Source organism: Mytilus trossulus, chromosome 10 (genome assembly GCF_036588685.1).
Source record: "Mytilus trossulus isolate FHL-02 chromosome 10, PNRI_Mtr1.1.1.hap1, whole genome shotgun sequence".
In the NCBI taxonomy this organism is placed as follows: Eukaryota; Metazoa; Mollusca; class Bivalvia; order Mytilida; family Mytilidae; genus Mytilus; species Mytilus trossulus.
Window position 1 is genome coordinate 26,532,472 of NC_086382.1, and position 60,948 is coordinate 26,593,419.

General features: G+C 32.9%; 2 protein-coding genes and 2 long non-coding RNA genes across 4 annotated transcripts; 3 read left to right on the forward strand and 1 right to left on the reverse strand.

Annotated features, from left to right (window-relative positions):
- The first annotated feature begins 2,685 nt into the window (after window positions 1-2,685).
- On the forward strand, window positions 2,686-6,994 carry LOC134687117 (uncharacterized). Its single transcript, XR_010101728.1, has 5 exons — window positions 2,686-2,841; window positions 3,280-3,340; window positions 4,049-4,180; window positions 5,522-5,651; window positions 6,874-6,994. It is a non-coding gene; the product is annotated as an uncharacterized LOC134687117 (long non-coding RNA).
- A 2,938-nt stretch (window positions 6,995-9,932) lies between these two features.
- LOC134687794 (potassium channel subfamily K member 2-like) lies at window positions 9,933-16,820 on the reverse strand. Its single transcript, XM_063548250.1, has 6 exons — window positions 16,719-16,820; window positions 15,237-15,408; window positions 13,742-13,906; window positions 12,422-12,760; window positions 10,860-11,011; window positions 9,933-10,001 (listed from the first exon to the last, which is right to left on the reverse strand). The coding sequence occupies exons 2-6, from the start codon at window positions 15,376-15,378 to the stop codon at window positions 9,933-9,935; spliced, it is 867 nt and encodes a 288-aa protein (XP_063404320.1). The 5' UTR covers window positions 15,379-15,408; window positions 16,719-16,820.
- Window positions 16,821-20,893: 4,073 nt separating this feature from the next.
- Window positions 20,894-23,384, forward strand: LOC134686129 (uncharacterized). The gene is made up of 2 exons (XR_010101549.1): window positions 20,894-21,016; window positions 23,016-23,384. It is a non-coding gene; the product is annotated as an uncharacterized LOC134686129 (long non-coding RNA).
- Window positions 23,385-38,034: 14,650 nt separating this feature from the next.
- Window positions 38,035-46,721, forward strand: LOC134686130 (uncharacterized). Its single transcript, XM_063545801.1, has 2 exons — window positions 38,035-38,148; window positions 46,337-46,721. Exons 1-2 carry the CDS (start codon window positions 38,095-38,097, stop codon window positions 46,673-46,675), a joined length of 393 nt encoding a protein of 130 aa, XP_063401871.1. The 5' UTR covers window positions 38,035-38,094; the 3' UTR covers window positions 46,676-46,721.
- Window positions 46,722-60,948: the final 14,227 nt, after the last annotated feature.

The following is a 60,948-nucleotide window of genomic DNA, read 5'->3' on the forward strand; positions in this document are numbered from 1 at the left end:
AAGATCTTGTTAAATTGTTTTATTCAAACCCAAAATTCAAAAGACTGCGACAAGTAGTCATCAACATTCTAGACATTCTAAACTAAATAACACTGTAGGTTTCATTGGACTATTTTTTTCATCGTCGAAAATTGTTCATGTCGCGGTATGCGTTGAAACAAGTGTGATAATAAGATTTTTATACTCGAGTTTCATATAAATTGACTACAGCAAAATGGCGTCTATCTATGAAATGCATGCTTACTCCTAAATTTCGTTTGGAACGTTAGAGTCTTATGTAGACGAAACGCGCGTCTGGCGTATAAAATTATAATCCTGGTACTTTTGATAACTATATGCATAATAAACCATGAGTGGTTGGAATTGTGTTAAGTAATTGACTTGTTGGAATCTGTCATACACATGAATAAATAAATCATAAATATAAAACTGATATTGACCTTTAGATATAAAATAAAAATATGTTTATCTATATTTGAAAAATCTGCTTAAATTAGCAAAGTATTCACAGCTTAAATTGGGGATGTTTAAGATGTAAAGGATTCAGAGAATCCTCTTATTTTTATAGACATGTTAAAGATCATAAAAGGGGGTAAATCGGCATCATCGTTTTGAAATTTTAATGTAGAGACATTTTTTTTAAAGATGTATTTGTATACATATATATCGTATATTGGCTTACTATTCAATTCCCCATTTTTCAACAAAATTGGGCGTTATACGGTCCATTTCTGGTGGGTGTTTATTGCATAATTTTCAGATTTGCCCTAATGTCTTTCTAGGCGGTGTCATTTCAGTACATAATCCTTAAACCCTAGTTTTTTTAGATCTCCCCTTGATCCCCGTGAAGTAAACTTCACGCTATTAACTTTCGTGTTTTGTGTCATCAATATGTTCTTGAAACCTGTCCCTTTCAAGTTCAAGTGGAATTTCCTTGTCAAAGAAACTTAGGATAACTTTAACAAGGTCGCTCATTGTAAATCATATCAGCATATTGCAATGTAATGGTTAATCATATTAATCTTGTATAATCTTTATCTTTAATAGATTTCAATATCATATTTAATAATCAATGAAATAAATGACACAGGCTAAAACGTTTTCATGATTACAAACACGTCTCTGTTCTGCTGGTAACTTGACGTCCCGTCCCTACTTGCGTTATATGAGCTACGTTGTGAACCTGAAGAATCTGCATGGTCTTAGTGCGGACTTTAAAAAAAATGCGGGTTTTATTTTCTTCATGACGAAAAGAAATCGTTCGGCTTTGACGAATCACGTTATTTGTTTTCGAATAAAAACGGTAATGGTTATTTATTTGAGACACATGACGAATCACGATAAATTTATTTTAACGAATCCCGAAATAGTTATTTTAACGAATCCAAATAAAGTTATCTTGACGAATCCCGATAAAATGTTAATCAGTTTGACGTTAAAATGACATTTCGACGCCTGACGGTAAAGGGCATTACCACCGTCTAATATATAAGCAGATACATGATTTCCAATAGAGAATGTTTCTTCTTCATCGCATTTTATAATGTGTTCATCGCTGTTGATAAATTTGGTATAACCTATTTATTCGCCGTTCGACTATGCATAACCTCGAGTTGTCTACGTAGTTGATCATCAATTTTCACTAGTATGTCAACACTAAGGATGGGTGAGAGTTGGCACCCGCTCGTAGCAAGATACATTCCGACTCCTACCTTTGTTAACTATGATTACTAGTTTTCTCAGGCTTCCTCATTCACTTAAAACTTGTAGACAAAGTGTACTGAAAGTGGTGTTTAACAAATAATTGTTATCAAGTTACAAATCAGGGGTGGTGTTCTCGAAGGTATCCTAAGATTCGTCCTAAGTCATAGATAAGTCCGATTTTAGGATGGACTTAGGATCGACTTAGGACACTCTTAAGTTGTGTATCGAAGCTCTCTCAGACGAATCTTATGTTAGGACGTCCTAAACATTTCCTAAGTCGAAATTTTAAATCTTTAAAGTTATTTTTTGATAAAACATTTATTAATGACGAAAAATTTTAACAAAATTGTTTACGAATTTTATAATAACATGTACAGAATTAAATGCATAATTACCAATGTTATTATATAAAAAAGGATTGTTATCTAAACTTGAAAACAATTTGTTTTGAAATGAGAATTAAATTTGTTGTGTAATCATATCGTGAAACACGAAGTTCAAAGTTTAAAATCATGCACAATTTCTTTATATACGAGTTAATAACCGATGGTGCGTTTCATTTCATGTTCATTTTCACGTAAAATAATGAGCAAAAAGCGAAATCCAAACATTATTACACTAGGATGAAGATAGGATGCTCTTAAGACACCTTATTGGGTGTCCTAAAGTTAGGACGAAAAATGAGATATATCAAAAGTTAAGAGAGCTTCGAGAACTCGACTTAGGACAAAGACTTGCCATAAGATAGACTTAGGACACGTCCTTATCCTAAGATAGCTTCGAGAACACCACCCCAGGTTTTTCTTCATTTTTACTACATGTATGTTAATATTTTTTAATTTTATTTTGGCAGAGTAACATTGTAATTTGCTGTACTGATATTGTAATTAGATATCCGGCTATGCAAACTGTAAAGGAAGTTAGTACAATGTGTTTCTGGTTGATTAGATAGGAAATGAATGATTGATTTATCATCTCGGGATGTTTAAACCACTAAAATAAATTAAATTTGTTGTTGTTTTATTAGTCTATGAAGGATGAATTTCCCTTGTTTAGTCACCGGACGTATGTTATGATCAGCAGTATCTCCCACTTTTTGAGTAAACGTTGTGTATTTCAAATCTTGAAGTTAAAAAGGTAAGGAGTTTTTTTTATTAATAAACACCCGACTAATTATTTGTTAACGAATTCATCAAAAAGTTTTGTTAACTCGATTTTTTCTTTCAATAAGTAAATGAAGGTGTATTAAAATAAAAAGCTGACAATACAAGAGAGGGTTTCGGTTAAACTAATAAAATACTCCTCATAGGATCAGCGATGCTTTATTGATAATATACATTAGTGTGTGGGTTTATGTTTTTTTTCGTTATTTTTTTTTTCATTATTAAATACTAATATAAATTTATTTATGAATGCTTACACACGTTCCAGTTAAATAAGCAATGGGAAAGGGAGTTGGCTAAACCTAATTTGTATCCTTAAATTAATGTATTCTGTGAATTTGAAATGACTAAGTTTATTAGTATGATCTTTAGATTTCAAGTAAAAAGTCTTTGAAAATATTGAACATTTCAGATGGAAACGAAGATTCTGCTAATTGCTTTTGCTGTGTTATTTGTTATTGGAAGTTATTCTGGTATGTAAAACATATATTAAGTATACATTGTTTGATTTCCAAACCGTTATTACGATACAGTTAACAAAATTAAATTATCAGATAAATCAAAGTAGAAAAAGTACGAAATCATTGTAATTTAAAAAGGCATAAAATAATTATTAACAAAATTCCTAGTGTATTGAAGAAAAGTGAAATCACAAAAATACTGAACCCCGAGGAAAACTCAAAACGGAAAGTCCATAATCAAATGGCAAAATCAAAATTTCAAACACATCAAACGAATGGATAACAACTGTCATATCGGTACAGGGATTTTCTTATGTAGAAAATGTATGATTACAACTGGGTTTAAAGCTAGCTACACCTCTCGCTTGTATGACAGTCGCATCAAATTCCATTATATTGGCAACGATGTGTTAACAAAACAAACAGACTAAATAGGTAAAAATGTCACAAATATGGTTACAATAGCAACACGAACCCCACGAAAAACTGGGGGTCAACTCAGGTTCTCCGGAAGGGTAAGCAAATTCTGCTCCACATGCAGCACCCGTCGTGTTTCTTATGTTTGATAATACGTCCTCAGTCTCATTTTCCATTTATTTAAATGTCTGTTTCATGGTTCTTTTCTCGGAGAGAAGTCCGATAAGCTGATCTATTCTACTTCATTAAAATGTTATTTTTATAATTTTGTAATAGTCGATAACACATTGATTTTATTTGAAGTTTCAGGAGAGTGTCAAGGCTTTAACAAACCATGTCCTACGGGAAAAGGCTGTATCCATCCCAGAGATTTTTGTGATGGTGTACCCGATTGCAAGGATGAATCTGATGAGTCTTATGAAGAATGCAGTCAGAGTAAATATTCCAAATAAACAATTTCGCATTAATAACTTAATAATCATTACCCAGGAGGTAAAAGTCAATCAACATTTATAATTCATAAAATTTATAACAGAATGCATTGAGTGTGTAGGTAAAGGTAGAATCTTTTGCTAGCTTGTTTGTTATCTGAACCGTGCAGTCATAATTACGCTAGGTAAACTACCTTCCTTTAAGAGTAGACTAGTGCGACAGATAACCAATATATATGTCAGTAAAACTAGACTACTCCGAAAGGGGGGCAGTATACCTAACCTAATAATGACTTCTCGGTTCTACCTATACCTCCACACTCAATGCATTCTGCAGTAACAGTCGAAAGAGTTCATTGTCTTTATTTTGATAACGTGGCATGCATTTTCTGTGACCATGTAAAGTAGAATTGAAATTGCCTGAAAACGATGTTTTTTTTCACAAGAACTGTTATAGCGGTAGATGAACTCTATCGTAAGTTTGATTATCGATAGATGGTCCGAGAACACAATTAATTCGTAGTGCATTTCTTTTAGAACATAAATGAAAATAAAAAAAATCCTACCTGCGCTTTCTTCAAGAAACTTTAACAGTGTGATGTACTACTTTTGGGACAAATTATATCAAAATTATAGAAAACTTCATCGTCTCTAACTCAAAATATGGACAATTTTATGTTTAGGGCGTCTTGAAATCCTTTGACAGCTTCCGAAGTGCTCATTTTCAACCTTTTTCAGCTGGACCAAATCACTACTTTCCTTTAAAATTCTGGACCCAAATATTTTTACAGTGTAGTTTTATCCCCCTACTTGCAATTTGAGGCATTAAACTTGGAGAAATAAATTTGGAAGAGGTATAAAAATAAATGGCAAGTAACCCACTGTCAACACTAGGGACTCAACGAAAATCAAGGGACGACAATGGTGGTCTCGGACCAGATACGTACTTTTCAGAAGAACTTTTAGAAATTTTCCTGCCAATAAGGCTATGTGAAGAAGTATTTCGCACTTGATTGTTGAATTTATACACTGTGCCTATAAAGAAGTTATTTTTGTTTTGTTTTATTACATTTCTAGTTTAACAGGTTTTCCTGTGTTTTTGTTTATGGTCTGCTGTCTCGTTGATGCACTAGTGACATTGAATGTTATTTCTATTTTGAATTAAAAAAAGAATCAAATGACAAAAAAGGATTTAAACGCCGAAAGAAATGTTTATCTTGAAAGGAGAAAAAGGTTAATTATTCTCTAATTCCAGTCCTCTATACCGGTATACGTTCATTTGTTTATATTAGTTTTGCCAAACAGTTTCAACACTATATACAGAGCATTATTTCCATCTTTTCAGAAAAATATGGTAACAAAGCAAAGTGTCTTTGGGAAGGAGAAGTTAGGTGCCGTGGTCATATCGGATGCGTTCCTAAAGAAGATTGTTTGTAACTACAACAACAACAACAATACTTTATTTTAATAAAAAGGTAACCGTTTCACTTTTTGTTATAAATATGTTATAAAATTATCTTTTATGGCAAACAAAAATATTCTTTTATTCCGTGTCCATGCAAAAAGGAAAATCACAAATATACTGAACTCCGAGGAAATACAAAACAGAAAGTCCCTAATCAAATAGCAAAATCAAAAGCTCAAACACATCAAACAAATTCCTGACTTGGTACATGTCTTTCTTATTTAGAAATGGTAGATTAAACCTGGGTTTAATAGCTAGCTCAACCTCTCACATGTATGACAGTCGCATCAATTCCATCATATAGACAACAATGTGTGAAAAAAACCGACATAAAGGTAAAAATGTCAGTAGTCAACATAGTGTTATTATCTTAATCACTATAAAAATAAACGGATATATAAACAAACATTTACCATGACACAATGACGGGATGAATAAGTACAGAGCCACGTCACATGTAAGAAAGAAACACTAAAAGGCACATAGACCAAGCAGGTTAGCAAAAAACAAAGTGCAGATTGATCTACATAATGAAACTGTATCGCTTTTTTATTGAAATTTTATGTGCGCATTTCTTAATTTGCTTATCCTGTAAGAAATTTCAATTTATGACATAGAAAGTCGCCTAAATCTTGCAATAGACCACTTTCGAGTTCATCCGTCACCGGCAAAAACTCGTCAATTATGCACGCCTTTATGACGTCATTTACCAGATAGAGGGGCTCGCCTGTATCCCTGCACTATTTACGTTCATCAAGCGTCTTGGTGATCGTCTTTGTGCAGAATAAACTAGAAATAATGGTTGCTCTGTAGGTACTTACTGACAATCCCCTAATGACAGCAGTGTTGATTGTCAATTTTGAGAATTCAATTTGCCGAATAATTCGTACAATATAGAATTATAGTTTTCCAACCACTCGCTCAACATTGGAAGGAAGTGACGACGCCCCTAAACGCACAAATGACGGTGATAAAGGCGCGTATAATTGACGAGTTTTTCCCGGTAACGGATGAACTCGAAAGTGGTCTATTGGTTTATGATTGTTTTAAGAACTCGTAACATGTATTTAGAACACTAAAACTTTTGCTCCTTTGGAGCACGTACGTTGCATCCTCGAACTCGAGTTTTCATGTTTCTCTTTATCTATTTATGACAAATAAAAAAACAATTAGTATTTTTAACAATTGTTTATTTTAATTTTGTTGAAATGTTTATGTTTTTTTAATTTCAGATGAAGCTTTAGCAGATTAATAATAAAAAAAGAAAAGTCTTACAGTCAAACTTTATTAAATTAGTCTTTATAACTATACCCTTTACTAAAATCAATATGAAATAAAATCTGTTTTCTGCTAGTGTGAATTCAATATGCTTAAATTCGTTTCAATATATGAACTTGTTTATAAATAACACACACACACAATTTGTATCTGAAAAACGGAAAATATTTCGAACACTTATAATCCATACTTTTACAAGTTAATACAAGTTAATTTATTTTAAATGCTCCGAGGTTAAAATCTGTCGATGTTCCCTAGAAAAGAAAAGAAAAACGAAGTTGAATGTCAAGTTTTGAACAGTAAATTTTTGTGTCAACCATGATAGCTTTCAGAAAAAAATATGTGTGGGGTTTTTTTATTGGTTAGCTTGATCAACTTGTACCATAGTACTCCGGTAGTTCTGCGAGGAAACTTTTTCATTTTGACATTCTGTGATGTTTCGGATGGTATTGCAAAATAAAATGCCTTTCCATGATTTTATTTGATATAAAATATAAAAAGAAGATGAGGTATGATTGCCAATTAGACAACTGTCCACAAGAGACCAAAATGACACAGACATTAACAACTATAGGCCGGCCACCGTACGGCCTTCAACAATGAGCAAAGCCCATATCGCATAGTCAGCTATAAAAGGCCCCGATATGACAATGTAAAACAATTCAAACGAGAAAACTAACGGCCTTATTTATATAAAACTAAAATGGACGAAAAACAAATATGTAACACATAAACAAACGACAACTACTGAAATACAGGCTCCTGACTTGGGACAGACACATACATAAATAATGTGGCGGGGTTAAACATAGTAACATTGATTTGTTGATATCAAGACACAAGTGACTACTTTTTTCTCTCAGAGTTTCAAAACGAGTAACTCAAGTGATATATAGTAAAAGGAGGACACGTCCTGTCGCGTGAAAGGGAGGATCTACAAAACTGTCACGTGAACTTGTCCTTTATACGCGCACAATCGCGTGAAGTAGTGTCAAGTGAACTTGTCGTCTATAGATGTATTCAAACTGAAGTCTGTGGTTCATGCTGATGTTATTGTATTTGTTCGTGTTTTTGTTAGGCTGTACAGAGCGTATGATAATAAACCCCGAACGGGAGAAGTTGTGCTCGATTTTCATATAATGAAGACATAATCTTTTAATCAGTTTAATTGAGGTCTGGAGCTGGCATTTCAGTAACCGCCAGTAGTCCTTTGCTAATTTATGTATCATTGTCATTTTGCTTAGTTTCTTTTGTAACCTATCCCGACATCGGACACGGACATTTTTTAAACTGAATTTTACTATACGTATTACTGTGTTTTTAGTTTTGGCATTGGCCATATTATAGAGGTATTAGGTGAGGGTTGCGATCACACTTAAGGGCATACGATACAGTTACAGTGAAGGTAATGGCGTTGCTAACGTAATTTGTTATTTTCGCGACGTCAAACTGTTACATATCGGGAAAAGATGCATTTTTCGACTGATTTTTATCATTCAAACTGATTTAATTTGAAAACGAGTTCATGGACCCCTATTTTTCAAAACGGCATTTTGTTTCATTTTGCAGGGAGATTCTGTGACCCAAATTTTATAAAACTGTAAATAGAGGATTGTTTTTAATTTTGATAAACATGCAGTAAAAAATGACGTTTTTTCCTCAATTCATGAACATTTGATAAATATGAGTCATTTCTGAATAAAAAAAATGCATACTTTTTTAGAATATTTTATAAAATACAGAAATTACCGATTATTTGACAAAAAACAATTTGTGTTTACCTTTTATAACAAAAAAGTTATGTCTTTCTTTCGAAAAAGAAATTACGGCCACAAATCTGAATTTTGAGCAAATATACAAAATTTCCACCTCATTTTACTCAAAAAGTAGCACATGAAGGTATATTTTTTATTACATATTTGATTTAATCAGGTAAAAATTAGCCTATATGCAAATTTTCATGAACTTGTAAATACAGGATCAAAACTGTATCGTATGCCCTTTTAACACGCTTAACCCCGTCGTATATTGCGCCTGTCCAAAGTCAGGAGCCTCTTTAATCCAGTTGAATAGTTTTGAGTAAAAAATACATTGAATTCATCCCAGCATTTTAAAACTCATGTATTGTCCTTACAAACATATATCGTTCCGTTATCTGAAATCAAACTGAAAACTTTTGAGATATGAAATGTAACAACGCCTGTGTTGTGTCCAATGTGATAGCCACTAGGTTCAATTACGCTTTTAAATATTGGTTTTGTTCCTCGGATCGTGGTTTCCTTTCCTTCATTCCTTTCAAAACTAGTTTGTAAGATTTCAATTTACTAATATAAAAAGAAGATGTGGTATGATTGCAAAAAGGCAACTCTCCCCAACAGACAAAATGGCACAGAAATAGGTTACCGTTCGGCTTTCAACAATGAACAAAATCCATACCGCATAGGCAGCTATAATGAAATGCCCCGAAATGATCAATGTAAAACAATTCAAACGAGAAAACCTACGGCCTAATTTATGTACAAAATAATACACGAAAAACAAATGTATGTTACACAGCAGCAAACGACGACCATTGAATTACAGGATCTTGAATTGGGACAGGCACATACAGAATGTTTAACTCGAAGGCGACCTCACCCTGAATTTGGACAGTGGTGTAAATGTACACATCAGGACAAACTATAAAAATTAGTTGAGTAAGACTTAACTCATCAGATGGACACACATAGAAACAAATGGACGGGTACTTTTACATCCCCATAACTCCTTAGTCAGAATGACGAATTTCAACAAAATTTAACTGAACGAGATCTGTTTACACTTTGGGATAATACATGAGATGATCTCCTAGATTTTTAGCAAGGATTTTGTTGTTCATTCTATTGATTTCTTCTATGTTGTGTTTGGTTGACTATTTTGTCTCTACGACTTTCGTGTGTCAGTTTCTTTTTGATTTATAAGGTTTGAATGTCCCCTGGGTCTCTTCCATCGCTTTTTTACTCGGCTAGTATTATTATATATTAAGCGATACTACCTCTTTTGTGTCCTTTTCTTTTATCTCTTTGGAATTTCCATCTCCAACCTGTAATTAAAGAAGAGCGAAAAATATGGTTGAGTTAAGTCTGCCAATTGATATTTTATCGTATGTTTTTATATGTTGTGATGTTATGCTATTGTTTCAGAAAAAGGGAGAAGGTTTGGGCTCATTAAAACGTTTAATCCCGCTGCAAATGTTTGCAACTGTCCTAAGTCAGGAATCTGATGTACAGTAGTTGTCGTTTGTTTATGTAATATATACGTGTTTCTCGTTTCTCGTTTTGTTTATATAGATTAGACCGTTGGTTTTCCCGTTTGAATGGTTTTACACTAGTTATTTTGGGGCCCTTTATAGCTTGTTGTTCGGTGTGAGCCAAGGCTCCGTGTTGAAGGCCGTACTTTAACCTATAATGGTTTAGTTTTTGAATTGTTGTTTGGATGGAGAGTTGTCTCATTGGCACTCACACCACATCTTCCTATATCTAGTCAATTTTAAAACGACACGATGCAAAGCTGATAACAAAGTCTTGCTTACAGTAGTACTAAATTAGGAATCGCCTTACTGCTCTGAAAATATTTGCAAAAAACATATTCAGAAATGTAATCGCGCGGGGTTTGACCATTATTGTAAAAAAAAATAGTCGTGATGGTTCAAAATTCTACTTCGTTTGGGGTCTCGCGGAGAATTGTCTAATTGGCAATCTTTCCATCAATCGGCAATCTTCGGGTGACTCCGCTACTCTCCGTAGATGAGGTACGGACTCGGCCGAGTTGTGACGAATGATCTTTGAATTCCATGATATCGTTTTATAATTCATAGCAGAATAAGAAAATTAAAATGGTAGATGTTGTACAAAATTGGTAATCATCTATGTACTCCTTTTTGAAGAGTGGCATGAATTACCTGTCTATTTTCATTTTCTTTCCGCTCTGTAAACTTTTTATATTTTTCTGTGGTGTCACCGATAAAGGCTCCAACCCATGATAAACCAAAAAATATCCACACCACTACAAGGAATTTGTACACATGCTTCCCAGCTCTATCGTCATTAATGCCTAAAGAAAAGGACTAAAATTACAATGTTTCAGAAAACATTTGCGATATGTCTCAATTTCTTTAATGTTATAGTATTGGAAAACTGAATAAAAAGCAATCGAGACATTTTAAAACCATGAACTGTGTTTTGTACATTACCTCTTTGGTTGATATCTTTGGCGGAAGTACATGTGTTACATCCTCATTCTTTCAACATCCATGTGATGGTTAGTTTACAGGCTATGTTTGATCAGGCATTACATATTGACTGTATGGGTTGACGTTCTTGATACGTTCCCCCTCTCCTACCCGTACCGAAATGTGGATATGTTTTTATATTTATATTTTGATATTGGTATTACATGTATGCATTTTGGGTTGATGGGCACGAGACAATATTAGAAAAACACAAGAATTACCATGGGATTATGTTGACGAAACACACCTTTGCTTTAGCGATTTTCAAGGGAAAGGTCAATTAGGGCAAGTGAATTCGTATGTTTGTGCTTGTTATTTCATTACAATGGTAAAAATAGATTATATACTGTGGATTCATTAATATTCGTTGGATACTAATTTTCGTGGATTTCGTGGGTACATGAGAACCACGAATTCAAATATTCAACGAATTACAATTTTTCTAAAGGAATGAGTGTAGACTTTGCCAAAACCACGAAATTAAATATCCACGAATTCATAACTTTTCCTCAAACCACGAAAATTGGTACCCACGAAAATAAATGAATCCACAGTATCTCAGATGACAATAATGTTGATTATAATGCTTCATTTTATGAACTCCAGAGTAGTTATATAAGAAACAACTGCGCACTATATCCAGTGAGCTCTTATGCATACCATTGTGCATAGTAGTCGATATACTAGTGAAAAGTCTTCAATATCTACCAAATTTCGATTGTAAAATTAAAAAAAAAAAAAATCCTTGGTTTATAACCTTGCATTTGAAAGTCTAAAAATTGAACTATCCCGAGTGAACAGATATCGTTATCATTCGGATTGTATGTTATAGAAACTTAATGTAAACAAATATTATTATTTTTTACGTTTAGCCTTTTTTAGCTGACTTTAGATGCGATTTTTTTTTCTTCACTTTTTAAATGTATTTTCTAATATATAAGAGTAGGTTTAAGTCCGACTTTGAAAAAGTTATATTTCAACTCCCTAAAATAAATCGCTTGAGAGATGGTTTGCAGTATCCACGTCTATATTGGACAAATGATAATCGGCCGTTTCAGAATCTAAAGAATCATGGGTAGTTTCATTGTTCGTACCCAAAAATGAAAATAACTCCACGTCGTTGGTTAAATTTCAATTGTTTATGACATTTTTAACCAATCAGGACGTTTTGGAGTATACTTTTAAAAATAGTATCCAGGATGCATTAAATTCAGAAACGGTGAATTACTAACCAACAACATAGTCTCCAAATCCAATCGTTGTTAACGTTATAAAGCTATAATATATTCCATCCCCATACCTCCAGCCTTCTACCACACGAAATATTGTGGATGGGATTAGTACCAATAATGTTATCATAGTTAAATGTATTAATATAGTTTTCAATATATTGTCAATTGTTGAATGGGTTTTGAGACATGGAATTTTTTTATTTTCTATTCGTTTTGATAATCTTTTCATTCTTTCTGCAACACCAACCATCATAAGCCCTGCTACGGGAATACCAATTGTAGCAAATATCACTGTGAAAACTCTCCCTTCTTTTGTTACTGGTGTTTGATTCCCGTAACCTTGACAATACAATATATACATAAGTTACGGCCACATTAATTTTGTATTACTTTAATATTATATCATTTAATCGCTATGATTTGTCTGTTCATGACACTTGTATTTATTTTTAGCTGGTCTTATTAAAATGAATATACTTATTTATTTGATATATAAGATATAATAAAAATCCAGCTTTAAAGCTGTTATCATAATGCTAGTCAGTTAAAGGTTTGTTTGTATAATTTAATGTTTCCTCAAACATTGTAATAAAGAATGTTACCTGCTATCAATAGACCGGCGAGGCTTCAGCATTTATACAATATACTTATAAATGTTATTAAAAGTTGAGCAATGTATACAAGTTGAAGCCCCGCCTATTTGTTGGTAACCGTTGTCTATCTTAATTAAAATGCTTGAGCAAACATTTACACAAGCAAGCCATCCAAACCTTTCTCTTGCTACCAGTAGTATAACAGCTTTAAAAAGTTAGAGTATTCAGTGTTTTGAAGTTTGATAAGCAATTAATTCAAAATACATAAATTAGCTTACAAAAAAATGCAACATGAAAGGATACTTTTCTCATTATTTCAGAAAAATATACATCTTTTTAAGTTTTTTAAGGTTTTTGGCAGCTTCAAAAAACTGTGATAGGAACTTTTTTTATTATGTTATATATTGTTATTATATGCTTAGATCATTGTCTTTATGATGACAAATAAAGAATATGACTTCAGAACAGTTTGCTTTATGTTTTATATGCCAAAAAAACCGGTAATTTCACTGATTGAAAGACTCTTGTAGAAGCCTTATTTGGTGATGTATGGTAACCATGGCAACCACAACTCTGTGTCTCAATATTATACCAAATTTCAAACAAGGGTGACATATGAGTATGAACTACCAAGTTTCATTGAAATTTGAGGTCCTAACTTTCCCACCCTATATCAGAAATTTTTATGCTTACAGAGAATGGCTCTTAATTTTTACATGTGCTGTACCTATAGTTGTTAATACTGTCATAGTATAGAAAATACAACTCTCGAAATCCCACTGTGGCGGTTTTGCTGTCCCGTTTGGCGACATAATGCCGCTGTCGAATGAATCTTTTATCTTGTTTAGAAATACTTGTAATTCCTCTTTGGTCATACAGGATGAGTGATCAGCTGATTAAAATAAACAAAACATCAGTTCGGTATAGTTCTCTCCCTTGCACAAATACGGGTACATGAGTTACTAGTTATCAAAGGTACCAGGATTATAATTAAGTACGCCAGACGCGCGTTTCGTCTACATAAGAATCATCAGTGGCGCTCATATCAAAATAGTTAAAAAGCTAAACAAGTACAAAGTTGATGAGCATTGAGGATCCAAAAATTCAAAAGGTTGTGCCAAATACGGCTAAGGTAATCTATTCCTGGGATATTCTATTACCCTTGTTGTATCTGTTAGAGTCAACAGATAAAATACAGAAAACTGACCAGTATACGGTTCTGTATAATTGATTGATTTTTACTAACTGTCCAGTGACAAATATTTAATGCAAATTCAGGACGGTAACAAATTAACAATGATTATAGGTAATTCCTTAAAGAGGGGCCGGCCGGAAATGTAATTGGATAGGCAAACCAACTGTGCATTGTAACCACAACCTTAAAAAAACCTCACAGAGTTTTTAACAGGGTTCATAACGTGCAGATAGCGTGGCATTTTCTCTATACACGCGGCATCGGATTTGACGACACCAGTCTGACCGGACGTGACTGCGTACTTGACAATCCCTCACAGCAAAATGGTTGCCCCTATTTAGCAAGAGTTTTAAGTCGAAAGGCAACCTTTAGTAACAATATTTCATCATAACGGGGATGCTTAACATTATAATAAGTATTTATTATGTTATATAAAGGCAACAGTAGTAACCGCTGTTCGAAACTCATAAATCGATAGAAAAAAAACAAATCCGGGTTACAAACTAACACTATACACTGAAAAGAAAGAAATCTTTCCCTTCATGATATTCTAGTTAACCTTTATACGTTTATAACATGTTTTCCATACGGAATGTTCTGAAAACTTGCGGTCAGGAACCCTTATTTTTCATGATATTACACTTTTTTAAAGTCGATTTTGTATATAATATTTCTACGTATATAAACTTTATTCCAGTTAGACAATCTCCATCTTCGTCACAATTCGGAAAAAGTAAACCATTATAGGTCAAAGTTCGGCATGCAACAGGTAAAATGCCACTCCGGTACTTTCAGATACAGGCAACAATCGTTAACGAAACAAACACCTCATTTTCATTTTGTCCATACCCGTTTTGTTATCATGCCCTTAATTTTCATATTCATTTTTACAGTCAAATATATTTGATTATTAGTTTCAAAATTATATGAGAAAATAAATGCACAAAAGTTATCCCAATAAAAAAGTAAGGAATGATGTACATACCTTTTAATTACTTTCAATGACCATTTTCAAATGTGCACTTACATAAGAACGTGTTTATTGTCGATAATACGTCACTTGCTGATGTCTCTTCGTTTCTTTTCTCTAACACCATCATTACTGCTGCACAAATCAGTGAATAAATCATAACTACCATTACCAAAATCAGTAAAGTTTTATGCTCCATTTTTCTTATCCTGAATCAATCTTTTATATACTGTAAAAAGTAAGATTTTTTAAAATATCTGTATGATTGGAAATTGAGATCTGGAAAAAATATTGAAAAAATTGAAATATGTAAATAAACTCATCATAGATACCAGGACTAAAATTTGTATATACGCCAGACGCGAGTTTCGTCTACAAAAGACTCGTTAGTGACGCTCGGATCCAAAAAGTTAAAAGGGCCAAATAAAGTACGAAGTTAACTATATTTGATATAAGTAGTGATAACTACGCTTTGGATAAACCTCATCGGCTATGGTATTGCTGATGTTGATTGTATAATTTGTTCGGTGCTTTATGCATTATGTTCAGTAGTATTTAAATTATGTGCAGTAATTTTCATATTATGTTCAGTACATTGGGGGGTTCTGATCCCGAATCCAGCTTACTGTTTTGTCAGATTCCCGTATTCCGCTTACACTATGTACGTAAGCAATTCTCATATTTTTTTAATTTCCCGTATCCCGCTATACTTTATTTCCCGTATTCAGGCACAATAATTTGACTTTCACGTGTCACACTTACAAAAATCGACAATCCCGCGTCACGATTAGATCCCATTGAGAACCACTACATTCGACATAATGTTCAGTAGATTCAATATTATTTTCAGTACATTATGCCACTTCTAAAAGCTTGTATAACCTTGCAAGCCATTATTGTTCATTTGTACCCATTATTACTGTTAGTTTGTTGTCTATGGTTTGGTTTGTCTACCAATTTTGAAAACTGTGTTTCCTGATAAGGTAAGTTGTATAGATAATGAAATAAATAAACATTTTTATGAAGATAAAGTGATTAACAATACAACGAGATGGCATCAAGTAATTGTGAATAAACTCGTCATAGATACCAGGACTAAATGTTGTATATACGCCAGACGCGCGGTTCGTCTACTAAAGACTCATCAGTGACGCTTGAATCCAAAAAAGTTAAAAAGGCCAAACAAAGTACGAAGTTGAAGAGCATTGAGGACCAAAATTCCTTAAAGTGTTGCCAAATACAGCTAAGGTAATCTATGCCTGAGGTAGAAAAGCATTAGTATTTCCAAAATTTTTAATTTTATGAACAGTTAATTTATAAATATAACTATATCAATGATAATTCATGTCAGCACAACAAAAGTGCTGACTCCTGGGCTGGTAATACCCTCGGGGAAATAAATCTCCACCAGCAGTTTTCTTTTGACAAAATCATAACTTTTAAACTTTCTTTTTTATGTATTGGTTTCAGATATTGCTCCTCTCTCTCTTTGTCTCTCTCTCCTTTTCTCTCGTTTACAATATAATATAATCTTCTTACCTCTTTACAGATTAAATAATAATGTTATCAAACATTCTCTTTTTCTTTTTCAAATGTAATTCTGGTTCCAAGAATAATTCGTCGTCTTATATTTCAGGTAATGTATGCCAAATTTTAAATAAGAATTAACAATTAATAATTTCACAGATCATCATTATAAACAAATTGAAAATGTTCATTCGATATATTGGAAATCTATATTGTCTTTTAATTGTTTCAGGTCTAGAAAATGGTATACTGCTAGGTATAATTATTGACTAGTTCTGTCAGATCTGCATAATACATGACAATAGTGCAAATCGACGATTTAAATCTTTGAATTTCAAAACCCCAAAGGAGAGTTATTTTATAGTGAGTATTTTTAATTTATAATTACCATGGTTTTAATTATAATGACATTGAGAAACAATGGCATATTCCCTACACGACTAAATGATGCTTGTTTCTTGCATACCTTTTAGAGTCCAATGCGAGCCAATTTAGGTTCGCATGGTTAAATAAAGCAATCTGTTTAAAAGTAATGCATTACATGTGCGTGCTTTTGTTTTGCATGTGAAAAGAGTTTTTTTTTTTCAAGAAATCACATAGTTTTAAAAATTGAAAACAGCACGTTTAATAAGTTTTTGCGTCCGAAGCGCTTTTCTGGATTAACCTTTATCAGGAACGCTCAAAGCCAAAATATTTGAAATCCGAAAATTTATAAACTTTCGAAACCGTTGAATAGCGATATGTCAAAAATACCTAAAATAAATAGCCAAATTCATCTAAAGCCAAAAAATGAACTGGTACGCAAAATGTAATATTCACATTACCACTTATTCAATATGGAAGCGGATGATACGAGGTGTTATTTGTACAAGTACACATAAGCCAAAAGCTTTAAATGTGTAACTGTTATTTTGTAAAGTAGTTGGCTGATTGTAGGATACAGTCATAAATATTCACAGGAGGCATAACTCGTTTTTCCTATAGATTGAAAGACACTTGAATAAAGTTTTATTCCTTTATCAAAGAACAGACGCTTTCAGATTTCCTGACTCTTAACTGTCAATTTCTTGCATCGCACAGATATAATCCAGTCGGGTATATCATATGCATATGACTGGTTGCCTGCATTCAAAGACCATTAAAGGGCTGTTGCAATTCTTCTGAAAATACAGAGAATGTTTAAATCTATGTGCACGAAGCAACGGTTAAAGGTGTCAGACCACCAAATTAAAAATCCCTATCTGTTCAACCAAATTTTGCAATTTTCACATCTTTCTAAATATAAAAAAGAAGATGTGGTATGATTGCCAATGAGACAACTATCCACTAAAGACCAAACTGAGACAGCCATTAACAAGTATAGGTCACCGTACGGCCTTCAACAATGAGCAAAACCCATACCGCATAGCCAGCTATAAATAGCTTACCTTACGTTCAACTTCATAGAAACTAGGTATATCCTGAATTGTACACGTATCGCCTTTCTATATGCCAATTTTCAACCCATGTTTAAAATCTTCGAAGAAAGTATTGCCTTTAGGAAAATAAGTACTCCAAAAATAACCACTGATTTTCTGGAAATTTTGAATTAGTACACTATTTAGCGCATTATTCCTGATTTTTTTTATGCAAACTCATAGACAAGTGAATTTGGCTCAAAATGCTCTAAATATATATCTCTTTCACCAAAAGTTTCATTTCTGGAAATTTGTTGGTTAGTTTAAGTAAACAGTTACATCAAAAGAACTATTTTGTGTCAGAGTAGGGCTACTTTTACGTTCTAAATTGGAGTGAGTAATTGGTGGCCTGACACCTCGTCCACATTCATATCGGTTGTGGCTGTGTATTTATACATCCTGAACAGTCAAACGAACACAATCCGTTGTCAAGGGTATTACTGTCGGTCAGAAAAGACTAAGTAATCCTGTTTCTATACTCAAATCACCATTTAGGTTCGAAGAAATATTCTAGGATAACAGATAGCATTTAAATATACAGGATCAAATCCTAAAGTAAAAAAGTACAGATTATATCAAAATCAATTTAAAAGAAAAGGGAAGAATAATGGAGAAACAAATATATTAACTAGAATAACATACAAGCCAAACTACTGCGAGATAATTCCAATAAAAATCCTACAAAGCAGTCATTTTTTTTTAAATAGCAGCATATAAGCCACTGGTTATACGTAATGCATGCATTTATTCTTTTCAAATATAACTAAGATTGGATAAGTAACTGAAAACCTGAAGTATCCATGTACTGGGTAAACTGTTTAAATTGTTATTTTATCAATTATTGTAATTCATAACGATATGCTCTTACAAAGTTCGTGCTAACTACATTTTTAAATTGTTATTGGACATATTTATTTCGGAATCAATTCCATTTTTTCCGTCATGTTTTGTAGAATAGTCATTAATAAAATCAACGGTACCAATTTTGTTGCACCAGATGCGCATTTCGACAATACATGTCTCTTCAGTGATGCTCGTGGCCAAAATATTTGAAATCCAAAGCTTATATAAAAGATGAAGAGCTATAATCCAAAAGGTCCAAAAAGTATAGCCAAATTCGTGAAAGGAATCAGAGCTTTGAGCTAGGGTCACACATTTACGATTTTTACTGCCGTCCTTTACAGGACCATTCCCAAATAAAATTTATAAAAAGTATGATAATGATCCTGTGAATCGTGGATGGAAAATACTTTAATGAAAATTTGTAGAAAAAAATATTTAATCACAACAATCAGATGTTTTCAGGTAGTGACGATAATAAATCGTTTCTTTGCGATAATCCTATCCGATTTATAATTGTTTGAAATCTGGCCCCAATCAGCAGAACAATATCAATTAAAAAATTCTCCAAATCATTCCCATTCAACACGACACCAATCAGAAAACACAGAACATTATTTGGATTTCGATCCGATTGAGCAGAATATGTCACGACAGTCAATCCGACTAGACTACATCGGCTGAATTTCCCCCGAACGTTACGGAACGCACATAATACGGGGTTTACACAGCGCCGATTATGGCCCCCGTTTCAAATCAGACAGCGCTAAGATACGAAAAGTTAAAAGTCGGATTACTACCCTCATTCATCTGGAATGTCTTGACATGGTCTTAAAGAAGTCGTCTACGTTCGTTACAGATTCCTATGGATCGGGAATGGTCCGGAGAGGTCGGCCAATCACCTGTTACATTCGGGGATATTCAGCCGATTATGCCTAGTCGGAATACAATCTTGACTAGGTCGTAACAGATTCTTATGTATCGGATTAAACTCGTTACATTTTTCTGGACGTAGGGTCATTTTTGGTTTTTTTTTCCCAACGGAGTATAGACAAAGCTGTTTGCAATGCGGTACAGCAGGCTGTGATATGACTGCTTTCCGACTGTAGCTGATGGAAACCTAATTTGGCGACAGCTTTCAAATGGATATCTTCTGTCAAGTTCAGTTCACTGTCTGATCTCTGTCGGATCACATTTGGTTTAACCGGGACGCTGTCGGAGAGATTCGTTTTTTTTTGTGCCATGTCGAAGATACAAAGCGGATTGAAAACTGGACAATCGAGACAAATTCGTTTGGAAACGGCTGATGGTGTTTTACAAATTTTGATTAAAGCTTGAATTTCCAGCTACGATTCAAAGGATCTTGATCAGACTTTTGACCCCGTTTAATCGGGAATGGTCCTATAGAAAACATCGCGAATGTTTGACCCATGCTATACTACCAGGGTGCTTTGTCGATCTCTCCGGACCATTCTCCTTTCGTAGGAATCTGTTTCGAAAGAGGGACAGTCAAACTCATAAATCGAAAATATACTGAACACGCCATTGCTAAACATGAAATGGACAAACAGACAAGCAATTGTACACATAACACAACATAGAAAACTAAAGAATAAACAACACGACCCCCCCCCCCCCCCCCCACCCCCAAAAAAAAAATAGGGTTGATCTCATGTGCTCCAGAAAGGTTAGAAGATCCTGCTCCACATGTGGTACCCGTCGTGTTTCGTATGAGATCACTTATAATGCGTTCAAGCATTCCGGATCATTGATGATTGTAATCCAACTTTTTCACTTTTTGCGTCTTATCGCTGTCTGGTCACAAACGGGATCCATAATCGGCAATGTTTGAACGCCGCATTACTGATAACACTATAGTTGTGGGTGTATTTGAATAATATAGGTTATAATGTTTTCAGGTGATAAGCATTCAACATTTATTTCACTGAGTTTTTAAGAATGTCTAAGTCACTACTGACAACGATTCTATGTATTGGTTATATTTGCATAGTGGTAAGTTTCTTTTTGATATTAATTGAATGTTATAAAGTTTCTTAAAATACAGAATTAAAGTCTGTTTTAAAATGCACATCTTGTGCAAGAAAATTGGTACCGTTAATTTTATTTCAAGCCTTAAACCGATATAACCAGACTCGTTGCCAGCGATTTTCCACCAATATCCCTTCGCAAGACACACATAAATTATTTTCAGATTTTAACAAGAGACAGTTTCATACATTTTTTTATAAGCTACATTTTTGTCAGAAAAAAAATGGTGTATTTCCTTAGTCAAACATTAAGATTCTTTTAGTAAATGCATATGCAGGTTAAATGCAAGTATTTAAAGTCACAGTCAGAACAATCTAATGTAGACGAAACGCGGGTCTGGCGTACTAAATTATAATCCTGGTACCTTTGATAACTAATTGCAACTATTTGAAATAATTATTTTAATGAAAACGTACATTTTATTTTTCACTTTATCTTATTTCAACTTTTTAAAATAATTAAAAGCGTATATGGATAAGTAGATTTACAAAATAAAAGACCCTTCAGGAGCGTAAATTTTCATAGAAAGTACAGGTATATATGTATCTATAATGCTTAACACATCCGCCCTTGTTATGATTTTTCGTGTAAAGGTTGTTTCTTTAAGTTATGGGGAGTGCGGTTCGTGCGAACATATTATGACACTATTGGCTATTTAATTCAATTTATTGTTTGACCAATCAGTTCACAATAGCTGTATGTGATTATACCCAACTTAGTAGGGAAACGTATCTTGATTGTGCATGATTACCAGCTTAAACTGAAGAAATGAAAACGGAGATAAAGGCAACAGCAGTATACCACTGTTCAAATGTCACAAATCGATCGAGAGAAAACATATCCGGATAACAAACAAACATTTAGGGAAACATATCAACTATATGAGAGTATTATTGCCTGAAGGTACCTTGTCGATCTGGTACTATTTATATTAAGATAATCCGATTTTATGACATAAATATTATAGTCTTATTCACCAACAAAGAGAACCGGAATGAGTCAAACATATCCAGTGTTTTCTATACCAATAATAATGAATATAAATACTATTCATTCTATAAAGAAATAAATATTTGTACGTTTTCGTAGCAAATCTTTCACGATCTTCAAAAGCGGTACTCGATCTTTCACGGCCCCAAAATAATTTTGTCTTTTGATATTTTGTAAATATTTCTTTAAAAGTTTTTGATTAGTCTTACACATAATTTAGATCCATTTCAATCATTAAAATGGAATGCCATTTTACCAAAATAATTGATTAATCATTCGAAATATGAAAACAATATTTTTTCGTTTACATGTTTAATGTTATAAAAATGTCGAAAGCAATCTGGTTTTTTTTTGGTAGTTTTGTAAAGACGGTGTCCTTTTACGGTTTTTCTCAGTTACTGATCATAATGTTGAACTATATATTTTGGCAGTCTCATTTAATTGGATAAGTACCTGACTTTGCAAATATATTCTCGATAATATTTTCTTCACGATACAATCGCTATACTTGACCACCGTTAGACATTCTTTCACCATCATTTTTCTCGATATACATTCTCTACTACCATATTAGTCAACGAGATGTTAACATCCATCATTACCCGATACAATATTCAGCCTTGACTCAGTGGCAATAAACTTCAGTACTACTTTGAACGTAGATAACTAAGGTTTGGAAGTTTATAAATTGAACAAAGGAAATTATTATACCAGTAAAAAGTCCTTGTTCAAAGTACAAACTTTGTTTTATATTTCTTTCTTCATATTATTCATATGTTTTGTTCTTATGCTGATGAGAATATAAATTTGTTTTCCTAAAATATACCTATTGAACGTCTTTTAAAAGTTAATAAAAATAAAAGAAAAAAAAAGTTAAATCTTTTAAATCAATGATTTTTTGTTATATTTATACTCATACAAAAAGCGAAAAACGCTTGATATGTCTAAAATCTTTTTTTCTTCTAATTTTCAGACTTCTGATGTTTCCCCGTATTACAGAAATTACTGCGAGACTAACGACGACTGTGTCGATCCATCATTATGTTGTTCAATAGCACCGTTGATTGTTGGTAAACGTTTATTAGACAGTCACTTAGATGAACACTATAACCTGCACCACTGCATGCCATACTTCAATGAAAATTCAACAGTGTGTCATCTTCGGTTACAGTCCTCACCAGAAAAAAACAAATTATCATTATATCGTTAATGTATGCCCATGCGCACCTGGACTGAAATGTACACCTTCAGCAGACCCACTAATACAGTTATCTAAAGGCCTTTTTGGGAGATGTACAAAGACAAATCCTTAGGTTTCCTAAATTAAATTTTATCAAGTTTTCTTACAGTGCTAAAATGATGTGGATTAATAATATTTTTAGTTATAAATATTTCAGGTAAAATGTATTAAAAAAACTCCGAGGAAAATTCGAAACGGAAAATCCCTATGAAAAAATCATACTGAAAAGCTCAACATCAAAAAGAAAGTAAAGTCACAATTAATGCTGAACTCTGAGGAAATTTCAAAACGGAAAGTCCGTAATCAAATGGCAAAATCAAAGCTCAAACACATCAATCGAATAGATAGCAACTCTCATATTCCTGACTTGGTACAGATATTTTTCTTAACGAATGGATTACAATCAAGTTGGCAACGGTACATTGCCTGCTATATTGCATGTTTTTCTCAAGAATTGTCCATAAGATTGACTAAAATTCTGTCCGCAGTAGAAGAGGGTCTTCAGAAATACTGCGTAACAAACAGTTTATTCGCGTAGTGATATTAAACATTTGTGGATTCTAAAGAACTTCTTGAGATAATTTTAAATCTCGATTTTTTTCTGAAATAACTACTATCAAAACTTTAGATTTAACAACCTTGTTTCCCACATTCCACATGTGGAATTGAAAAATCGTTTAAAAGAAAAAAAAATTGCATGCTTTTTAACATAAAAACAGTAGCATTTGTAAACTTTATAACTTTTAGATACCACACGGCATATTATGTTGATAATGAAATAAACGGTCAAACATGCTAGACAGAGGGACAAGTGATCAGTATGCTGAAGGTTCTTATTGACAAAAAGTTTGTTGAATTAGGAGGTAGACTTCTTCAACAAATTGTCGTCATTCCTATGGGAACGAACTGTGCGCTATTCCTTGCCACCCTCTTCTTATTCTCAAATGAATATGAGTTCCTTCAGACACTTGTCAAAACAAGAAAATCAAAGAAGCCAAGTTATTTATTTTCACTTTCTGTTATATTGATGACGTCCAATCTTCTCTGATTAAATTTCATTGATATATCTGTCACAGAGTCATTTTGGACCTCATCTTATATATGTGTGAAAATTTTGTTTTCATCAAAAAAGAATAAGTTTAAGATATCTAAATTATTTAAAGTCCATTTCGAAGCTGCAGTATTAATTAAAAGTATTCTTATTTTATATCCGTTCATTATTGTTGAAGGAAATCATTTTTACATTCTCGATATATTTAAGGTAACAACTTCAAATTTAACAGATATATATTTTGGCATTGGTCACTTTAGATTTTCTCATTGTGAGGTATTATTTTCATCAATTTCAAGATGTTTACAAGCTAAGTGGACTAATTCTATTGTCCGGTAAACACAAACAAGTTGTTGTGTAAACAATATATGTCTAGGTAACCTGGCCACTTAGGGTTCTTGCTAGTAGCCAGCACTTTTTGTGTTGACAGGAATTATCATTGATATGGTTATATTTATAAATTAACTGTTTGAATTTTTGAAATTCTAAGGCTTTTCTACCTCAGGCATAGATTACTAGTACCTTAGCTGTATTTGGCAAACTTTTAGGAATTTTTATCGTCAATGCTCTTCAACTTAGGGCTTTATTTGGACTTTTTAACTTTTTTTGGATTCGAGCGACACTGATGAGTCTTATGTAGACGAAACGCGCGTCTAGCGTATATACAAAATTTTGTCCTGATATCTATGATGAGTTTATTTGTCCTGTCCAGCAAAGACCTTTTCATCCTGTCCAGCAAAGATATTAAAGAGCTTGCAACTCCTACTAGGACTTTGTAAAACGTCACCAGTGTATAAATAGAAAGTTGATGAATCAGGGGTATGTCAAAATCAGTTAATTTTCGATCAGCTTTGTCAGTCTAATTTGTATCTGTGAATTTGATTGACGCTTTGGTATCTTTCGCCCCTTTCTTGATTGATGCAAACATACTGCTGTAACATATAGTCGAAAGAAATAAGTTGCAAAGAAAACAGTATCTTTCACTGATAGCATATCTGTATATTTTTTTTTTATTTAAGGCAATTTTGGGGATCTTTATAATCTTTTCTGATGCCCAATCAAGGCCCTCATATATTGGTACAACAAATGGCGTGTGACAGAGTCAGTTTCTTTTTAAATGAAATCATACATTATAACAATTCTGTTTAACCACTTGAACTCATTAGGATATTTATGTCCATAAATAGAAGATAACTGAAAATGTTTACTAAAGCCAAAATACGTATCTTTACATGTATACACCACAAAATATATAAATATATTCAACAAAATTGATTGAAGCCGTTTATTTTCTCTTGATAACATTAATGTACGTTTCGGGAACAAGGTTTATTGAAAGATTGTATGTATTCATATGGGCACTAATTGCAACCTTTAATATCAGACTTGTTTTAAGCTCATCTGGCCCAAAGGGTCAAGTGAGCTTTTCCCCCATCACTTTGCATCCGTCGTCGTCGACCGTCGTCCGTCGTCGTGAACTTTTACAAAAATCTTCTCCTCTGAAACTACTGGGCCAAATTAAACCAAGCTTGGCCACAATCATCATTGGGGAATCTAGTTTAAAAAAGGTGACCCGGCTATCCAACCAACATGGCATAATATAAAATTGTTAATCAGGACAAGATCTATCTGCCCTGAAATTTTCAGATGGAGCGGACAACCCGTTGTTGGGTTGCTGCCCCTAAATTGATAATTTTAAGGAAATTTTACTGTTTTTGGTTTTTATCTCGAATATTATTATAGATAGAGATAAACTGTAAACAGCAAAAATGTTCAGCTAAGTAAGATTAACAAATAAGTCAACATGACCGAAATGGTCAGTTGACCTCTTTAGGAGTTATTGTCCTTTATAGTCAATTGTAAACCATTTTTTTGAAAATCTTAGTAGACTGTTACATAAATCTTCTCCTCTGAAACTACTGGGCCAAATTAATCCAAACTTGGCTACAATCATTTTTGGGGTGTCTAGTTTAAAAATGTGTCTGGTGACTCGGCCATCCAACAAAGATGGCAGTCATGGCTAAAAATAGAACAAAGGGGTAAAATGCAGTTTTGGACTTATAACTCAAAAACCAAAGCATTTAGAGCAAATCTGAAAATGAGTAAAATTGTTAATCAGGACAAGATCTATCTGCCCTGAAATTTTCAGATGGATCGGACAACCCGTTGTTGGGTTGCTGCCCCTAAATTGATAATTTTAAGGAAATTTTTCTGTTTTTGGTTATTATCTTACTATTATAGATAGAGATGAACTGTAAGCAGCAATAATGTTCAGCAAAGTAAGATTAACAAATAAGTCAACACGCCCAAAATGGTCAGTTGTCCCCTTTAAGAGTTATTGCCCTTTTTAGTCAATTTTTAACCATTTTTCGTAAATCTTAGTAATCTGTTACATAAATCTTCTCCTCTGAAACTACTGGGCCAAAGCTAATCCAAACTTGGTCACAATCATCTTGGCCGCCATGGCTAAAAATAGAACATAGGGGTAAAATGCAGTTTTTGGCTTGTAACTCAAAAACCAAAGAATTCAGAGCAAATCTTACATGGGTAAAATTGTTAATCAGGTCAAGATCTGCCCTTAAATATTTAGATGAATCGGACAACCCTTTGTTGGTTTGCTGCCCCTGAATTAGTAATTTAAAGGGAATTTTGCTGTTTTTTGGTTATTATCTTGAATATTATTATAGATTGAGATAAACTGTAAACAGCAATCATATTTAGCAAAGTAAGATTTACAAATAAGTCCGATGACCGAAATGGTCAATTGACCCCGGAAGGAGTTATTGTCCTTTATAGTCAATTTTTAATACAATTTTTCATAAAATTTGTAAATAACATTTTCCACTGAAACTACTGTGCCAAGTTCATTATAGATAGAGATAATTGTAAGCAGCAAGAATGTTCAGTAAAGTAAGATGTACAAACACATCACCATCTCCAAAAAACAATTTTGTCATGAATCAGTCTGCCTCCTTGTTTAATATTCACATATACAAAGGTGAGCGACACTGACTCTTTAGAGCCTCTTGTTTGTACTGTTATGAATGATGGTCTTGTTCATAACCATACTCAGTAATTACCCGCCTTTATTGCATTTAATTGATACGTTCAACAACACTTACCGTTATCTTGATGATACTTTCTCGTTATATATGTAGGACTCCGATCCACGGTGGGCCCGCTGAAGTGCGTCGGTTAACACACTGGGTGCGATGGTGTCACTGTGACTCTAACTTGTTAATAACTACGTTAAAGTGCGATGGTGGTTACGCTGAAGTGTTTAAATGAAATAACATGCTTTAGATCTGACAAAAGTAGCTGCTCGCATCACATTTAAAATCTATTTTAATTTTGGTTCAGTTACAACCAAAGACTTTAACATCTTAATTTGTTTTAATCTAATTTTGAATTTGCCAATTCTCCAGATAGCACGCAGTAGTATGGAGTCAGAAAATTTGGTGTGACGGTTTTAAAACAATAATTCAGAGTGTAGGTCTATATAATAGCAACTGTCAAGTTTCCACCAAATGTTAGCCGATTCGCCGCTGAGGAGAATAAAATAAATTGGGAAGTACACAGTCAGGTTAATTCCGGTCATTAAAATTTCAAAGAACTTATTGTGTTAAAATTTGGATTTTTTACCATGAGGAGCGTCATCGCAAAAGGATACTCGGGGTTTGCTAAATTACGGAAAAATGAATCACACTTCGTACCCCGAAAATTTAACCACACATGTAAAAATGGCTCAGCTTCGAAACAAGCCATCATACATATACAAGTTTACGATATGGGCTGAGCAACAGAAGAAAACGTTACCATTATGGCCTATGGAGAAACAATTGCGCATATTGCCCCAACTGGAGGATAATCTTCTTACTCACCAGGAGACCACACAATCCCAGATTTGTTTGGGATTATAGTTGCTCATTCTTTAGATTTTTATGTTGTATTTTATGTATTTGTTTGTTTTTCGTCATCCTCCGTTGTAAGCCATGATATTATCAGTTCCCCTTCGACTAGGTATTAATGAACATTTAACACTACTGTTATTCTATTACAATATGTTAAAAGAACTTAAAAATCGATCATATGAAAATTCAAAACAACATCTTAGTTCATTCTTGTGTTATACCAACTAGATTCTCTTTTGACCAGTGATCAATTATTTCAAACAAATGGATCACACTTTCGAATATTCAAACATCAACAGAAAGTAAAAGCTACCTTGATTAAAAACTAAGATGAGGTATCATTGTCAATTGCCAACTCTCCACAGAAATTAAGATAATATATATATCTATTTACGAAAAATAGAAACAAACGACAACCACTGAATTACAGGTTCCTGACTTAGGACAGGCACATGAATACCGAATGTGGCGGAGTTAAACATGATAGCGGGACACAAACCTTCCCCTTAACCTTGGGAAATGGCGTAACAGTACAACATAAGAACGAACTATATAATAAGTTGAAAAACTCATCAGATGTATACAAAAAGAAATAAATTTGACAAAAATATGTGGACGTGACCGGTTTTCTCTAGGTACAACAGAACTTCAAAACCAAATCTTTATAACAATGGAAGAATTTTGTAAAAGTTCTAAGTTACTTGTTGTAACGAAATCCCTGACCTAATAATTTACCAGTATAACCTAGATTACGTGCGTTAAAATTTAAAACTTCATAACAGACACTGCATAGCAAACGAGTAGAATATCAACACCGTAAGATGGTACAAAAGGAAATTCACAAAATCTAAAATAAACAATAGGGAAGGAAAAAAAATCCTTTTGTCGTAAATGCTAATGTGGAGTAAAAATGAAATATCTATATCTAGGAAAGAACAGTTTTAAGCGTTTACATTTGATTTATTTACCTTTGGGTAAATTTCGGCAGTATATATGTAGGACTCGGAGGTGCGATGGGGGACGATGAATTGCAACGGTCACGCTGAAGTGCGATGGTTTGGCATGACGTTTGAATATTTTGAAGTTTTTAAATAAAACGATACTTCAAATACAACATGGATTCGCCTGCAAAATAATAATATTTTGTAGATGAAAGTTTCATGCAAACAAAGGAAAGGAAAAAGAAAGTAACGAACAATTCAATTCCAGAACAATTTTCAGCAGTGCAGATGAATATTACAAAAATATTTGAAACTTTGTCAGGCGGCAAACCATGGTATACAAAGCGGCAAAACTTGGTTTGCAGATGAGCTAACAGTGTTCGAAAGTATGCCCCAAAAATTTAGTAAAACAAATAAAATGTCTTGATCTTAAAATTAATTTTGACTTTTCTTTAAGTATACTTCACACGATAATGTGTGGACAATTTTAATAATATGTAATTACTCCCTAGTATAAGCAATGTGTTTGCTTTGTGAGGTTGATAGTTCCGAGATAAATCCTGATTAGTAAGAACACCGTCACTCTAGTCTTATTTTATTGTGATTACAGTATTTAGTTTTCTACAACGAACACATTTCATAGCTCCATGGTTTTTACACATTTATTCTGTGTTCCCTTATTTTCTAAATTAACACTAATGGTTCAGCTCAGTCATTTGTTTATCATAGAAATGTGTCAAATATCACTACACAGAGATTTTTTGTTTACACGTGACTTTTGTGTTCCTCATTTCAGGCGAATTAGGGGTATTGTCCCAGTTGTAGCACCCGTCATGTTGATTTCAAGTTTTATTCGTCGATTTGAAAATCCAAGTAAAGAGAACAAAATCGTGGTGCTCTGGAACACTGTAGAAAGGAAACTCCTAGAAAACTGTAGTACGGAAACTTCTAGAATAAGGTAGTAGTTAAAATTGCACATCGTAGATTATGCGCATTCATCGTTTTCAGATTTTCAAATATTTCTGCCTCGAACATAACTGATAAGACAAACATTGTCGAAATGCGCAGTTGGTGCATAAAAAAATGGTACCTCTGAAGTTATCCGTTTTTAAACAATATTTGATTTTCTTAAGGGAGCTCGCTTCTCAGTTTCAAAGTAATTAACTTTTCAAAACACTAGTTTATATTGATAAGGAATTAATAAAGGAATTCAAAAAGCAAAAAAAATATATATAGGTCACCGAGCTTGTTTTCGAGATATGAGCCATTGAAATTTTGGCGGGAAAATATTCTCTCTTGACTTTTCATAGCTTTATCATTGACAAGTTAAAGTTCTCAAAAACTGTTAAAAAGTAATTAAAATTTTATAAGACTTTTACAGATGGCTTATCATTATATATGTTAAAGAATTTCACAAAGAAAAATGGGGGCCACCGGGCAAATTTGTTCAAGGCTTTTAAATGGATAAAACCAGAGGATTCCGAAAATCTGACAAAATTCCAAAACATGACAAGCCAGCTTCCTTAACCTATCCCCTTTAATAAAACAAATAGTTAGCATACTTGTTTCTGTCTTTGTTAATTTGGGTTAGAATAAGAAATACGGAATAAATGGTAGATACATCAAATAATGCAAGAGGAAAAATCTTAGATTGTATAAACTGTAACAGATCTTTGATTTGTTTGGTACCAACATCTGTATATGTTGCATTTCTGTAAATATGGACAATGCAAAATCTTCTTTTACGACTAAAACTGTACGCATTTTACACTTAAGGTGGCTCGTGGGTACAAAAATTTTAGCAAAAAATGAAACCTTTATTTTTTCATTACAAATTTTATTTATTACACTATTAGTTGTTACTTTATGATATGGTACAAAAAAAAAACCAAAAAAATGATTTGGTTTCGCCCCAGATAACTTTGAAAATTGCTCCAAATTATCTCCCTTTGGTGCAAAAATGCCATTTTTTTTGCCTTAAATTTGAAATATCTTTTTTAACTCATCGGTGACCTACATTTTTTATTATTGTTTTCAAATAAGCTGTACATAAACTAAATAATTGTAAAATTTAAGCGATTTCTTATATTAGGTTATTTTTTTATTTCGATATTTCCTCTTTTTCTCCTATTTGTTCAACAGAAAAAAAGGACATTAACAAAAATGTATGCTTCTTCCAGAGGCAGATTTTAGCTTAAATGAACGGTGACCCCATTTTTTTATTTCATTTTTCTTTTAAGTATAGGATAAAGTTCATTTATGAAAAAATATAGGGAAATCCTATATTAGAAAAAAAAAATCAATTATACCCAGGAGCCCCCTTAAGTTTCGTAAAAAGATTATATCATAAATTGGAAATCTCAATTAACACTACAAGTTTTTTGTTTTTTTGAAAGGTTGAAATATAACGATGTGCGGCATACTTTTAACATGTAAATGCCCCGTACTTCTAAATGTTAAAAATTATAAACTAAAATTCCGTTCTACCCCTCCCGTCACCTTGGCTCTTCCTTGGAATTCAAAGCGGTCGCTATTTATGTTGTTGTTTATTAGTTCCCTACCGACGAAGTCAAATGTGACTTAAGGTTAACACTTCGTCCGTCTGTCTGTCTGTCTATCCGTCTATATATATATAGAGAGTATAAAGGGACGATCAAAACAACTAATTCTTAACACAACACCATAACAAATTTTATAAAAAAACAAGAAATGACAAACAATTTTATAAAGTAAAAACAATATAAAAAGCTTATCTATACACCTTATCGCTATTTGTCCGCCATTACTGATCATAACTGGAAATCACACAGGTTCCCGTAAAATTTTGCCGTCATAAAACAAAACATCTGACGACACAATGGAAAAGTGATTGTTGTATGCGTCAAAGGTCAAGCGGCCGGGTCTGTCGGCCGAGTAGGCTAATAGCGATAAGGTGTATTCAAGAGGAAACTAATAAAAAACCAGAAAGGCGACATTAAGTTGTCAGCATATTTATTTGGATATTTGAAAATAAAGAAAGGTTAATGAAGATGCGAGACTTATCTATATATATACTGATAATATGGATGAAACGAAGTTAATCTTTATCTATATAACAATGATTGTCGATTTTTTCGGGGCGCAATATAAATTGTTCTTCGTCACTTATTCAAATTATTATTGTAATATCGTCAAATTAACTCATCATAGTTACCAAGAATGAAGTTTTGTATTTACGCAAAACGCGCGTTTCGTCTACTAAAGACTAACGAGTGACGCTTGAATCAAAAGAAGTCAAAAGGCCAAATTAAGTACGAAGTTGAAGAGCATTGAGGACCAACAATTTCTTAAAGTTTTTCCAAATACAGCCAAGGTAATCTTTTTTTTTGGTAGAATTTCCTCAGTATTTCAAAAATTCAAGTGAGGCTCTTACCTAGTTCCTTCGTAATTGGTTTTTTTATTGTTATTTGAATCGTTTTCAATCAAATCATATCAATTAATTTCCGTCATAATTTGTTAATAAGACATTTATAGCTAACACTTTATGTGTTAGTTTTTGTCAAGTATATAGGTTAAAACATTTGCATTTGATAAGTACAAATGTATAAGCCTTTAGTTCGATAAGAACCTAAAATAGCTAAAATAATACTGACAATAATGATATGTATTGATTTATGTTTGCACAGTGGTAAGTTTCGTTTTCTTATTGATTTATGGTTGCACAATGGTAAGTTTCGTTTTCTTATTGATTTATGGTTGCACAGTGGTAAGTTTCCATTGCTTATTGATTAAATGTGATACAGGATCACAAAATACATAAATAAAAACACTTATATTCATTTAATCTTTATAATCAGTTTTTACTTCGTACATTATTTGGCCTCTCACAAATTTTTGGATTCGAAAGTCACTAATGAGTTTTTTGTAGATGAAACGCGCGTCTGGTGTCAATACAAAATTTAATCCTGGTATCTACGATGAGTTTATTTGTCTGTCACTTATAATCTACCTTGTTCTCTTCTACACACACACACATTTCTAGATTTACAGAATTAAGTATAATATTTCTATTTTTTTGTTCTTTTTTCAGAAGATTTATTTTTATTGTTAATCATTTGATGGAAAGGTAACGAAATTTTATTGGAATAAAACTGAATAATAAATATCTGTAAAATGTAACCACTCTAATATCAATATGATTATTTGAAAATTATTGCAGCAAGAAGTGAAAATGCTAGCTATGTCTAAAAAAAATATTCTTTAGACTTCGGATGTTTCACAGTATTTGAAGAAATACTGTGCGACGAAATAAAGACTGTGTCGATCCATCATTATGTTGTTCAATTGCGCCGTGGATAATTTTTAAACGTTTGTTAGACGGACATCAAGATCATATGCTGCACTATTGCATGCCATACAAGAATGAAAGTGCAACATGGTGTGATCTTCAAATACAGTACTCACCGGAAATACCAAATTATCATTATCTCTTTAATGTTTGCCCGTGCGCACCTGAACTAAAAAGTACACCTACAACAAATCTACCAATGAATTATCCTAAAGACCGATTTGGAATATGTACAAAGACAAATCTGTAAAAAAAAATATTCAAAATATGTTGCTTGCTGTTAACAATTTACATCACAAGACAGCATTCTAGTAAAGGTTCTCTTTATTTTACAAGAAATCCAGGTTTCTCTCTGTTTAACAATAATACATTTCAATTTATCTAAACTATATTCTAAATATTTCATTTTTAACAGTAAATAAATTAGTATATATGAAATACTTATTTATCAATATGTATTATCTGGCTTGTTTGGAAATAAAAAGTTTCTGGAAATAGTTCACATTTGACGTTATCGATTTACTATTATTGTATTGATATCACCTCCTGGTTTGGAAATTTCCAGTTTTATAGTGATTTAAATATGATTGATAACAGCTATTCATAGGTATGTTTCAATAAAATTTCCAATATATTTGTTTCGATTCAGAAATAATAAAAAAAATTAACGGTACAAATTGTCTTGCACCAGATGCGCATTTCGACAATACATGTCTCTTCAGTGATGCTCGTGGCCAAAATATTTGAAATCCAAAGCTTATATAAAAGATGAAGAGCTATAATCTAAAAGGTTCAAAAAGTATAGCCAAATCCGTGAAAGAATCAGAGCTTTGCATGAGGGAGCTACATTCCTTAATTTATAATAATTTCTAATATTTTGTCTGGCGTATAAAATTATAATCCTGGTACTTTTGATAACTATTTACACCACTGGGTCGATGCCACTGCTGGTGGACGTTTCGTCCCCGAGGGTATCACCAGCCCAGTAGTCAGCACTTCGGTGTTGACATGAATATCAATTAAATGGTCATTTTTATAAATTTTCTGTTTACAAAACTTTGAATTTTTCGAAAAACTAAGGATTTTCTTACCCTAGGAGTAGATAACCTTAGCCGTATTTGGCACAACTTTTTGGAATTTTGGATCCTCAATGCTCTTCAACTTTGTATTTATTCGGCTTTTTAACTATTTTGATCTGAGCGTCACTGATGAGTCTTATGTAGACGAAACGCGCGTCTGGCGTATAAAATTATAATCCTGGTACTTTTGATAACTTTTGTAACAGCAAATTTAAATAACACAAAAAAATCCGTATTTTCATGCCAGTACCGAAGTTCTGGCTACTGGGCTGGTGATACCCTCTGGGACTAACAGTCCACCAGCAGAGGCATCGACCTCTAAATAAATTAGTATGTAAATATTTCCTTCTTTTTAAAACAAAATATTACAGTTTATTAAATGTCAGTACACTGTCGAATGTTTGCAATTTTTTTTTTTATTTCGACATTTACTTTAACACTCAGTTTACCAATTTGCATATTGAAACAGTTCATGAGCACCAATAGAGTCCTAACAAACTAGTATATTATATATTTAGAGTTTGGGAAAAACAACCAAGTAAACCTTAAAAAAAATCTTAAAAAAACAACATGTTAAACCCCGCCGAATTTTTGTGCCGGTTACAAGTCAGGAGCCTCTGGCCTTTGTTAGTCTTGTATGATTTTTGATTTTCGATACCCGTTGTAACGGATCACATAAAATCAATCAATAAAGTCGAGTATGCGGTTTAATCTACATAAGTATCTTTATTCATCAGAAGGTATAATTTTGGCTTCATATACTGTTAGTATCGTAACAAACGATTCTCTACAATAAAATACAAATACACATTAACGTGAGGAGAACCCAAACGGAAAATCAAATGGCAAAAGCTCACAGTCATCAAACGAATGGATAGCAACTGACTTTGTACAGGCATTTTTCTTATGTATGTGGATTTAAAGCTAAAACCTCACTTGTATGGCAGTCGAATCAAATTCCATTATATTGACAACAATGTATTTCGAAACGAAACTAACAGACATATAAGGTCAAATGTCAAAAATAGGGGTACAGTATTCAATATTGTGTTATAATCTTAATCACTAAAAAACAACAAAAAATGTAAAAAGGAAGCACAAAATTGCATATGGACCAAGCATAGAAGCAACAACAAATAAAGAAATAAACAAATTTACCATAGTACAATAAAACAATGATGGGATGTATTAGTACAGAGTCACGTCATATATGTATCAAAGAAACATAAAAAGGGGAAAGAGAAGCGATCATATAAAGAGTCAATCGGAAGTTGTGAGGATACACGGAGTAAAGTGTATCCAACTCGAAAATGGAAAGAACACACCATGGAAAATTCCGTCCGCTGTCGCTTTAACATGGAATTGGTTAAAAATAAAACAGAAAACGTAATTAGGCATCTAGAAAACAAGTGTTTCCATAATTTCGTGATTTCATTTTTGTTTGAATTTGTGACATAAATCTAGTTTAAATCATTACTTATTACTTATAGTAATCCCTTTCCACTTAGCGGGGGCGCGTGCTGCCTAATAACGGCATTGGCCTGCTCTTTATCGAAATATACAAGTGTGTCTTTTACGTACAAGAGATGTTGCTCTCTCTTAACATGGGTCAGCCATGTATCGCCCCATCTGACGGACAAACATCGTTTTTCAAGACCATATTTACATATGATGACAAGGGAGAGATGAAAATAAAGTCGGAACGGAGATCGAAACAGGAATCTTTGTGTTTGTAGTCTGATGCTTTAACCACCAAACAGAGGCTCCCTCAATAGTTAGCCTATTTGTTTCTATCATTGTTTGTTAAGGATTTAAATGCAAAATACTGGAAAAAAGGTGAATATGTCAAATATTTTTTCTCTATTGAAAGAAGAAACTAAATTTTGTAAAATTGTATGTAATGTAACAGATTTGTCTAAGTTATAACATCTTATTTCCAACATTCCTAATAAGGACGTTGTATACATTAAGAAAATCCGGTTTCTTTTTCTAATAATATTTTGAATTAAAAACAGTACTGATAATGATTCAATAACATGGTACACATATGTATAAAATGTAAGTTGATAGTTGATTACTTACCGGTCAGTGATAATTATTACCTGCATATTGAGGTCGAGAAATTATTCATAATTATTACAAAAGCTTGGTTCAGTAAGGTTTGACGACAGGGATGAAAATAGTTGAAAATAGATGAATGTTAGTTTAGTTTAAACATATTTATTTATAGTGGATTGGGAAACAAGTTTTGCAACTTATATTAATCCCTTTCCACTTTGCAGGTGCGAGTGCTGCCTTGTAGCGGCATTAGCCTACTCTTTTTTGAAACCTAAAAGGGTGTACTTAACGTGCAAGAAATATGGCTCTCTATTAACAAGGGTCAGCCATTTATCGTCCCCTTCCGACGGACTATCATCGTTTCCCCAAGACCATACTCTCAGATGGTGTCAAGGGAGAGCCGAAAATTGAATATTTTAACTGCTTCTAGAAGAAAACAATGATGTGTTTCATTAGAACATACGCAATGCCTTGCAACATGCACCCTTCAAATAAAGGGTTCTTCTTGTGTCGATATCTTGTCAGCTCTACAATGTGCATCCCTTATTTTTTCGGACCGCTAATTTATAAATTCCACGCAGCCTAATATATAACACACTTTATACTGCTAGTCGGAAGATGACTAACCAAGTCAACCTGTAGTTTCGATGAAAGATGCTAGTATTAAAAATTCCTTCTGCATATAGAGTGTTAAGGGACTATCAAAAATAGCCATAAGGAGCATATACCATCAATGCCAATCTAAAAAAAAAATTGACAACCAATGTTATAGACTTAAGCAATACAAAGGCTATTGCAAGATAAAACTACTGAAAAACCGGGTAGGCAGTGTTAACATGATAGCATTTTCATTTGAAGATGTGAAACATGTTAATCTAAGCTACAGGTTATACAGAAGAAACAAAGGTTGTTATTACCTAAACTAGTATTACTAAAATTGATAACCAAAACAAAACAGAGGGTTTCAATGTCGTAATTTAATTGTGTTTTTATCAACTGTTTAATATTTTATCACATTCATTTTGTAATTTCATCTAGTGAGACTGTAACATAACTCTAACAGAAATTTATAATTTTGATGAGACTGTCGTTAAAATGAGAGGGATAGCGCTATAGAACCAGGTTCAATCCACCATTTTCTACATTTGAAAATGCCTGTACCAAGTCAGGAATATGACAGTTCTTGTCCATTCGTTTTTGATGCATTTTGTTATTTGATTTTGCCATGTGATTATGGACTTTCCGAATTGATTTTCCTCTAAGTTCAGTATTTTTGTGATTTTACTTTTTATAACTGTTTATGGACTTATTTTCAATCCAAACAATTTCGATTATATAAGTCATTATTCGCTAATCAAACATATATAGATAACACTATATGTGAGGGTTAATGTTAAGAATATAGGTTAAAACGTTCGCAAATGATAAGCATTTAGTATTTGAAAATGGCTCAATTACTACTGACAACGATCCTGTTAATTGGTTATTTTTGCATTGTGGTAAGTTTCTTTTTGTTGTTTATTGAATGTTATAAAAAAAAAGGTATTTTTAACCATTAAACCGATAAAACCAGCCCATCTATAAGCGATGTTCCCCCACTATCCCCTTCGCAACACAAATTAGTTGGCATGATAAAAGTAATATAGATTTTTCTCAGCTACCTTATCTCAGAAAAGAAATGTGCATATGTACTTAATCAGTTAAAACATTTCGATTCTGTTAGTAATCTAATATCTAGATTAAATACATTTGAAAAAAAAAACATAACAGAAGGACAAGAGCACCGACACACAGTATCATTATTAAGACAGTGGTTTAGCTGAAACGTGCTGCATACATTTGGAGGCGGATATGCTTACCCTCCGGAGCACCTGAGATTACCCCCAGTTTTTAGTGGGGTTCGAGTTGCTTAGTCTTTAGTTTTCTATATTGTGTCTTCTATACTATTATTTGTCTATGTGTCTTTTTTTTAGCCATGGCATTGTTAGTTTATTTTCAATCTATGAGTTTGACTATCAGTCAGTTATCTTTCGTCCTTATTTCATAATTATAACACGGCTTTTAATTAAAAAAAATGATGAGTTAATAATGCCGATCTTGGAACGACACAAAAGTTTAGTTGAATAAACTTCTATATAGTTTTCTTATAGATAATTGTGCTTTGTCTTTATTCTAAACAACTGTTTAAGGCATCGTTTACACATCAATTGACTTTTTTTTTTCATTTTTACAATTATAACCTCAATATTATTTTAAGTGTTCTACATTTTAGCTTAGATATAATATACAACAGGGACGAAAGATACCAGAGGGACAGTTAAACTCGTAAATCGAAAATAATACAAACCATGAACACATAATAGTTATCATGTGTATGAATTCATTTTCGATAAGTCATGTTCAAACATATATCAATCTTTTGAATACCATTACGCTCGCCAATTAAGAACGACCTAATGCAATTTATCAAAATGAAAAAATTATGCACATTGCAAAATTCTTTCTTTTTTATTTCCTCTCCATAATTGATCATGTAAATGATGATACAAACGAAACCACGAAAACTAGAAGAAAACAAGCGGTTGACACAAAAGAAAGTAGTCCGTCGTTAACTATGCTAGTCATCAATGACTATCTTATGTACTCCCTTTAAAGTTAAATTTCTTTACAGCACGTAACAGAGAAGTGATCGAATTCGCGTTTCTTTACCGTCAGAAGAAGTTACGCTATCGACAAACTTATTTCAGAAGTGACATAATTAAATGTTTTCATCGACAAAATATTTCATGTCCAACGTGTAAGTTTTCATTGTTTAAGTCGAAGTTTTTTAACACAGTAAAACATTTTTTTATAATTAACCTCTGTCATTGGCATTTTCATTTTACCGGTAAAGGATCAAATACGGGATCTCTGAATTTTCTATCATTTGTTACGAGGAAATCACTATTCAATCGAACATATGTCTTTGTTCATGACATATATTATGAAATACAAAGGAGTTAGTTTAATCATCTTTATTTATAGTGGATTGGAAAAAAAGTTTTGTAACTTATATTAATCCCTTTCCACTTTGCGGGTGTGAGTGCTGCCTTGTAGCGGCATTAGCCTACTCTTTTTCGAAATCTACAAGAGTGTCTTTAACGTGCAAGAGATATGGCTCTCTCTTAACAAGGGTCAGCCATTTATCGTCCCCGTCCGACTGACTATCATCGTTGCCTCAAGACCATACTCGTAAATGGTGTCAAGGGAGTTGAAAATACTTTCGAACTGACCGAAACAAAAATACATAATCTAGAATGTGTGTTCTGTCATAAACAATATCTTCGTCGTGCGAATCGACGACATCATGTTACATGTAACTGAACAGTTTGTGCGACCTCGATAAAATCTTTATCAATTTAATATAAGCGATAAATAGAATTTATTGGAGTCACATCCACTGTTTCTACTGTAAACATGAACTCGTCGGTTAGTGCTCTGAAGACACTTTTAAAGATTGAGATTGTTGGTTTATTCTTCACCACTGACCTCGAGGTATTATCATTATTTCAGTGTTTATTTAAAGTTATTTTCAAATCTCTTCTGTTGAAAAGTGACGGCGAAACTTCCATTTAAGATTTCTGTGGTAAACTATCATATAGTTAGGACCATTTTATAATAAATACCCTTTTGTACAAGAACACTTTCTTTATAGAAGTATAGATCTGCTGGTTATAGATTTTTTTTATAACTTTCATTATTGTGACGACGCGCTATGAAATTCAGATTAATTTATAAATGAAGTTGTATATAAATTTTTGGTCATAAACACAAATCTTTTAAACAGTGCGTGAATGTTATAGTAGTCTGTTTACTGTAAGTTACTAAGCTTGGCCCGACTCATCTGTTATTTATGGAAACTAATTCACCACCTTCTGAGACATTCATTTTTATTTCACCATCAGACATGGGGCTACATTTGTAACTAAAGGAAAACTCTCAAATTAAAGAAATTTGACATGATATATTGAAACTTTCTTATAATCAATTAAACGACTGCTTTTCTTAGATATGTGATTTTTCATGGTCAAACTTTTTCAATGTTAACGGACATTTTGAGATTTTTTATTGTAAAAAAATGGTGTTTTTTTAAGAAATCAACATTCAAGATTTAGAACTTCATGAACATGTACAGGGAGCTAAATTATTGCACATATATGTACTACTTAAAATTGTACTTCGATCTGTTGCGTCCTTAAAATGTTCTGACCGTCCTAAGATTTAATGTACGGAAATGTTTCGGTAAATTAAATTCAAATCCGAACTGAATGTTTATGACACACAAAAAGAGAAACCAGAATCTCTTGATCACCAAACGTATGTACACGTTGGGGCGATTTAGAACTTTTTTTCAGAAGGAGTGAGATTCCACCCTTGTTGAAAGCCGTGTGAAGACCTCTAGATTTTTAAATTCCCTCCGTTTTTCTCATGGATGGAGTGTGGTCTCTCTGTAAATTACCCCATATCTGTTCATTTTCATATTTATCGAAGGTTCCATGTGAAAATTTCCATTGAATCATATCTGTTAAACTTAATGTACAAAACAGGCTCAAGAAAAGGCGAAATTTCTTTTTCAAACCCGAACTAGAAATCCATTTTTTTTTCTAATAGAGCACCTTACATTATGGTCAATGAGTTCAGGCATGTGAAAAATTATATAATCATACACAAGAAAGAAACCATGAACAGGCTTTCAGCAATATTTTTACATATTTAATATTAAGTAAATATTAACATGTACATGTATTTGATAAAGTACAGTTATAACAAAGAAACTGCCCGGTATCCAACGTAGAACTACACTTTTTACTACACGCGTAGTCGGGTGCGTTCACTACGAGGACACTTGTACCCAACTACGCGTGAAGTATGAGTACAGAATCGTCCCATCCAGGACATTTTCTATGTTATCCTAGTATATTATCCGACAGTTAAGAATAGAATCTGGTCAAATTTTGAAGTTGAACATGTGGGAATTTTTTATTTTTGCCACGGACTATTTAATTATTTGAATGGAGGAAGGGGCTGGTAGTTTTTAGAAAACAATATTCTGATCCTGATTTTGACTTAAAAAATCTGCTGCCTCAATATTTTGTGATATGAAAAAAAAATTGTCAACAAAATTTTCCCGTATAAACTGTAATAGAAAACAGAGAAAATGTGTCTATGAGACACAGATGCCCCCGCCAAACATGAAGTAGACGAATGACAGACCTAAAAAAGGGAGACACGGTACAAGTCACCTTGATAAAGCTTCAGACCAAATATCAGACCAATCCGACATACACAAGCCGATATATATTTGACAAAAAAATTTATAGACCGGACGTACAGACAAGGGTAAATCTTAATGTCCCGTCGCATAAAGGCGGGGGCATAAAAATCTGACAAGCGAAGCGGTTATTAAAATATTCTGAGATATATAACTATATACCCCTCTTTCCCCTCCTTAAAAATCAAATGTTTTGTGCCTTAGCAGATGTGTGTCAATTAACGCGGTTAAGCAGAAATGTATGTGTATTTCGAAAAAAAATGGTAAATTAACACCAAAGATTCCTTCGTTTTGCTTCAAGCTGAATAATTCACACCGTTCTACATGAAAAAAAAGGATTTGAAAACTAAAGTTCCGGCGGGCTTTTTCACGTCCTAAATTTCGAGACCTGATAACCCGGGACAATAAAATTCCACTTTACCAACAAAAAAATAATCCCAGCTTTTTTTCTTGATAAAGGGTCTCTGGTAATAACATACGCAGTCGGAAATAACTCAGAGTTTAAGAAAAACATGCGTGTACATTCTGGATTTCAAAAGTAAGAATTTTTGACAACACATTTGGCCTTGGATAGTGCATATTTTCAGAAAAGAAGGTCAGATGTTAAACTAAGCTGCCTAATGGCAATCGTCTTGGTTGAGGATCGAAGTCGCCGGATTCAACGTTTGAAGGAGACTAATCAAGGGTAATTTCAACAGCTATGTCGAGATTTTGCCAGTAGCTTAAAAAAGGACTTTTGCAAAATTTTATTTAAGCGTGGCGACCAAACATTTTCAAAAACTCACTGGAAACGATCAAGATTCTATAAAAATTTGGTTTCTATTTAATTAATTGTTTCATTTACACAAGCACGGTGGTCCGTGGAAGTATAAATACAAAATGCTCACACTTCTTTGTCAGCTATAGAGTACATTTTTCTTTAGAAATACAGCGTCTAAAATGAATTAATAGTACTCGATATACAATGCAATGAATTATTCCAAACATTTAACAAGTATTCATATCTTCAACATAATATCTGTGCATGAAAATACCAAACTGTATACTATTATTGAGAGGACTGCACTTGTTTAATGAAATACATGTTTTGTTTGTAGCCAAAAATTCCTAGATCAAAGACATGGGAGTGTGATCCCCTGACACCTGTTTTTAAGCAATGAAAATGTTTCGTTCTATCGATATAGCTTTGATTATACGAATGAAAAGTTTGGTCTACCCAACATGTACAGCTTCCCCCAGCCAATCACAATTTTCGTTCTCGTTCCTATTCTTGCCAATGAAAATCTGATGTCAGTTTGCAATGCTAAATATAAGTCATAAAAGTACAAGACCTAAATGTAGTATGCAAGATTCGCGTTTCTTTTATTTTAGACTCGTCAGTGATGCTAGAATCAAGATAATTGAAAAAGGTTTTACTACTGGGTAAAGTTTTTTAGGTGTATTTGGTGTATTTACTTTTGTGATATACAAAAAAAACGGATTTGGCTATACTTTTTGGACCTTTTGGATTATAGCTCTTCATCTTTTAAATAAGCTTTGGATTTCAAATATTTTGGCCACGAGCATCACTGAAGAGACATGTATTGTCGAAATGCGCATCTGGTGCAAGAAAATTGGTACCGTTAATTTTATTGAGTGCAGTCTAACCATCCATGTATAAATGGATATTCAGTTATAAATAACAAATATTTGTTAAACCATATTTCTTTACCAAAAAGCAGATTGGGTGAATTTCTGTGTGATTTTTATAGTTCGTCTGTTACTGCTTTTGTTTTCATTGATTTTTCCTTTGACCACTTGTTGGGTAGGGTTACTTCATTCCTATCAAACACCTTTTTAATTGTTTACCAGTATATTTCTTTTAGTTTTGAGTAAAATTGTAAAACTATCAAGACGTCCTTCCATAAATCTTTTTTTTCTGTTCTGACTTTGAAGAAATGACTACTTTTCGCCCAATCGAAATGGTGCATGGGCATATTTTGTTTCATATTATTAGATTTTTTCTCTCAATATAATCGGTATTAAACTTGATTATCGACACATGAAAGTTTGTCAGCATTGTCAATCTTTTTAACGTTAAAGTACCAATAGTTCGGTCACTAACGTCGATAACGTAGCTAATTTTGACGGTAAAGAAACATCAATTCGATCACTTCTCTGTAACGGGCTTCTTTAAATATCGACAATGCAATTCCCATAAGAACTTCTTTTATGGCTAAAACTATACAACTTTTACTATGAATAAAACAATATCCTAGAACACTACTATTTGTTTTCAAAGGTCAAAATGTAGGGCTGTGCGGCATATTTATAACGTTTTATAAGGCCCAAACTGCTAAGAGTTTAAACTTACACTAAAATTATGTTCTACCACTTGTTTGACTTCAAGTTTTCCAAATATTTCAATTTGACCGTTATGCATAACAAATAATTATGTATTTTTATCGATTTTTTCTAGTAACTTTTCCAATTATATCTCTACGAGATGAAACATAGAGATCATATATGGGAACCAGTACGTAAACACAATTAATTATCTTTGAATATTATAGATCTCCCCAAAAGAAGCGTGGTTTGTGAAACAGCTTTAATGCAAGAGGGACGAAAGATACCTAAGGGACAGTCAAACTCGTAAATCTAAAACAAACTGACAACGCCATGGCTAAAAATGAAAAAGACAAACAGAAAAACAATAGGACACATGACACAACATAGAAAACTAAAGAATAAACAACACGAACCCCACCAAAAACTAGGGGTGATCTCAGGTGCTCCGGAAGGGTAAGCAGATCCTGCTCCACATGCGGCACCCGTCGTGTTGCTTATGTGATTACAAATCCGGTAAATAGTCTTATTCGGTAGGTCAAATTCATGAAAGGGAAGGGGATTGTAGTTACGACGTAAGGAACATATCCGATATCATTTGTGAAACGGTTATTCCATAACGGTCAACCAACTCGTGATGGCGTCCGTAAAATTTACGAAGGGATGATTTCAACTTCACCATTTGGAACTCTTGGTTTAATAGCTTCCTTGTGAGCAGTAACCCTCTATCAAGAAAATCATGATAGGAAATGCAAGCACGGGAATATCGTATCAATTGGGAGATATATACCCCGTATGCAGGTGCTGCTGGAATGTTGCTACTTAGAAATGGAAAGTTCACAATTGGAAAGCTGAAATCATCTCTTTTGTCGTAAAGTTTTGTCTTCAACCGACCCTCATTGTCAATTTCTAGATGTAAGTCAAGATATGAAGCCGACTTAACTGTATCTGTAGTATCCTTTATCTCCAATTCGATGGGATAGATGCGATCCACATAGTCACCAAATTTTGAATTGTTTAGTGAAAGAACGTCATCTATATAGCGGAAAGTAGAGTTAAAGGATATTGCTAACTTCTTATCTTTCTTCCTAAGAAGTTCCTGCATGAAGTCAGCCTCATAATAATAAAGAAACAAGTCAGCAAGTAGAGGGGCACAGTTTGTTCCCATTGGGATGCCGACAGTCTGTTGAAAAACACGTCCTCCGAACGTAACAAATATGTTGTCAATCAAGAAATCAAGCATCTTGATAATATCGGTTTCAGAGAATTTTTTGTTTGAATCAGAATGATTCTTTACAAAGTATGATTTATCCCTCCCTAAGACAAGATACTTGTATCTACGTTGGCCATTCTTTTTTATGAAGCAAAGTAATACCAACTCTTTTAATTTGTCTTTTAGTTTGGAATGTGGAATACTTGTGTAAAGTGTAGAAAAGTCAAATGTTTTAATACTGTTACAAGATGAAAGAGAGTTAGATTGTATGTACTCTAAAAGATCTTTGGAATTTTTAAGTATCCACATCTGATTCACGCCACCTCTAGAATAGGCAGTTTCACAATAACTGCAACCTTTACTGATTATGACTTTTAACTTGGAAATTAATATATTACAAACATTATTGTATATAATTATGAAAATGTATGTAAATTTTGTTAAACACAAGTAATAAAAAACACATCTTATAAAAGTTACTATGATCATTTAAACATTACTGCAAGAAATGAAAAACACAATACATGGCTATAATCATATTTTTGTGCCCCATCTACGATAGTAGAGGGGCATTATGTTTCTGGTCTGTGGGTCCGTTCGTTCGTTCGTCCGTCTGTCCCACTTCAGGTTTAAGTTTTTGATAAAGGTAGTTTTGGGTGACGTTGAAGTCCAATCAACTTGAAACTTATTACACATGTTCCCTCTGATATGATCTTTCTAATTTCAAATCCAAATTAGAGTTCTGACTCCTCAATTTAACGGTCCACTGAACAGAGAAAATGATATTGCGAGTATGGCATCCGTGTACTTAGGACACATTCTTATTTTCTTCTTTCAGACTTCGGATGTTTCCCCGTATTACAGAAATCACTGTGAGACGAACAACGACTGTGTCGATCAATCATTATGTTGTTCAATAGCACCGTTGATCGTTGGCAAACGTTTATTAGACAGTCACCTGGATAAAAGATATAACCTGCAATACTGCATGCCATACAAGAATGAAAGCGCAACAACATGTCATCTTCGATTACAGTACTCACCAGAAAAGCCAAATTATTATAGTATCTTTAATGAATGCCCATGCGCACCTGGACTTAAATGTACACCTTCAACAGATCTACCATCGCATTATCCTAAAGACCGATTTGGAAAATGTACAAAGACAAATCTATAGATTTATTTTTGTAATAAAATTTATCAAATGTCAGTACACTGTCAAATGTTTACATTTTATTTTTTATTTCGGCATTTCCTGTTAAACACTACTAGTTTGCATCTGGAAACAATACTAATCACAATATAGTCCCAACAAACAAGTATATTATATATTAAGATTTCGAGAAAAACTACCAAGTAAACTTAAAAGCAACCGGAAAGCCTGGAAATTTATGGAAGACATTTAAGCGAATTAAATCGAACGTTTGTATTTTAAACCACACACGTAAAATTATCAATGCTTATTTCAGCTAAGAACAATTGTCCAATTTTATACATTCAGAAGGGATGGTGGTCTCAAACAATGACAGAAAGGATCATCATTCATAATTCTGATTGATGATCGTTGATACAATACATTTTTTCACTTAAACTTGATTTTTTATTGGTTTTTTTTAGTAAACTTCCTCTTCACTCCATTTTTTGTAGTAGTTGACATGAACATTTTGAAGCTTGATTCTAGGATGATTGTGGATATGTTTACTGTATATAAATATTAAAAGATGCTGTTTGAGTGCCAATGAGACAACTATCCATACAAGTCAACCGGAATAGGTAAAAGAACGGCCTTGAACACGAAGCAGTGGCTCAAACGAACAGCAAGCTATAAAGGGCTCCAACAATGACTAGTATAAAACTATTAAAACAGGAAAACCAACAGTATAATCTATATAAAAATCGCCAAACTATTATGCTGCATCATCTAACCTTACGTATTCAGACTCATTCAAAATGTCAGAATTGGTATAAAATAAAACAACATTTTGAATGTATTACAGCATTATAATGACGACAAATTGAAATAATAAGATAACCAAGTATATCCATGACTAATTTCGTATTGGTATTATAGATAGCGGCAATCATTGTAAGTTGATGTTCATAATATAGTTAAAGGCTTCAAATAAGAGATAAGCATTCGTACAATTACTCATTGGACATGACGAAGCTAATAGTATTCACAACGATCTTGACTATCAGTTACCTTTCTATAGTGGTAAGTTTCTTTCAATATAGTAATGTCATAATAGTCTAGTCAAACTAAGTTTAAACCTCAAACTAATTGCAACAGAAAATGTTTTAGTTCCATTCTATAGCATTTTGCCCCAAATATACACAGAAAACAAAGTTCCATTAAATCTAACTTGAGGAAAGCTTAAATTTTGCATTTTTTATTTCTTATAGAAATTATCATCTGAAAGGGAGATTACTCTGCAAAAATTAGTCTTTTTTGTCAGTTTTTGTTTGATTTTCTTCAAATTCTTGTAAAGTAAGATACTTTGATGGGGTTATAAGTTGATATATGACTATATCATATAATCTTCTGCTCATTAAATGTATAAAACCAAAGTGTTATGCATCGGAAAGGGAGATAACTCTGCAAAAATTAGTCTTTTTTTCAGTTTTGTCAGAAATAAGTCTGTATCTGTGTGTGTTATATTTTAATGTGTGTCGTTGTTCTCCTCTTATATTTAATGCGTTTCCCTCAGTTTTAGTTTGTTACCCCGGTTTTGTTTTTGTTCATCGATTTACGAGTTTGAACAGCGGTATACTACTGTTGCCTTTATTTATGGGTATTTTTAATTTTTATTTATGTTTCATTAAAAAAAATTGCAAATCTATGGCTTTGTGACCATTTTGAAAAATTGATGTGAATATTTGGTATTGTTAATATCTGTTTATTGTATTTGTTAAGCATCTTCTTGTTTAAAGAAATTTTAGTTTTCTCGTTTGAATTGTTTTACATTGTCTTATCGGGGCCTTTTATAGCTGACTATGTGGTATGGGCTTTGCTCATTGTTGAAGGCCGTACGGTGACCTATAGTTGTTAATGTTTGTGTCATTTTGATCTTTTGTGGATAGTTGTCTCATTGGCAATCATACCACATCCCTTTTGTGTTTTTATATTTAAACCACAAAATGAAGAATAAATTCTTAATTAGTTTTATTCAATTTGAGATTCCTTAACCTCGACATTCTTAAAAAATCTTATACATGGTCAACTAATAAATTATGAAATCTAGGTTCTAGCTTGATAAAAGATATGAAAACACCTTAACGGTTGTTTGTTATACTCTAAAGACGGGTAAAATATAAAAAAAAATCAATACATTCTGTTGAATAGAAGCGGTAAAGTTATAATTTTGTATCAACTTTTATTGATATTCTTTCTTTATTGGCAGAGTTATCTCCCTTTTCAATGCAAATCTTCATAGGAATTTTAAAATCCTGATTTTTTTAGTTTTCCTCAAGTTAGATTTAATGAGACACTTTTCTATGTTTATTGGGGATACAATACTAAAGGTTAAAACTTTAAAATCTTCTGTTGCAATTACTTCATGGTTAGGGTAAAATTTATGCTAGTTTGACCAGACTGCAAAGTAACACGCAGTATAACAATGGTCATCACTTTGAAAAATGTGATATTGTCAACCGCGACGTTTTAACTAATCATAATACGGCATTTTACCATGAGGTATAATAATTTAAGTTAACATTACTTTGGGACACACGAAATTTTTCATGTTTCATTTCATGTTTCAATAGATATCTGATTACAAATCGTCCCTTCCTTTTAAGAATAAAGAATGATAAAATTGAGAATGGAAATGGGGAATGTGTCAAAGAGAACAAAACCCGACCATAAAGCAGACAACATCAGAAGGTCACCAACAGGTCTTCAATGCAGCGAGAAATTTCCGCACCCGGAGGCGTCCTTCAGCTGGCCCCTAAACAAATATATATATACTAGTTCAGTAATAATGAACACCATACAAAACTCCAAATTGTACACAAGAAACTAAAATTAAAAATAATACAAGACTATCAAAGGCCAGAGGCTCCTGACTTGGGACAGAACTTGTTTCCTTGAAAAGTGTATAAACTATAGAACTTGTTTATATTTAGAAAGAAATAACATATATTTTAATGCATTTAACAATGTTTAACATGCACAAAAACTAGATATTTTCGTTCACTATTGTCATCACTATTTTTGTTAAAATAACAATTATATTTACCTTGAACTATAACTTTCATGTACTGTTCCAACAAATACAAGGCAATTTATTGTTACAAATAATTTTCTTCATTTAAGACAACTGGGGTGTCAAAATACTGTGAGAAAAACCAGGACTGTGTGGATCCATCATTATGTTGTTCTATAACACCAGCATTTGGCAAACGATTTTTAGATTATCCTGGAAACTTAGACAAAGACTTCATGGTCCACTACTGCCTGCCATACAAGACTGAAAATGCGACATGGTGTACATTCAAATTGCAATACTCACCGGAAATACCAAATTATCATGGAGTGTGTCCCTGTGGCCCTGGCCTGAAATGTACACCCACGACGGACCTTGACCCGAAATATTATCCTAGAGACAAATTTGGAAAATGCACAAAGATAAATTCGTAGATATGTGCGTCAGTACTAATAAAGCTGGATAGTTTATTTTATCCTTTACTAGTATACTATACATTTCCAGTAAAAAGGTCGAGTTAAAACAAAAGTTTGAAATCCATCCGTGACATAAAATCAGAACCTGCACAATGAAAATCACAAATTAATCGAAAGTACAGAATTATTATTGCTGTTCTTCGTCACGATGATGTTTGTTCCTCTATTATATTTTTAAAAATTAAGTTTCCAATGATTTTGGATAATAATGTGGCGTTCCGTCTTTCGTCTGTATAATTTTTACACTGTTCAATACTAATAATCAATAGTTCCTTAGAATAATGACTACCGTTGAGCCATTGACTGGCGACATTTTGGTTACTTTTAACACATATGTCTTGACTTTTTATGTTTTTTTTTTGTGACCAAAACAATAAATTCAAATGTTATCTACGCGCTAGGAATTTATTATAGAAATATTGAATAATATACGTCGATTTGTACTGGTTCAACATTATTTTTAAACTATACAGTAAGGTATAAAGTAAAATTGCCTATGTTAATAAAAAAAAAAAGAAAGCGCGATTAACATAATTCTTATGAGGGTTTTTTTCTTGAGTATTTATTTCATAGTTAGCTGGTGGAATTAAGCACGTCATTGAAGTTTTGATTTTTCATCGTAACTTTAAGGTTATTGTGAACTGTTCTTACCTTGATATAACTTAATTTATTCGGTTTAATTTTATTGAATGATTGAGTATTTGGAAAAAGGTGGTCGATAGCCAGTTCGTTATGTCATCGACATTAACTATAACGGTCAATTGGCCGTTTCAGAATCTAAAGCATCGTGGGTATTTTCATTGTTCGTACCCCAAAGTGAAAATAACGTTACGTCATTGGTTGAATTTCCATTGTTTTGGACGTTTTCAACCAATCACGACGTTGCGGTGTACATTTTGAAAATATTACCCAGAATGCATTAGATTCTGAAACGCCGAATTGCGCTTCGGGATATAGTATTATTTTATGAAGCAAAAATATTCGATCTAATTGGAAAGATGCATTCGTGTAAATAACACCAAAACAAGTGTATATGAGATTAAATTCTCAAAAATAGCAAATTTGTCAAAATAACAAATTGTATAAAAATAATTATTTCTGGCAGAATAGAAAATATTAAATCAAAAATTAAAAAAAAATGCAAAATAGTTACAAATGCGCAGCAACATTGAAAGAATAGATGGATGATTTGCACATTCAATCAATTATTTCGCATTATTATCCTTGTTACAACAGATGTTATCTTTTGTTATTTTATTATTTGTTTGTTGCATATTTATGTTTTCGTAACTTCAATTGTGACATTACACTTGTGCTCTGTCTCTTTTTGGAAATAAATCATTCTTATACAGACAGCACACCTGAAACATCTAAGGTTTAACAACCTCCATACATCAATGTTGTATACAGGGAGTGATGGGCAGCAGATGTGTAGACAGAAAACGCCATTTTTAAGATCTACATATCTATTCAGAACACAACAGCGTATGTCCAATAAACAATGTGGTTACTTGCCATGATGACAGCTAATTGGTTTAGAGGACAATAATGAGTGTCTGAACGAAACAAACTTTTACGTTTTTTTCGCAGTTTTGTATAAGATATTTATCTATTTGTCGCCTTAAATTGGACATAAACAACAGTTTCATTACTGTATACGTGATTATTCAAACGACTTACATATAAGAAAAAATATTTGATCATGATAAAAATCTACAATCAAATTAGCTTCGACTATAAGTCGCCGGAGGTATAATCGGCTCAGTAGTCTGTACGTTTAAACTCACATGATCTATAATATATTTTTTTCAAATATTCCCCGTTGATGAGTAAATAGTTATCAAAGGTACCATCAGGGCTTATAATTTGATACGCCAGACATGCGTTCGTCTACTCATCAGTTCGTTATTTGAAGGAACCTACATTCCATCTTCTTCAGGAAAGTTAAGCTTTGAAATACTTGACTATTATTTTTGTGTTCCGTTTGTCACCTTTTGGTCATTCAGTTTCTATATATTACTGCTTTTATTATGTTTGAATTTGAGTTTTCTTGATGGATGTTAATCGAACAATGTGCTTCAGACGCACGTCATTTCATTGTGTTTATAACTAGATCTCTATCACTGCTGATTAACTGTTAGTCCCAGAGTGCATCATCAGCTCAGTAGTTAGTGCTCTGGTACTGTCATGATTAATAACATACCTATCAAAACATTCCTCGTTGACAGATAAAGTAAATTATTTAGATAGTACAGTACTAACTGCAACAAAGTTCACATTAGAAAAATTCAATTATTCTTTATATGGCCTTTTTGGGCATATTTCTCTCCACGTTTCTACTTATTTTTTCTTCCCTTGCTTTATAATGTTTGGATTTAAGTGTTCTGGATACTGGCAAATCCAGAAAATTGCTAAACTGTATAATGCACGACTGAAAGCCCACCGATTTCTCTACCTGTCTTTCATTTCCATTACTGATTCAATTTGAATATGTATGATAAGTTCCATGCTTTTTACATACAAAGTTATGACGTGTGATAAATAATATTAAGAGTTGCTTGAAGACCAAAAAAAAACAGGTATGTGTTACATATTTGTTTTTCGTTCATTTTTTTTACATAAATAAGGCCGTTAGTTTTCTCGTTTTCTTGTTTTACATTGTCTTATCGGGGCCTTTTATAGCTGACTATGCGGTATGGGCTTTGTTCATTGTTGAAGGCCGTACGGTGACCTATAGTTGTTAATGTTTGTGTCATTTTGGTCTTTTGTAGATAGTTGTCTTATTGGCAATCATACCACATCTTCTTTTTTATATGTCAAGTGATAAAAGAGGGACGAAAGATACCAAAGGGACAGTCAAACTCATAAATTTAAAACAAACTGACAACGCCATGGCTTAAAATGATAAAGACAAACAGAAAAACAATAGTACACATTACACAACATAGAAAACAAAAGAATAAACAACACGAATCCCACCAAAAACTAGGGGTGATCTCAGGTGCTCCGGAAGGGTAAGCAGATCCTGCTCCACATGTGGCACCCGTCGTGTTGCTAATGCGATTACAAATCCGGTAAATATACTTATTAGGTAGGTCACATTCATGAAAGGGAAGGGGGTTGTAGTTACGACGTATGGAATATATCCGATATCATTTGTGAAACGGTTATTCCATAACGGTCAACCAACTCGTGATGGCGTCCGTAAAATTTACGCAGGGATGATTTAAACTAAACTCTTGTTTTAATAGCTTCCTTGTGAGCAGCAACCCTATATGAAGAAAATCATGATCGGAAATGCAAGAACGGGAATATCGTATCAATTTGGAGATATGTACCCCGTATGCAGGTGTTGCTGGAATGTTGCTTCTCTGAAATGGAAAGTTCACAATTGGAAAGCTGAAATCATCTCTTTTGTCGTAAAGTTTTGTTTTCAACCGACCCTCATTGTCAATTTCTAGATGTATGTCAAGATATGAAGCCGACTTAACTGTATCTGTAGTATCCTTTATCTCTAGCTCGATGGGATAGATACGTTCCACATTGTCACCAAATTTTGAATTGTTTAGTGAAAGAACATCATCTATATAGCGGAAAGTAGAGTTAAAGGATATTGCTAACTTCTTATCTTTCTTCTTAAGAAGTTCCTGCATGAAGACAACCTCATGATAATAAAGAAACAAGTCGGCAAGTAGAGGGGCACAGTTTGTTCCATTTGGAATGTCGACAGTCTGTTGAAAAACACGTCCTCCGAACGTAACAAATATGTTGTCAATCAAGAAATCAAGCATCTGATAATATCAGTTTCAGAGATTTTTTTGTTTGAATCAGGGTGATTCTTTACAAAATAGGATGTATCCCTCCCTAAGACAAGATACTTGTATCTACGTTAGCCATTCCTTTTTATGAATCAAAGTAATACCAACTCTTTCAATTTGTCTTTTAGTTTGGAATGTGGAATACTTGTTTAAAGAGTAGAAAAGTCAAATGTTTTAATACTGTTACAAGATGAAAGAGAGTTAGTTAATAAAATATGTATTAAGTGTGATGGGGAAAGTGGCATATCGACTTCACGTGTATAGAGTCTTTTTAATAACTCTCTGAGAGACACTTATAGATAACTTATTACACGAGGCTGAAGTTTTGCACCTACTAAACACACGGTTTCTTAATTTGTTTTCCAATTTACTGGTCACATATAACGTTGAGATTGTTAAGTTTATTCGTGTCCTGAATACGCACAACATATGTACTATCACCACTGATCGGTCTGCAAACGTCCACACGACAGACACAGACAGTTGTAAATACATGTATATCTTTATTCTCGTGATCCGAAGTACTATTGTATAAAGACATAACACATACAAATCAAGACACATAGTATAAATTTGCATGTTTAACCCCGCCATATTCTGTATGCATGTGCCTGTACTAAGTCAGAAGCCTGTAATACATTGGTTGTCTTTTGTTTATGGGGTACATATTTGTTTTTAAATATACTGCCCGGTCATTGCTTCTATTCTTCCGAGATTAAAAATAAACGATAAAAAATACATATCATTCTTTAAAATATTTCTATAGAGTAGTTTACAGTCGACTTCCAAAGAGTGATGAACATTAAATGTTAACTTCTTATAGAAATGTTTAGCATTTTATAAATACATTGTGAAAAGCAGTAATATACTCTCCTTTTTTTCATCCTTGCTAAATTCGTTAGGTAATAATAACATTAACGGTACCAATGTTCCTGCACCAGATGTGCATTTCGACAATAAATGTCTCTTCAGTGATGCTTGTGGCCAAAATATTTGTCACCCTAAGCTTATATAAAAGATGAAGAGCTATAATCCAAACGGTTCAAAAAGTAAGAGCTGCAAGATATTTCATAAATAGGTAATCATAAAAACTTACAAAATCAAATATTCGGACATTAGGAGCAGGACAGCTCAGCCTTCCGGAGCACATGGGATTAAACCCCGTTTTTGATAGGGTTCGTGTTTCTCAGTCATTAGTTCTCTATGCAATGTACTGTTGTCTGTCTTTCAATCTTTTTCTCTCTTTGAGTTGTCGGTCTATTTTCGACTATTTGTTTATAAAACACATAGTTACCTTCATACTCTGTTTTTTACCTTTAAAAAATGAGGTGTTTTTTCTCTAAATGAAAAACTCCGTGGCAGAAACTAGATGAAATACCAACTTTTTGTAGGTATTCTGGTATCAATGGTGAGTTTATTTATAACCATTATAATCTGAAATTCACGTATGAAATTTCCAATGCTTACACCACATTTTTGAATATTCGACGGGAAGAGATGTCCTCAAGACAAGAATAATATTTGAAAAGGTATTTAATAAACCAACTTTTACACTTTATCAAGCCCAAAGTACTACAGTATTACAGAATCGAAAAAAAGGAGATAAATTTCAGCTGATCCTCTCATAGTTCAAATTGAACTTGAATAGGAAAGTATAAGTAATGAGAAATTGCGTGTATGCCGTTAAGGAGACATTGGCAAGAGATAGACAGTATTTGGTGAAAAACACTACGGAACAACAATGAAGAAAATTCCTTTTGTATTGACAATTTTATGCAACTCATGCATAAGCAATTTTCAAACATAAATAATAAAATATTGACACATACAATAAAGAAGGACGTGACACTCGAACATGTATGTAGAGATAAGTTAACAATAGTATATGATGATACAGACATTTAGAACATCTGATACAGTTGAAATGAGTTTTCAAAACCATTTGACTATTTTACTTTAGTCATATGGAGTGGAGACAACCTTACTCTCTCATACAACTATATGCCACGAAGACAAAAGCAACATTTGAATTCGATCCAAGAATGACCCGTTTTAAATAGAAAAAAGAAGCAAAATATCATAATGGTTTACTTTTACCACTTGTGCTTAGATGGAGGGTTGTCGAATTGGCACTCAAACCATATCTTCTTGTATCTTACAATTTTTCTGGTTATCCCCTCATATCACCCCATTTAACGTTTTATGTAAGTTAATAAGTAATCAAAGCATCACAAGATAAAATCCAATGAAATGAAAATGATTGATCATTTCGCGCAGAAACATAGCATACACCATGGGTTGTATAGAAATACGAATTGTTATCTTTGTTCGATCTGTTAGTTCCGTGACATTTTCGTATGTGAACATATAAATACGCAACCACTTCTTAAATATAGTTTGATCTTCATACATGTTTCAATCAAAATGCATCAATTTATTCATCTTTACTAAATTTGACATTCTATGTGGTTTTGCCTAATACGCACCATATCCTACTACTAACATTAGTGTTTTATTGTACTTCCTCTTTGCTTATAACATAATTTAGAGATCTTTGCTGCAAAGCTAGCTCAGTAGTGAATGCATCGGTTCTGAAATGAGTTTCAATAAAACTTTCTAAAATTGTTCGTTTATAAATAAGAAAATAAACAAAAGTAGGGTTTCAGCCCCCTCTTGACAAGTTTGCCTTTGGCTATTATTTTATATATTTTTTGTGTCTTATACATAGTCATATACATCCTTGACTTTTAAAGAGGGGCGCAATGTGGGTATCTGCACAGAAGAACGCGAATTAAAATTGCCATTTCACGATGAATGAAAAATTCAATTTTTCGAAACACGGTAAATAAAGAACCGTTTTCACGGCAGCAAGGCTTTGATGAGTCTTAAAAAAGCGCTTCGGACGGATGGAATTCATACATTATGTTCCCCCTTCATTTTATTATGGTAAAATTGAAAATGAAAATGGGGAATGTGTCAAACAGACAACAACTCGAACAAAAAGCAGACAACAGCCGTAAGCCAGCAATGGGTCTTCAACGCAACAAGAAACTCCTGCACCCAGAGGCGTGCTTCAGCTGGCCCCTAAACAAAAATGTAAACTATTTCAGTATATTAATATACCTCGAATTTGACATGCACAGTTATTTCAGTACCAGAATTAATGACAAACGAGACGATTTTAATTTTAGAATTATCAATTTCCCTCCCCTCAGAAGCACTATACGGAATTTACCTGCATATCGGATATACATTTCTGAACTTATTCGGTATTTAAGAGCGTGCAACTTCTACTCAGACTTTGTAAAACGCCGTCAGTGTATGAGCAGAAAGTTGATGAACCAGGAGTTTGTCAAAGAATATCTTGTTCTTTTTCTAAGACCAAGACCTTGTTGATTAGTATTCCGTTTCAACTTCACAAATAATACACGATGGTCTTTAAGTATAGATCCTAGGTACTGACGTTGTTTATCGTCTTGATAACGTGTTACATCATTCTTGTATTTGTCTTCCTAAATGTTACCTTTACCGTTTAGTTTGTTTTTGGTGATATCCATTAGACGTGACTCTGTACTTTTTTATCCCGTCATTGTGTTATTATTCTATGATATTTTTTATGAATTATTGTCTTTCATTTTTGCTGGTGTGCTTTGTCTGTATGCATCCTGTCATTGTGTTATTGTACTATTGTTGTTTTTGTATTCTTGTCTATCATTTTTGCTGATGTGTGTTGTCTGTATGACCTCTTTTAATCTAATGTGGTTTGCCGATATGCATTTTTAAGTTTCTTTGATACATATGACGTGGCTCTGTACTGTATCCTATCATTGTGTTATTGTTCTATGATAATTTGTGTATTCTTGTCTTTCATTTTTGCTGGTGTGCTTTGTCTGTATGCCTTTTGTGTTTCTTTGATACATAAGACGTGGCTATGAACTTATGCATCCTGTCATTGTGTTATTGTACTATTGTTGTTTTTGTATTCTTGTCTATCATTTTTGCTGATGTGTGTTGTCTGTATGACCTTTTAATCTTCTTTGTAACATACTTTTTTTTTATTATATTGATTCAGGTAATAACGCTATGTTGACTGCTGTACCCCTATGTTTGACATTTGTACCTATTATGTATGTTTGTTTTGTACACACATCGCTTTAAATATAATGGAATTTGATGCGACTGTCACACAAGTGAGAGGTTTAGCTAGCAAAAAAACAGGTTAACTGCACCATTTTCTACATATGAAAATTCATGTACCAAGTCAGGACTTTTCCGTTTTATATTTTTCCTCGGATTTTGATACTGGTTCTGATTTTACTTTTTAAGAGAAAACATGATTTCTATTTAGTAATATTGATGCCCTTTGCACAACAATATAAATAAAGGCAAAAGAATGTACCTCTGTTCTATAGCCATAATTCGATGAAGCAAAATCAAATCTCGGTTAAAAACTAGAGGCAAGAGAAACACGTCAACTATAAGAAGAAAACAACGGAACAACAGAAACACTGAACTACAACAAAAGCGAACGCCAACATTCAATATAACAGGCTTAAAACATGATTGCATTTTATTTTTATATATAATTAAGTACTAACTAAGACATATCTTTACAGCTACAATTTTAAATACCAACTACAAATCAGAAAGAAGGTTTGCTACAGTACAGAGGAAGCTGGATTGATTAGTATTAACAATCTTTTACTTTTTCTGAAACATTTATGTCATAAACTAGTAAATGGGACGGCTAAGTAAATGAATATTCATTTTATAAATTTGAACTATATGTATATAGCAAGCGAAGGTGTAAAATGCTCAGTGCAATGTTGGACAGTGATAAAGTTGACAGTTAAGTATACATTTATAAACATATATTATATTGTGAAATTGTTTTCGTAAATCTTCTATTTTTGCAACAGTAAGGGAAGAAGACAAGAATGTTAAAAATGCAGATAAGGTAGGATAAGAATTTATACTGTGGCAACTCATACTTAATATTGTAATCTTTTCAACGATGTAATTTTAAGTATATGTTACATGCCTAACGGTTCTCATAATTTGTATAGATAATGCTATTTAAAAGCCTTTTGACGAAGATGAAAGTAAGTGTTTTGGAAGAAGATAGATAGTGTTAGTTAATATCTTCAAAAAATAAATGTAAAATGGGGACAATATAATCATTTATTACTGCGTAACGAAATAGAAATTAGTATGGAAATAAACCATCAGTGTGAGGTTCATTTTCAAATCATTAAAAATGTTATGTTTTAAACAGCCAGTGTCTCAAGATAGATCAATCAACGCATTTATATGAAATATTGTTTTAAAAAAAGCAATTGGTTTAACATTCTATTTCATATAGATTTAAGCAATTTCAAATACCAACTTTCTACAAATCATAACTAATTCACGACTAACTGAAAGTTTCCATATTACATAAATAGATAATTCACACTAATAATTAAAAGCTACTTGCACTTTAAGGTGTTTTTCCATACGATAAAAGGTAAAATAGTTTGCCCCATAACACCATTTTATCTTTTAACATACTTAATAATTTATACTTAATAGCTCATAACATTTCATTTGACCAAATGTAAGCAAATTCTTGATTTTCTTTCTTTTGATTTGAGACCAAAATATAACAAAGCTAATATAAGGTAAAGCAAATATAAGGTAAAAGTCGGAGTCCCGCCATATTTTATAAATCAAATTTCTCAAAAAGGACCTCCATGACCAATTAATATGTTTAGCTGATGTTGATCCTAAATTAATAATCTTCCAGCGCAAAGTATCAATTTTTAATTCTTGAATTATTCAATTTTACCTAAGATCACCTAAGTACATCCTTAAAAGTCTTTTAATTTGCTAAAATCAACAAAGATATTTTGATACAGATAATTCCGACCAAATGGTCCATGAAATTTACTGTACACTTTCTTAAATGTTTGTAGTTTTAAGCCTGCGTATTGTTTATATCGTGTTTTGAGTAAGACGTTTTTTTTTGTCATTTTTACCTTTTATCCGGGACGTTCTTAGAATAAACATTCTAAGCGGCATTCTAATGTTATTTGTTTAGAACGATAATTTTCATAGGACGTTATTTTATTAAAGAATGCCTCGGGGTTTGTTTTTTTCTGTACGTTTTCTATCGTTAACTAAAAGGATGGTGATGTGTTTATAAATTTATAAAGTTTTGGATAATTGTTGATATTTATTTGTAGAAAGGAGTTGCAACAAAAAACAGTATGTTTCTTCAAAGCAACATGCTCAACGTTTTTTTTGTCATTTTTACCTTTTATCCGTGACGTTCTTAGAATAAACATTCTAAGCGGCATTCTAATGTTATTTGTTTAGAACGATAATTTTCAGAGGACGTTATTTTATTAAAGAATGCCTCGGGGTTTGTTTTTTTTCTGTACGTTTTCTATCGTTAACTAAAAGGATGGTGATGTGTTTATAGATTTATAAAGCTTTGGATAATTGTTGATATTTATTTGTAGAAAGGAGTTGCAACAAAAAACAGTATGTTTCTTCAAAGCAACATGCTCAACTATACAATGTACGATATTTTTTAGTACAGCGGTGCCAGCTTTAGATAGATGCTGTGCCTTTGTACTGAAAATGTCATGCATTCCATAATCACATGTTTTGTTTGGTAAGTTGTGGAACGACCTATTTATTTTATTGTACCACAAAGGAAGAATTCTACCAATCGTTATCCTGTTGTCATAAATCTTTACTATAATATGATATGTAGGAGCAATCTGTCATTCATGTTGTCTCGCATCAACCAGCGATGGAGTAAATTAAACCTCTGCTTCGGTCTATTATACAGATTTAAATGCAATAATTACATATGACATGTGTAAATGCCTCGACGCGAGATATAAGAAATTTTGTACCCCATATGAACTGGCCGAATAAGCGCATATTTCTGTAGGATTGGTG

Coding starts and splice junctions, on each gene's coding strand:
- LOC134687794 (XM_063548250.1), bottom strand. CDS start 15,378: ATGGAGCATAAAACTTTACTGATTTTGGTAATGGTAGTTATGATTTAT. Junction 13,907..15,236: donor GACAATAAACACGTTCTTAT/GTAAGTGCACAT, acceptor TATTTTAATCAG/CTGATCACTCATCCTGTATG. Junction 11,012..12,421: donor ATTTGGAGACTATGTTGTTG/GTTAGTAATTCA, acceptor CCTTTTCTTTAG/GCATTAATGACGATAGAGCT.
- LOC134686130 (XM_063545801.1), top strand. CDS start 38,095: ATGGCTCAATTACTACTGACAACGATCCTGTTAATTGGTTATTTTTGC. Junction 38,149..46,336: donor TTGGTTATTTTTGCATTGTG/GTAAGTTTCTTT, acceptor TTCTTCTTTCAG/ACTTCGGATGTTTCCCCGTA.